General features: G+C 39.8%; 1 protein-coding gene across 2 annotated transcripts; it reads right to left on the bottom strand.

The window, feature by feature from the left end:
- Window positions 1–19,814: 19,814 nt before the first annotated feature.
- Window positions 19,815–58,412, bottom strand: PLK4 (polo like kinase 4). Of its 2 annotated transcripts, none has more exons than XM_053703640.1 (12): window positions 58,198–58,412; window positions 57,007–57,102; window positions 56,764–56,859; window positions 56,559–56,673; window positions 54,962–55,979; window positions 39,016–39,095; window positions 37,590–37,906; window positions 37,171–37,275; window positions 36,006–36,108; window positions 26,019–26,168; window positions 20,125–20,258; window positions 19,815–19,910 (listed from the first exon to the last, which is right to left on the bottom strand). In XM_053703640.1, the coding sequence occupies exons 1-12, from the start codon at window positions 58,225–58,227 to the stop codon at window positions 19,815–19,817; spliced, it is 2,340 nt and encodes a 779-aa protein (XP_053559615.1). In that variant the 5' UTR covers window positions 58,228–58,412. The 2 variants fall into 2 exon arrangements, with proteins under 2 accessions (XP_053559615.1, XP_053559614.1); XM_053703639.1 differs by lacking the exon at window positions 58,198–58,412 and adding an exon at window positions 57,519–57,668.
- Window positions 58,413–72,089: the final 13,677 nt, after the last annotated feature.

The following is a 72,089-nucleotide window of genomic DNA, read 5'->3' as shown; positions in this document are numbered from 1 at the left end:
CGAAGAGATAGCTACTAAGAACAAAACTTTCCAAGATAAAAGCCTGATATCTATGGAATGCAAAGGTTCAAACGGAACCCCTTGAAGAACTAAATTTAAACTCCATGGCGGAGCAACAGGTTTAAACACAGGCTTGATTCTAACTAAAGCCTGACAAAACGCCTGAACGTCTGGAACATCTGCCAGACGCTTGTGCAAAAGAATAGACAGAGCAGAAATCTGTCCCTTTAAGGAACTAGCCGATAATCCTTTTTCCAATCCTTCTTGGAGAAAAGACAATATCCTAGAAATCCTGACCTTACCCCATGAGTAACCCTTGGATACACACCAATGAAGATATTTACACCATATCTTATGATAGATTTTCCTGGTGACATACTTACGAGCCTGAATCAAGGTATCAATGACCGACTCGGAGAAGCCACGTTTTGATAAAATCAAGCGTTCAATCTCCAAGCAGTCAGCCGCAGAGAAATTAGATTTGGATGTTTGAATAGACCTTGGAGTAGAAGGTCCTGCCTCAGCGGCAGAGTCCATGGTGGAAGGGATGACATGTCCACCAGATCTGCATACCAAGTCCTGCGTAGCCACGCAGGTGCTATCAAAATCACTGAAGCTCTCTCCTGCTTGATCTTGGCAATCAGACGAGGGAGGAGAGGAATGGGTGGAAACACATAAGCCAGGCTGAAGGACCAGGGCACTGCTAGAGCATCTATCAGCGCTGCCTGGGAATCCCTTGACCTGGACCCGTAACAGGGAAGCTTGGCGTTCTGACGAGACGCCATCAGATCCACTTCTGGTTTGCCCCATAGTTGAATCAGCTGGGCAAATACCTCCGGATGGAGCTCCCACTCCCCCGGAAGAAAAGTCCGCCTCCCAGTTCTCTACTCCTCGGATATGGATAGCTGAGAGATGGCAAGAGTGAAACCTCTGCCTATAGAATTATCTTTGAAACCTCCAACATTGCTAGGGGGCTTCTTGTCCCCCCCTGATGGTTGATATAGGCTACAATCGTGATATTGTCCGACTGAAATCTGATGAACCTGACCGCAGCTAGTTGAGGCCAAGACTGAAGAGCATTGAATATCGCTCTCAGTTCCAGAATGTTTATCGGAAGGAGGGCTTCCTCCTGAGTCCACGAACCCTGAGCCTTCAGGGAGTTCCAGACTGCGCCCCAGCGTGACTATAGTCCACTCTGGCCTGCGGAAACTCATTCCCCTGGACAGATGGACCCGAGAGAACCACCAGAGAAGAGAATCCCTGGTCTCTTGATCCAGATTTAGCAGAGGGGACAAATCTGTGTAATCCCCATTCCACTGATTGAGCATGCAAAGTTGCAGTGGTCTGAGATGTAGGCGGGCAAACGGAACTATGTCCATTGCCGCTACCATTAGGCCGATTACTTCCATACACTGAGCCACGGACGGCCAAGAAGTGGAATGAAGAGCACGGCAGGAAGTTAGAAGCGTTGATAACCTGACCTCTATCAGAAAATTTTTCTTTTCTACTGAATCTATCAGTGTTCCTAGGAAGGAAACTCTTGTGAGAGGGGAGAGAGAGAACTCTTTTCTTCGTTCACCTTCCACCCGTGAGACCTCAGAAAGGCCAGAACGATGTCCGTATGGGACATGGCGATTTGAAAAGTCGACGCCTGGATCAGAATGTCGTCTAGGTAAGGAGCCACTGCTATGCCCCGTGGCCTTAGAACCGCCAATAGGGACCCTAGAACCTTCGTAAAGATTCTTGGTGCCGTGGCTAACCCGAAGGGAAGAGCCACAAACTGGTAATGCCTGTCTAAGAAGGCGAACCTGAGGAACTGATGATCTCTGAATCTGAATGTGGAGATAAGCATCCTTTAAGTCCACGGTAGTCATATATTGACCCTCCTGGATCATAGGGAGAATGGTTCGGATAGTCTCCATCTTGAAGGATGGGACCCTGAGAAATTTGTTTAGGATCCTGAGATCCAAGATTGGTCTGAAAGTTCCCTCTTTTTTGGGAACTATAAACAGGTTTGAATAGAAGCCCTGCCCCTGTTCCTCCCTTGGAACTGGGTGGATCACTCCCATAACCAGCAGGTCTTGAACACAACGTAAGAATGCCTCTCTCTTTATCTGGTTTACAGATAATTGTGAGAGATGAAGCTTTGAAGTCCAGAAGATATCCCTGGGAAACAATCTCTAATGCCCAGGGATCCTGGACGTCTCTTGCCCAAGCCTGGGCGAAGAGAGAGAGTCTGTCCCCCACTAGATCCGGTCCCGGATCGGGGGCTACTCCTTCATGCTGTCTTAGAGGCAGCCGCAGGTTTCTTGGCCTGCTTCCCCTTATTCCAAGCCTGGTTAAGTCTACAGACTGGTTTGGACTGGGCGAAATTTCCCTCTTGTTTTGCTTTAGAGGAAACTGAAGCTGCGCCACTCTTGAAGTTTCGAAAGGAACGAAAATTATTCTGTTTTTTCGTTAACTTATTGGACCTATCCTGAGGAAGGGCGTGACCTTTTCCTCCAGTAATATCAGAAATGATCTCCTTCAGACCGGGCCCGAATAGGGTCTGTCCCTTGAAGGGGATGTTAAGAAGCTTAGACTTTGAAGTAATGTCTCCTGCTGACCAGGACTTAAGCCATAGCGCCCTATGCGCCAAAATGGCAAAACCTGAATTCTTAGCCGTTAGCTTGGCTAAATGAAAAATGGTGTCAGAAATAAAGGAGTTAGCTAACTTAAGAGCTTTAATCCTGTCTAGAATATCGTCTAAAGGGGTCTCCACCTGTAGAGCCTCCTCAAGAGACTCAAACCAAAAAGCTGCTGCAGCAGTAACTGGGGCAATGCATGCAAGAGGCTGGAGAATAAAACCTTGATGTATAAAAAATTTCTTAAGGAGACCCTCCAATGTTTTATCCATAGGATCTAGGAAAGCACAACTGTCCTCGACGGGGATAGTTGTACTCTTAGCTAGGGTGGAGACTGCTCCCTCCACCTTAGGAACCGTCTGCCACGAGTCCCGTATGGTGACATCTATGGGAAACATCTTTTTAAAAGCAGGAGGGGGAGAGAACGGCACACCTGGTCTATTCCATTCCTTAGTAAAAATTTCCGAAAACCTCTTAGGGACTGGAAAAACATCGGTGTAAACAGGTACTGCAAAGTATTTGTCCATTTTACGCAATTTCTCTGGAACCACAATGGGGTTACAGTCATCCAGAGTCACTAAAACCTCCCTAAGCAATAAGCGGAGGTGTTCAAGCGTAAATTTAAACGCTGTCATCTCAGAATCAGACTGAAATAACGCCTTCCCCGAGTCTGAAATGTCACCCACAGATAGAAGCTCACCTGCCTCGGCTTCTGAGCATTGTGAGGGTATATCGGACACAGGCAATAAAGCGTCAGAAAGCTCTGTATTAATTCTAGCCCCAGAGCTGTCTCGCTTTCCTTGTAGCCCTGGCAGTTTGGAGAATACCACTGTGAGGGTAGCATTCATAACTGCCGCCATGTCCTGTAAGGTAAAAGAATTACTCGCTAGATGTACTTGGCGTCACTTGAGCGGGAGTTATAGGTTCTGACACATGGGGAGAGTTAGATGGCATAATCTCCCTCTTTTTAGTCAGAGAATCCCCTGGAGATAAATCTTTAAGCTCCATAATATGGTCTTTATAGTTTATAGAAATTTCAGTACATTTGGTACACATTCTAAGAGGGGGTTCCACAATGGCTTCCAAACATATTGAACAAGGAGTTTCCTCTATGTCAGACATGTTTAACAGACTAGTAATGAGACAAGCAAGCTTGGAAAACACTTTAATAAAGGTGAAACAGCAATTAAACAAACGTTACTGTGCCTTTAAGAGAAAAAAACTAGCACTTAAACTGCAAAACAGTGAAAAAATACAATAAAATCTTTGACATTTTTACAGTGTGAATAAGGGACTAAAGCAGCATTGCACCCATTTGCAAATGGATGATTAACCCCTTAGGCCCCAAACCAGATTGAAAAACGTTAAAAATCAATTGAGCACCATGCCACAGCTCTGCTGAGGCTCCTACTTGCCCATAAATACGATTTTGTGCAGAAATAACCCCTTTGAAATGGCTCTCAGATGCCAGGGGACTCTTCTAGGGAAGCTGGATGTCTCAGTCTAAATTAAAACTGCACAGTTAAAATAGGCCCCTCCCACCATGTACAGGCAAAAGAGCTGAATACAAGGACAAAACCTTGTTTGGACCCAGTTTGGCAGAAATTATCTCTGATATTACAGGTGGAAAAGGGTCTTTTCTACCTTAAGATAAGAATAGGCATAAAGGGTAATTTTGGTTCCTTTCGTAACTTCAGAGGGAAGCTTTCCCCTTCATCCAAGCAGGAACAATCCAAGTCTTCATGGAAACCCAACAAGGGGAAACCATCAAAGAAACAGACATCTGATTCCCATACCCCCCAACTGTCCCGATTTTCGCGGTACAGTCCCGATTTTAGGGGTCTGTCCCGGGTTGCTAGTCATCTGTCCCGATTTGCCCCAGGCAAAAAAAAAAAAAAGTGTGTATCTGCATGTATAAGTGTATGCTATGTAGTGTGTGTGTGTGTCTGCATGTATAAGTGTATACTACGTAGTGTCTGTGTATGCTGCATGTATAAGTGTATGCTATGTAATGTGTGTATATCTGCCTGTATAAGTGTATGCTATGTAGTGTGTGTGTGTGTGTGTGTGTGTATCTTCATGTGTAAGTGTATGTATGCTATGTAGTGTGTGTGTGTGTGTGTGTGTGTGTGTGTGTGTATCTGCATGTGTAAGTGTATGCTATGTATTGTGTGTATCTTCATGTGTAAGTGTATGCTATGTAGTGTGTGTGTGTGTGTATCTTCATGTGTAAGTGTATGTATGCTATGTAGTGTGTGTGTGTGTGTGTGTGTGTGTGTGTGTGTGTGTGTGTGTGTGTGTATCTGCATGTGTAAGTGTATGCTATGTAGTGTGCTACTGTGCATTTTTGCTGACTTTAAAGGCCAGCATTTAGAATATTATTGGGGAATGCAGAGAGCAGTTTTAAAGAATTTATTATTAAATGTCCAATTAAGATAAAAATATTTAGCAATGCATTTGCAAAGGATAATTCAATACATAGCTCACATAGCCATACCAGTGGTTTGAGCTTGTGTTTGATTTGCTGCCTAAGTGTATTAAAATCTATGAGTTTATTTAGAATTTTATTTATATTACTTTGGTCTTATGATTTTCTTTTAAGCCCCGCCCACCACATTTCAACATTTCTTGCCGGGGGTGTCCCTCTTTTTTTTCTTTTTTCTTTTAAATGTTGGGAGTATGGATTCCAAATTAGCATGAAGGGTTTGCCCCCGATCTGGGATCGGATCAGGTGGGGCGGACTTTCTCAGTTCTCTCAAGCCTGGATATGAGATGTCCCAGATCCCTGGACTGTGGACATAGTATCCCAGGGTTACAAATTGGAATTCAAGACTTTTCCTCCCAGAGGCAGATTCCATCTCTCAAGATTATATGCAGACCAGATAGAGAGAGGCGTTCTTGAAATGTATACAACATCTTTCCTCCCTGGAGTGATAGTTCCAGTGCAGGAACAGGGTCTCGGGTTCTACTCCAACCTATTTGTGGTTCCCAAAAAAGAGGGAACTTTACGTCCCATTCTAGACTTGAAGCGTCTAAACAAGTTTCTCAAAATTCCATCCTTCAAGATGGAGACTATACTCAACATTCTTCCTTTAGTACAAGAGGGACAGTTCATGACAACCATAGACCTAAAGGATGCATATCTTCATGTTCCTATTCACAGGGAACATCACAGATTCCTGAGGTTTGCTTTTCTGGACAAACAGGCAAACGTATCAAATTTATAGAATTTTGAAAAAGTGTGTAGAGAGGACCAAGTTGCAGCCTTGCAAATCTGTTCCACAGAAGCTTCATTTTTGAATGCCCAGGAAGAGGAAACAGCCTTCGCAGAATGAGCCGTGACTCTCTCAGGAGGCTGCTATCCAACAGTTTTATTGGCCAAGCGTATTATACTCTTCAGCCATAAAGAAAGGAGAAGTAGCCGTAGCTTTCTGACCCTTGCGTTTCCCAGAGAAAACAAACAGAGCCAAAGACTGGCGAAAATCCTTAGTCGCCTGTAAATAGTATTTAAACGCACGCACCACATCTAGGTTGTGCAGCAGACACTCCTTATGAGAAGAAGTGTTAGGACACAAAGGAGGAACAACAATTTCCCGATTAATGTTCCTATCCGAAAACACTTTAGAAAGAAAACCCAACTTAGTAAAATAAGGTAAGGGGATTCACACTGCAACGCCGAGAGTTCTGAGACTCTGCGAGCAGAAGAAATTGCAACAAGAAACAAAACTTTCCAAGGTAACATCTTAATATCTACGGAATGCATAGGCTCAAACGGAGCCTGCTGATGAACTTTGAGAACAAGATTAAGACTCCAGGAAGGATATAATTAAGTGTTCAATCTCCAAGCAGTCCGCTTCAGAGAAACTAGATTTGGGTGAAGGGTGAAAAGTCTGTCTACTAAGAAAATCCTCTTGCCAATTGTCCACCCATGGAATGTGGTTCGCAGTTGTGGGTCTCTGCCCACTGAATAATCTTCGCTACCTCTGTCATGGCCAAGGAACTCAGAGTTCCTCCCTGATGGTTGATGTAAGTCACTGAAGTTATGTTGTCCGACTGGAACCTGATAAACCGGGCAGAAGCTGAGGCCAGGCCAGAAGGGCATTGAAGATTGCCCTCAGCTCTAGGATGTTTATGGGGAGAACAGACTCCTCCCAAGTCCATGTCCCCTGAGCCTTTAGTGAGCCCCAGACTGCTCCCCATCCCAGCAGGCTGGCGTCCATTGTCACAATCACCCATGTGGGTCTGCGGAAGCAATTTCCCTGGGATAGATGTTCCTGAGACAACCACCACAGAAGAGAATCTCTTGTCACCTGATGCAGAAGTAAATCACAGAGACTGATCCGCATAATCCCCGTTCCATTGCCCGAGTATGCATAACTGCAGAGGTCTGAGGTGGACACAGGCAAACGGAATGATGTCCATGGCAGCTACCATCAAACCGATCAACTCCATACATTGAGCCACTGACGGCCGAGGAGAGGACTGAAGGGCCAGACAAGAGTCAAAGATCTTTGATTTTCTGACCTGTCAGAAAAATTTTCATTGATAGGGAATCTATTATGGTTCCCAAGAACACTACCCTTGTAGTGTTCTTGGGAACTATTTCCAAAATTCACCTTCCATCCGTAAGAACGCAGAAAAGATAACATCTCTGTGTGGAAGTTCGCTTGTTAAAAGGATGGCGCCTGAACCAGAATGTCGTCCAGATAAGGTGCCACTGCAATGCCCCGCAACCGGAGCACCGCCAACAGGGATCCCAGGACCTTTGAAAAAATTCTGGAAGCTGTGGCAAGGCCAAATGGAAGAGACACAAACCGAAAGTGTTTGTCTAAAAATGCAAACCTCAGAAACTTGTGATGATCCCTGTGGATAGGAACATGCAGGTAACCCATCCTTTAAATCTACTGTTGTCATGAACTGACCCTCTTGAACCAAGGGAAGAATGGAACAAAATAGTTTCCATCTTGAAGGACGGTACTATGGGCAACTTGTTTAGAGACTCTTGAGATCTAAAATTGGTCTGAAAGTTTCCTCTTTTTTGGGAACCACAAACAGATTAGAGTAAAATCCCAGACCCTGTTCCTGCATGGGAACAGGAACTATCACTCCCATGTTGGAAAGGTCTCGAACACAGTGTAGGAACGCCTCTCTTTATCTGGTCTACAGATAATCTTGAGAGCAGAAACCTGCCCCTGGGAGGAAAAGTCTTGAACACCAGTTTGTATCCTTGGGGCACTATGTCCACCGCCCAGGGATCCGGAACATCCCAAACTCAGGCCTGAGCGAAAAAGGAGAGTCTGCCCTCCACAAGTTCCGGTCCTGGATCGGGGGCAGACCCTTCATGCTGACTGAGTCATTAACAGGCTTCTTAGATTGAGTTGGTTGGTCCTCCAGGAAGGTTTGGACTGACCTTGCTTGGCAGAGGAAGGCTTACCTTTGAAGTTTCGAAAGGAACGAAAAAACATAATTTATGCTTACCTGATAAATTTATTTCTCTTGTGGTATATCCAGTCCACGGATCATCCATTACTTGTGGGATATTCTCCTTCCAACAGGAAGTTGCAAGAGGATCACCCACAGCAGAGCTGCTATATAGCTCCTCCCCTAACTGCCATATCCAGTCATTCGACCGAAGACAAGCAGAGAAAGGAGAAACCATAGGGTGAAGTGGTGACTGAAGTTTAAAATTAAAAAATACCTGCCTTAAAATGACAGGGCGGGCCGTGGACTGGATACACCACAAGAGAAATAAATTTATCAGGTAAGCATAAATTATGTTTTCTCTTGTTAAGTGTATCCAGTCCACGGATCATCCATTACTTGTGGGATACCAATACCAAAGCTAAAGTACACGGATGAAGGGAGGGACAAGGCAGGTACTTAAATGGAAGGTACCACTGCCTGTAAAACCTTTCTCCCAAAAATAGCCTCCAAAGAAGCAAAAGTATCAAATTTGTAGAATTTTGAAAAGGTATGAAGCGAAGACCAAGTCGCCGCCTTGCAAATCTGTTCAACAGAAGCCTTATTTTTAAAGGCCCAAGTGGAAGCCACAGCTCTAGTAGAATGAGCTGTAATCCTTTCAGGAGGCTGGTGGCCAGCAGTCTCATAAGCTAAGGGAATTATGCTTCTTAGCCAAAACGAAAGAGAGGTCGCCGAAGCCTTTTGACCTCTCCTCTGTCCAGAGTAGACAACAAACAAAGCAGATGTTTGACGAAAATCTTTAGTAGCTTGTAAATAATACTTTAAAGCACAAACCACGTCAAGATTGTGTAATAGACGTTCCTTCTTTGAAGAAGGATTAGGACAGAAAGATGGAACAACAATCTCCTGATTGATATTCTTATTAGATACCACCTTAGGTAAAAACCCAGGTATGGTACGCAGAACTACCTTATCTGCATGGAAGATCAGATAAGGGGAATCACATTGTAAGGCAGATAACTCGGAAACTCTAGGAGCCGAGGAAATGGCTACCAAAAATAGAACTTTCCAAGATAAAAGTTTGATATCTATGGAATGAAGAGGTTCAAACGGAACCCCTTGAAAAACTATAAGAACCAAATTTAAGCTCCAAGGCGGAGCAACAGATTTAAACACAGGCTTGATTCGAACTAAAGCCTGACAAAATGCCTGAACGTCTGGCACATCCGCCAGACGCTTGTGCAAAAGAATAGACAGAGCAGAAATCTGTCCCTTTAAGGAACTAGCTGACAATCCTTTTTCCAATCCTTCTTGGAGAAAAGATAATATCCTGGGAATCCTGACCTTACTCCATGAGTAGCCCTTGGATTCACACCAATAAAGATATTTACGCCATATCTTATGATAGATTTTCCTGGTGACAGGCTTTCGTGCCTGAATTAAGGTATCAATGACTGACTCGGAGAAGCCACGCTTTGATACAATCAAGCGTTCAGTCTCCAGGCAGTCAGTTTCAGAGAAATTAGATTTGGATGGTTGAAAGGACCTTGAAGTAGAAGGTCCTGTCTCAGCGGCAGAGTCCATGGTGGAAAGGATGACATGTCCACCAGATCTGCATACCAAGTACTGCGTGGCCACGCAGGAGCTACCAAGATCACCAATGCTCTCTCTTGCTTGATTTTGGCAATCAGACGAGGGAGCAGAGGAAACACATAAGCCAGGTTGAAGGACCAAGGCGCTGCTAGAGCATCTATCAGCGTTGCCTTGGGGTCCCTGGACCTGGATCCGTAACAAGGAAGTTTGGCGTTCTGGCGAGACGCCATGAGATCCAGTTCTGGTGTGCCCCAACGATGAATCAATTGTGCAAACACCTCCGGATGGAGTTCCCACTCCCCCGGATGAAAAGTCTGTCGACTTAGAAAATCCGCCTCCCAGTTCTCTACACCTGGGATATGGATAGCTGATAGGTGGCAAGAGTGAATCTCTGCCCAGCGAATTATTTTTGAGACTTCTAACATCGCTAGGGAACTCCTTGTTCCCCCTTGATGGTTGATGTAAGTCACAGTCGTGATGTTGTCCGACTGAAATCTGATGAACCTCATTGTCACTAGCTGAGGCCAAGCCTGAAGAGCATTGAATATCGCTCTTAGTTCCAGAATGTTTATTGGAAGGAGTGTCTCCTCCTGAGTCCATGATCCCTGAGCCTTCAGGGAGTTCCAGACTGCCCCCCAGCCTAGAAGGCTGGCATCTGTCATTACAATTGTCCAATCTGGCCTGCGAAAGGTCATACCTTTGGACAGATGGACCCGAGATAGCCACCAGAGAAGAGAATCCCTGGTCTCTTGATCCAGATTTAGTAGAGGGGACAAATCTGTGTAATCCCCATTCCACTGACTGAGTATGCATAGTTGCAGCGGTCTGAGATGTAGGCGGGCAAACGGCACTATGTCCATTGCCGCTACCATTAAGCCGATTACTTCCATACACTGCGCCACCGAAGGGCGAGAAGTGGAATAAAGAACACGGCAGGAATTTAGAAGTTTTGATAACCTGGACTCTGTCAGGTAAATCCTAATTTCTACAGAATCTATTAGAGTTCCCAGGAAGGAAACTCTTGTGAGAGGGGATAGAGAACTCTTTTCTTCGTTCACCTTCCACCCATGCGACCTCAGAAATGCCAGAACTATGTCCGTGTGAGACTTGGCAATTTGGAAATTTGACGCCTGTATCAGAATGTCGTCTAAATAAGGGGCCACTGATATGCCCCGCGGTCTTAGGACCGCCAGAAGTGACCCCAGAACCTTCGTAAAGATTCTTGGGGCTGTAGCTAACCCAAAGGGAAGAGCTACAAACTGGTAATGCCTGTTCAGGGAGGCAAACCTGAGAAACCGATGATGATCTTTGTGTATCGGAATGTGAAGATAAGCATCCTTTAAATCCACTGTAGTCATGTATTGACCCTCCTGGATCATAGGTAGGATGGTACGAATAGTCTCCATCTTGAATGATGGGACTCTGAAAAATTTGTTTAAGATCTTGAGATCTAAAATTGGTCTGAAGGTTCCCTCTTTTTTGGGAACCACAAACAGATTTGAGTAAAAACCCTGTCCCTGTTCCTCCTTTGGAACTTGATGGATCAGTCCGATAACTAGGAGGTCTTGAACACAGTGTAAGAATGCCTCTCTCTTTATCTGGTTTGCAGATAATTGTGAAAGGTGAAATCTCCCTTTTGGAGGAGAAGCTCTGAAGTCCAGAAGATATCCCTGGGATACAATTTCCAACGCCCAGGGATCCTGGAGCGAAAGTCTGCCCCCTACTAGATCCGTTACCGGATAGGGGACTGATACTTCATGCTGTCTTAGGGGCAGCAGCAGGTTTTTTGGCCTGCTAACTTTTGTTCCAGGTCTGGTTAGGTCTCCAGACCGACTTGGACTGGGCAAAAGTTCCCTCTTGTTTTGCATTAGAGGAAGTTGATGCCGCACTCGCCTTGAAGTTTCGAAAGGCACGAAAATTAGTCTGTTTGGCCCTTTTGGACCTATCCTGAGGAAGGGCATGACCTTTTCCTCCAGTGATATCAGAAATGATCTCCTTCAAACCAGGCCCGAAAAGGGTTTGCCCCTTGAAGGGAATGTTAAGCAGCTTAGACTTTGAAGTAACGTCAGCTGACCATGATTTAAGCCATAGCGCCCTGCGCGCTTGAATAGCAAAACCAGAATTTTTAGCCGTTAGTTTAGTCAAATGAACAATGGTATCAGAAACAAAATAATGGGCTAGCTTAAGTGCTCTAAGCTTGTCAAGTATGTCATCCAATGGGATCTCTACCTGTAAAGCCTCTTCCAGAGACTCCAACCAGAAAGCCCAGCAGCAGTGACTGGGGCAATGCATGCAAGGGGCTGTAGAATAAAACCTTGTTAAATAAACATTTTCTTAAGGTAACCCTCTAACTTTTTATCCATTGGATCTGAGAAAGCACAACTGTCCTCGACAGGGATAGTAGTACGCTTAGCTAGGGTAGAAACTGTTCCCTCCACCTTAGGAACTGTCTGCCATAAGTCCTGTGTGGTGGCATCTATTGGAAACATTTTCTTAAAAATAGGAGGGGGAGAGAACGGCACACCTGGTCTATCCCATTCGTTAGTAATAATTTCTGTAAACCTTTTAGGTATTGGAAAAACATCAGTGCACACCGGCACTGCATAGTATTTGTCCAATCTACACAATTTTTCTGGCACTGCAATTGTATCACAGTCATTCAGAGCAGCTAAAACCTCCCTGAGCAACACACAGAGGTGTTCAAGCTTAAATTTAAATGTAGACATATCAGAATCAGGTTGAATCTTTTTCCGAGTCAGAACCAACACCCACAGAAAGAAGCTCTCCTTCCTCAGCTTCTGTATATTGTGAGGGAGTATCAGACATAGCTCTTAAAGCGTCAGTATGCTCTGTATTTCTTCTAACTCCAGAGCTGTCTCGCTTTCCTCTAAACCCAGGTAGTCTGGATAATACCGCTGACAGGGTATTATCCATGACCGCCGCCATGTCTTGTAAAGTAAACGCTATGGGCGCACTAGATGTACTTTGCGCCATTAGAGCGCGAGTCCCTTGAGCGGGAGTCAAAGGGTCTGACACGTGGGGCGAGTTAGTCGGCATAACTTCCCCCTCGTCAGATTCCTCTGGTGATAAATTTTTTAAAGACAGAATATGATCTTTATTACTTAAAGTGAAATCAGTACATTTGGTACACATTCTAAGAGGGGGTTCCACAATGGCTTCTAAACATAATGAACAAGGAGTTTCCTCTATGTCAGACATGTTTAAACAGACTAGCAATGAGACCAGCAAGCTTGGAAAACACTTTAAATCAAGTTAACAAGCAAAAAATAAAAACGGTACTGTGCCTTTAAGAGAAACAAATTTTGTCAGAATTTGAAAAACAGTGAAAAAAAGCAGTAAATCAAACGAAATTTTTACAGTGTGTATAATAAGCCAACAGAGCATTGCACCCACTTGCAAATGGATGATTAACCCCTTAGTTAAAAAAACGGATAAAAAAAAACGATAGACTTTTTTTTTTTAACAGTCGCAACAAACTGCCACAGCCCTGCTTTGGGCCTACCTTCCCAAACAAACGACTTTGGAAAGCCTAAGAGTCCTTTAGAGATGTCCTATAGCATTCAGGGGACTCCTGGAGGAAGCTGGATGTCTCAGTCTGTAAAAGTTAATGCGCAATAAAGCGCTAAATTAGGCCCCTCACACTCATAGTAACACAGTGGAAAGCCTCAGGAAACTGTTTCTAGGCAAATTTAAGCCAGCCATGTGGAAAAAAATTAGGCCCCAATAAAGTTTTATTACCAAAGTATATATAAAAACATTTAAACATGCCAGCAAACGTTTTATATTGTAAATCTATAACAGTATTACCTCAGAAAGTAAGCATGATACCAGTCGCTATTAAATCACTGTATTCAGGCTTACCTTACATAAATCTGGTATCAGCAGTTTTTCCTAGCATTCACATCTTCTAGAAAAAATTTTAACTGCACATACCTCATAGCAGGATAACCTGCACGCCATTCCCCCGCTGAAGTTACCTCTCTCTTCAGTTATGTGTGAGAACAGCAATGGATCTTAGTTACAACCTGCTAAGATCATAGAAATCACAGGCAGATTCTTCTTCTATTTTCTGCCTGGGACAAAATAGTACAACTCCGGTACCATTTAAAAATAAACTTTTGATTGAAGAAAAAAACAACTACGTTTCACAACTTCTCTCTTACTACCTCCATGCTTGTCGAGAGTTGCAAGAGAATGACTGGGTATGGCAGTTAGGGGAGGAGCTATATAGCAGCTCTGCTGTGGGTGATCCTCTTGCAACTTCCTGTTGGGAAGGAGAATATCCCACAAGTAATGGATGATCCGTGGACTGGATACACCTTACAAGAGAAATTACTCTGACGTCCCTTCTGCTTATTCCTCTTATCCTGAGGGAGGAAATGACCCTTTCCCTCGTAATGTCAGAAATAATTTCAGCCAAGCCCGGCCTAAACAAGGTTTTACCCTTGTAGGGAATCGCCTAAAGCTTAGACAAAATATCCGCATATCAGGATTTCAACCATAAAGCTCTGCGGGCCAGAACGGCAAAACCAGAAATCTTTGCTCCCAGCTTGATAACCTGAAGGGAAGCATCCGTAATAAAAGAATTGGCCAACTTAAGGGCCTTGATCCTGTCCTGGATCTCTTCAAGGGGAGTGTCGGTCTTAAAAGAATCGGACAACGCATCAAACCAGTACACCATTGTAAACCCTGGTGTACATGCATCTTTTTAAACAAGCCCTCCAACTTCTTATCCACAGGATCCTTAAAAGGAATAACTATCCTCTATGGGAATAGTGGTTCTCTTAGCCAAAATGGAAATTGCCCTTTCCACCTTGGAAACCGTCTGCCAAGACTCCTTGATAGAGTCAGCAATAGGAAGCATCTTCTTAAAAATAGGGGATGGAGAAAAAGGGATAACAGGCTTCTCCCATCCCCTAGCAATAATCTCTGTAGCCCGATCTGGTACAGGAAAAGCCTCCACCATGGAAGGTACATCAAAATACTTGTTTAGTTTACTAGACTTCTTAGGGTTGACTACGACAGTAGGGTCGGAGTCGTCCAAGGTAGCCAAAACCTCCTTAAGTAACAAACGGAGGTGTTCAAGCTTAAATCTAAATGATACCGAAGCATCCGAAGAAGGAATTATGACAACAAGAAATAAGGGGGAGCTTTAACACTTTACATAAAGAAATAGCATACCTTATATAAAAGGACATTAATAAAATCATAAAGATGAAGATATAATGTATTGCTCAAACCATGTAATCAAAATGTTCATAGATGGAAATAGTCCCAACTGAGGATTGCAAACTTGGGTATCAAATCAAAGGTAGTTCAGTAAATTCACTGTAATCAGATGGTGGCTGCTCTCCTCCTCACAGATTTATCTGGTAGGGAATACTGAAATGAGAGACAATAGAGGGGCGCCTCATGTGTGCATCAGTGTATCAAAAAAGGACATTTAAATGAAAGAGCCAAAAGGATACTCACATTTAGCCAGAGTACACTAATGTACTAGTAGGGGCGGGCTGGTAACTTGGGGTGTAACGGCTGATCCTCTTTGGATAGTGTCCTCACAAACTTGCCCGATGAATACTACTACAATAGGGAACAACAACAACAGAGCGCCTCATATGTGCATCAGTGTATCAATATGAAACAATCATAAGAACAATGCCAAATGGGTATTCACATTTAACCAAAGTACACTTATGTACTAGTAGAAGCAGGCTGGTAACTTAGAGGTGTACCGGCTAACCCCAGAGGCAGAACTTTTTTTCACTTTCTGCAATGAGATTTTTTTAGTAAAAATTATTCTGCAGGTCATTTTTAAATTAAATAAAATTGTAAAGGTGTTAGTTACACTAAAGCACCAGATCAATTGCAATATGTTGGTTAACTGGAGAATAAAGCAATATTTAAACTTTTATAATCTAGTGCAGTAGTTGAAAATTGCATTATAAATTAGCTGCAGACAAAAAAAGTAATTGTAAAATGTCTCTTGAATTAATTTGTTTCATTTTCTCTTAGTCTAATATAGAAATGTAGTAATAAAAAAGGTGCATTGCTCATACGAACATATTACAGTCAGAGAAAAACAGCTTTGCAGACTGTGAAAAGCTAGGGAACGAGCTTGCAAAAATCTGAGAGCCAAACAATCAATGCACTGCTGCTTTGTAGCACTACTGCATATTTGACGGTTGTCTTCAAACAGCACTTTGCTCTGGATGCACTGTGTTAAGTAAAACTTATACAATGCAGCCAGAGAACAGCTTTGTTTAAAAAAAAACAGCCTAATGTGGAGCAGCGCTGAAAAGTTAAAGCGCTAGCAGTTCCTGTTCTTTCTGCAGACATGCTGCATTTTCTGCGATGACATCTCAGATCACTATGTTCTGCCTTGGGGCGGCTAACCCTCTCCAGGTCACGGATGCAATCAGCAGGATGATATCACCACATTCAGTGAGTGATATATAGATAGAATTTGCCAAAAGCAGAAGTGTTAATGCTCAAACCATAGATTGTATAAAACAAGTTAGTTTATTAAAAACAATTTAAAAGCAATAACAAGCATGGGTTAATGCAATGCGTTTCTCAGTCTTAACCTTGGCAGTTTCCTCAGGCATAAAGCACCATCTAACTGACAAAATATTTAAACTAAATCCCACCAATAGTGGAAAAAGAACACTCCCATAATGGGCGTGTAAACATACCGACATCAATAATTGCTTTATTAGCTGTTTGCAACATACTTGCAATCAATATGTTAAAAACATATGATACAATGTTGTACATTAGCCTTTGCCACATAATTAACAATACTACAAATACATACAATAAAGTTTTATATGGAGATACCTACAGAAAAAGGATCTTTAGCAAAATCCACCATAGCTAGGATCACAATAGTAGTAGTAGTAAGGTCCAAATCTATATAAAAACCCATAATTATAACTAACAAATTTATCTCACCATAGTACATGTGTTTACCTATATCATATAGGTAAAACATATATATGTACTATGGTGAGATAGGAGAATGTCTCTGGTGTCCCATCCAAATGAAGTGTTAAAGTGTCATATTTTTCCTACACTGCTCAGAAAAATAAAATCAGCACTTACCTCCATGTAATCTGCCAGGCAGCAGGGCAGCTCACTAGGTTTGAGAGGCATGTTCCCTCACATGGACCTGTGGGGGGAAAAAAACAAAGACCGAGTAATCTTACTCAGGCTTTTAAGTTAGGGCAGCAATAACTACTTGGGAGGCGCAGTGAGGATTATACCACACCAGTTCTCAATTGCTTAAAAGCCACCACTGGTCTACGGCTACACCCCAGGCTAAAATCAGAACAAACTTGCACTGCTGAAAATACTAAAATTGATTGAAGAATCTTCTTTCAGACACCTAAACTTAACCACCTCCTTGCTCTTAATGTAGGCAAAGAGAATGACTGGGGTTGGAGGGAAGGGAGGTGATATTTAACAGCTTTGCTGTGGTGCATTGTCGCTTCCTGCTGGGCAGGAGTGATATTCCCAATAGTTATTAGAGATGATCTGTGGACTCACCGTGTCATTAGAAAGAAATGTCAAAATGACCACATGCTCCTGGTTGAGGCTGGCTCTCTTTTTGCAAGCTATTTCGCCTTCAGCAGTAAAAAGAGGCGCTCGGATGGCGTTGAGATGCATAAGTAGGGTTTTTCCAATTTCACCAAGGTGGGATATTTATCATTGTTAGCTCTTCACCAAAGCAAGGGGCCTCTTAAAGTGAGCTTGGACTTCATTCTAACATAAAAATATCTTTATCTACATGCAATGTTAAATAACCAGCTATAAAGTAAGGGAAAAAATATCTAGTCCGCTCTTAAAATAACACACACACATACCTATACAGGTTTAATTTGGTACATATTACAGTTAATTAAAAATATTAAAAAAAAAACAACAACAAAAAAAACATAAAAAGTCAAAAGCGCTAAGGACTATATATCAATAGCAGGACAAAGCCTAACACATTTATCTTTAAAGTACATTAGAGCTACAACAACTAATCAAAATAATTGATTATGAAAATAGTGGTCAACGAATCTCATCGATTAGTTGCTTTGCACACAGCACCAGCTGATTAACTCCAATGAACTCCTGAACATGGTATTTTGTTTTATGGTTATGTCCTTAGCCTAAAGGACATATACAGACATTTATTTTTCACTTTTTCAGGACAGTATAAGTTTACAACTACTCCTGGCTTATGTGTAACGCAGAAATAATAGGAGTCATTTTGGATTGTTGATATTAAATCAGGTGATTTGGGACTATGCTTTGCATGATATAGTGCAGAGCTTTTTATTTACACCTAGCCCTAGATTGATGGGAGTTGTTATTTGAATTGATGTGCACTATTATCTGTTGCACAATAATTAGCCGATAGCTTGGTATTGCCGATTATATGTACTGTATAGATAACTGTGTGAGGCTTTGTCCTTTTATTGATATATAGTCCTTAGCACTTGACTTTTTAATTTTAATACTTTTAATAAATCGTAATATGTTCCAGATTCAACCTCTAAGTGTATTTACTTTGATCATCAAGTTTGCTTTGTTCTCTTGGTATTCCTTTATTGAAAGCTAAGCCTAGGTAGGCTCATATGCTAAATTCTAAGCACTTGAAGGCCACCTCTTATCTGAATGGCTTTGACAGTTTTTCACAGATTGAGGATGTTAGTTCATGTGTGCCATATAGATAACATTGTGCTCACGTCCGTGGAGCTATTTATGAGAGGGCACTGATTGGCTAAAGTGCAGATCTGTCAAAAGAACTGAAATAAGGGGGCAGTCTGCAGAGGCTTACAAGTTAATCACAAAGGTAAAAAAAAAAAGAATGAAATTACAACCGTGTTAGTTATACAAAACTGGGAAATGGGTAATAAAGGGATTATCTATCTTTTTTAACAATAATAATTCTGGAGTAGACTGTCACTTTAAGAGCAGAGTAGATTTATCCCCCCTAACCTTATAGCTGGTTATTTACCATTGCATATAGATATTTAATATATTTTATGTAAGAATGAAGTCCAGGATTACTTTTTTGAGAGGCCCCTTGCCAAGGAGGAAAACAATTTGCATTGGTAGAGAGCTAATAAAGATAAATATCCCACCTTGAGGAAATTGTCAAAACCCTACTTATGCATCTCAGGTACCTCAACACAATCTGAGTGCCTCTTCTCAGCTGCAGGCAAAATAGCTGCAAAAAGAGAGCCAGCCTAAGCCAGGAGCATGTGGTCATGTTGATATTTTTGCATTTCAATGCAAAGTTTCTGAAAGAATGAATAACAGAATGTTATGAACAGTGATCGTCTGTCTACCTCTTTTCAAACAGTTTGTGGTTTTGCTTTATTATAAAGCTGTGTTCCGCTGCCTAAAAACTGGACAAACAGTTATGTTAATGTCAAGTTTTATATTTGTAACAGTATGTGAATTTTATTTTAAATTCAGGATTTTTCTTTTTTATCCCATAAGTCGAAAAAAAAAAAAATATATAAAATCGGCCGATTAATCATTATGAAATTAATAGTTAGTTGCAGCCTTACAGAACATATAATCAGCAAGCAATCCGCTAATAATTCTTCAAACAGATAATAGTGCATATCAATTCAAATAACTCCCATCAATCTAGGGCTAAGTGTAATAACAAGATGGGCACTATATCTTGCAAAGCATAGTCCGAAATCAACTGAATTTAATATAAAAAATCCTAATGATGACTATTATTTCTGGGTTGTACATAAACCAGGAGTAGTAAAATTATACTAGTAAAGTGAAAAGTAAATGTCTGTAGACATCCTTTAGGCTAAGGACATAACCATAAAACACAATACCATGTGCAGGAGCACATTGGAGTGAAGCAGTTGGTGCTGTGCACAACTAATTGCAAACCAACTAATCAATTATGAGATACGTTGACAACTATTTTTATAATCTATCATTATCGATTAGTTGTTGCAGCTCTAATATCTATCTATATCTGTCGATATCTCTCTTATATGTAGCCAGTATCACTGACAAAAATAAAACAAATCGTCTTGCTACAAAGTATTTTATTTTTAATCTAATATTTTTAATCTATATTTTACTTTATTCAATTGTTTGTGTAAAACATACTGCTAATTAAGCAACATCTTACCTGCCAAATGTAATTGGAAACAGTGAAACATTTTCTCCTTTTTTTTCTTCTACACTAATGGCAGATTCCAAAGACAGACAGACACTATGACTCTGTTCAAAAGAGAGAAAAAACAGTTTGGATTTTGAAATGGATTTAATAGCAGTTGGACTTAGAATAACAGGCTTTTAATCTGTGTCATTTATTATTCTATAATACTCATAACTAAGTTTGATTTTAGAGGAATTTCAAAGCATTAAACATAAATAACACACCAGACTTTGCAATGTAATGCACTGCATGGACGTTTTAGTTTATTGTACTTGCCTCATTTGCATGGTCCACATAAGATTGTAATTCATCACCCAATATATCTCTACTATCTCCTTCTTTCAATGTGTGAGACTTCCCGTTTTTCTCAATTAGTCTAACTAAATCTGCAGTGTTGTGGATTTTTGCTCCTAATTTACAAAAAAAAAACGAAAAAATAAAATAAAGACATAATTGGTAAAGTGATAGCAACCTTGTGGCACAAAGACTAAAGAAATGCATACATTCAGCTGCTATCAATGGGAAGAGTGTAAGGACCTGTATGAAAAGTGCGAAACAAAACATGGCAATTAACTCATGCACATTGGGAGGAAGATTTTCTGCTATTACGGTTCCCTGTGTAGTCAGGATTAGAACATTCAGTTCTGTGCGGTTACCTAGTATCAGTTGCTGTCTTGCACATATCACTGAGACTCTGCAGCATGTACTTAAAAGGGAAAATAAAAAACCCAAATTTTTTCTTTCATGATTCAGATAGAGCATGCAATTTTAAGCAACTTTCTAATTTACTGCTATTATCATTTTTTTCTTTATTCTCTTGCAGTCTATATTTAAAAAACAAAATTATGCTTACCTGATAATTTTTTTTACATCGTGGGTAGGAGAGTCCACAGCTTCATTCATTACTTTTGGGAATAAAGAACCTGACCACCAGGAGAAAAGGCAAAGACACCCCAGTCAAAGGCTTAAAATACCTCCCCCACTCCCCTCATCCCCCAGTCATTCTGCCGAGGGAATAAGGAACAGTAGGAGAAATATCAGGGTATAAATGGTGCCATTAGATAAATTAAATTTAGGTCCGCCCACCGGAGTTACGGGCGGGAGCCGTTGACTCCCCTCCCCACGATGGAAATAAAATTATCAGGCAAACATAATTTATGGTTTTCCATCTAAAAGGGGAGGAGAGTCCACGGCTTAATTCATTACTTTTGGGAAACATATACCCAAGCTTTAGAGGACACTGAATGAAACCGGGAGGCTAAAAAGGCGGACCATAATCTGAGGGCACCACAGCAGGTAAAAACCCCTCTTAAAAACAGCTTCCGCAGAAGCAAAAAGGTCAAATTTTTAAAAGTTTGAGAGAGGAGGACCAGGTAGCCGACTTATAAATCTGCTCCATAGAGGCTTCATTCTTGAAGGCCCAAGAAAAAGCCACAGCTCTTGTTGAATGAGCCATTATCCTCTGAGGAGGCTTATGTCCCGCTGTCTCATAGGCCAAGCGAATCAAACTCCTCAACCAAAAAGACAAAGTAGTAGAAGAGGCCCTCTGCCTCTTGGCACCACAAAAAGAGATGTAGACTGTCTAATATCCTTTTGTAGCCTGAAGATAGAACTTCAAGGCACGAACCACATCCAGATTATGAAGTAACCTCTCCTTAGAAGACGAAGGGTTAGGACACAAAGGAACTATTCATTTCTTGATTGATGTTACGGTTAGACACCACCTTGGGAAGAAACCCCAAACCGGTGCTTAGAACCGCCTTATCTGCATGAAAAACCAGGTAAGGAGGCTCAAATTACAAGGCAGCAAGCTCAGATACTCTGCGTGCCAATGCAGTAGCCAACAGGAAGAGAACCTTCCAGGATAGAATCTTAAAGTCAATGGAATGCAAAGGCTCAAACGGAAACCTCTGCAATACCTTAAGGACCAAGTTTAAACTCCATGGGGGAGCAGACTGCCTAAAGACAGGCCTGATTCTAGACAGAGCCTGAATGAAAGATTGAATGTCAGGAAGCTCAGCGAGTCTCCTGTGCAACAATACTGATAATGCCGAATCTGTCCCTTTAAAAAGGAACTAGCTGTAAGACCCTTCTCCAAACCATCCTAGAGAAAGGACAGAATCCTGGATACCTTCACCTTGTGCCAAGGATATCCATGCTTCTCACACCAGGACAAGTCCTCCGCACCTTATGGTAGATGCGACGAGTGACTGGCTTCCTTGCCTGAACTATAGTGTCAATCACACTTTCAGAAAAACCTCTCTTGGCTAAGACTAAGCGTTCAATCCCCACGCAGTCAGCCTCAGAGAAACGAGATTTTGATGTTGAAAGGGACCCTGTTTCAGCAGATCCCTGCGACAGGGTAACCTCCATGGCGGAGAGGATGACATCCCCACCAGATCCGCAAACCACGTCCTCCGCGGCCACAATGGAGCAATCAGGATGGCCGAAGCTCGCTCCTGTTTGATGCATGCCACTACACTAGGTAGAAGTGGTAACGGTGGAAAAATGTAAGCTAGGCTGAATCCCCAAGGCACCGCTACGGTATCTATCAGCTCTGCCTGGGGATCCCTCAATCTCGACCCATATTGGGGTAGCTTGCAATTGAATCTGGACGCCATGAGATCTATATCCGGCGTTCCCCATCTGAAACAAATCTCCGCAAACACTTTGGGGTGAGGAGACCATTTCCCCAGGATGGAAGGATTGCCTGCTGAGAAAGTCCGCTTCCCAGTTGTCCACACCTGGAATGTGGATTGCTAAAAAGTGAGCAGCTGTGGGACTCCGCCCACTCCAAAATCCAAGACACCTCCCACATTGCTAGGAAGCTCCACGTACCCCCCTGATGGTTGATGTAAGCCACTAAGGTAATGTAGGTCTGGAATCTGATGAAGCTGAACAACCTCAGAGCATTGTAAATTGCTTGAAGTTCCAGAATATTTATCGGAAAGGAGAGACTCCTCCCGGGTCTATTTTCTTTGTGCCATCCTGCAAGACTCGAGTTTGTGGTCACAATCTCCCAGGACGGTCTCAAGAAGGATGTCCCCAGGAACAGATGTTCCGGATGGATCCACCAAGAGAGGCAGTCCCTGGTCCGAGCATCCATGGATATCCGCTGTGACAGATCTGAATGATCGCCGTTCCACTGTCTCAACATGCACAATTGATGAGGTGGAACCTGGTGAAAGGGATGATGTCTATGATGGAGACCATGAGCCTGATCATCTTCATACACCGAGCCACCCAAGGGCTTGAGGAGGACTGAAGGGCAAGACAGGTGAACAAAATCTTCCTGCGTCGTTGATCTGTGAGAAATATTTTCATGGACATAGAGTCTATTGTCGTGCCCAGGAACTCCCCCCTGTTGCTGGGTACCAGGGAACTCTTTCCTAAGTTGATCTTCCAACCGTGAGATTGGAGCAAGAACAAAAAGAGCCCTTGAACGATCCTCTGCGAGGCAGAACAACGGCGTCTGGACTAGGCAGCCACAGCAACGCCCCTGAATCTGGCCACTGCAAGTAGCGCCCCCAAAACCTTCGTGAAGATTCTCGGGGCCGTTGCCAGACCGAAAGGAAGGGTCACATACTGGAAGGGTTGGTCCAGAAACGCAAATCTTAGGAACTTTAAGTGGTCCCTGTGAATTAGAACATGAAGGTAAGCATCCTTCAAGTCTATTGTCGTCATGAACTGCCCCACTTGAACTAGGGGGCAGAATTGATCTGATCATTTCCATTTTGAACGATGGAACAGCCAGAAACTTGTTTAAACATTTTATGTCCAGAATCAGGCAGAACGTGCCCTCCTTCTTTGGAACCACAAAAAGATTTGAATAGTACCCTAGACCCCTATCTGCTTGGGAAGGTACGATAACACCTAGAGAGGAGAGATCCCTCACACATCTTGAAGACAGGTTTGACAGGAGAAATCTGCCCCTGGGCAGAGGGGACCTGAATCCTATGCTGTAACCCTGGGCGACAACCCCCAGAACCCAAGGGTCCTGAACATCCTGCAACCAGGCCTCTGAGAAGAGCGACAATCTGCCCTCTATTTGGTCCGGAGACCGGTCGGGGGCCTCCCTTTAATTTTGTCTCGGCAGGCTTCTACCGCTACACCCGGTCACATGGGATGCCTAGCATGACCACCCCTGCACTAAGAAGAAAACGCGCCAAAACCGGCCACGCAAATACTCCCGGAAGTCAACCTGAAAGTTCCACCATTGCCAGAGCCTCATCTCGCACATAACGCAGCAATCACACAATAAACAATATCATATATAAACCCCCCCCCGTTCAATAATCCCCTTACCAGGTATATTAACACTTGATTCCATAAGATAAAAGGCGCCACACTGTGACCCTGTCTTCTGTGTTATCATTATGTAAAAAAAAAAATGAAACAATCTTACCAGAATCTATGCCGTGGAACAGGAACAAGGCTCTTCAAGTGTGACAGGTAAAAGCATCGCTCCTGACATGGACTTGAATGTAGAAAGCAGGCAGCGAAACTAGTCAACGCTGATTGCTTGTGGAGCAATGGTTGGATGGTTTCGCAGAAAGACTCTCCCTGCATCTCCGGACTCTAACTTTCACCCAGACTCTCACTGAGAGGCTGACAGGACTACTTAAAACTTCAGTACCATTCCGAAGAGTACTACCCTCCAATCTTCGACACTTCTGTGACGAAAGGCAAAGAATGACTGGGGGATGAGGGGAGTGGGTGAGGTATTTAAGCCTTTGGCTGGGGTGTCTTTGCCTCCTCCTGGTGGCCAGGTTCTTTATTCCTAAAAGTAATGAATGAAGCCGTGGACTCTCCTCCCATTTAGATGGAAAGCAGGAATGTAAACCTTAGGAGCCGGCCCATTTTAGATTCAGTACCCTGGATAGCACTTGCTTATTGCTGACTAGATTCAGCCAACCAATAAGCAAGCGTTACCCAGGTTCTGAATCAAAAATGGGCCGGCTCCTAAGCTTTACATTCCTTTTTAAATAAAGATAGCAAGAGAACCAAAAAATTGATAATAGGAGTAAATTAGAAAGTTGCTTAAGATTGCATGCTCTATTCGAATCATGAAATACATTTTGGATTTAGTATCCCTTTAAACTGCAGTAGTATTAACAATTCTCTATCTGCAGTAAAAATGTTGTCTAGTTTTATTGCACACATTAATAATTAAAAAGGACATGAAACCCAAAAATTCTCACGATTCAGATAGAGAATACAATTTTAAACAACAACAATTTTCTTCTATAATCTAAATTTGATTTATTCTCTTGGTATCCTTTGTTGAATAAGCAGCAATACACTACCGGGTGAGTTAATAAAATGAAGCATATTTGTGCATCCACCAATCAGGCGCCCCTGAGCCTAACTAGGAATCATTTTCAACAACGGATACGAACAGAACAAAACAAATTAGCTAATAGAAGTAAATTTGAAAGTTGTTTAAAAATCACATGCTCTATCTGAATCATGAAAGACAAAAATGTGAGTTTTATGTCCCTTTAATTATAAGAATAGATAAAATGTACCACGGCTTGGAGTTAATTATATTGGGTCAGCTGTTTCCAAACAATTCTCTATCAAAAGATTACATTCTGTGCACTAGGCATCCTTGCCATGGTGGAGTACTGCCCAACAGATCTAAAGGTGGATGTCTGATATCAGCAGCATCTACACTGCGATTTCAACTTTTGTAAAAGTGCAAAAATGGTCTCTGTTAAATTCCACTTGCTCTTCGAGTATTTTTTTTTTTTTAAAGAAGTTCTGAACAGACCTTTTGTTAGGAAAAGATGCTGCCCCACAGAAAAGGAATAAAAATAATTTTAAAGCTGTGTGTGTAAAGTTAATAAACTGTATTAGATTATGAAGTTGCTCTTATAGGGAAAGTTTGTGTAATCCAACAGTGGGTAGGGATCAACAAATCCAAAGAGACCTGGTTCTTAGATTTTACTTTAAGAAACAAAACACCCTTGTCTTGAACCAAAAAGTGTTGTGGTGCACCTAGACTACTGCCACTTGATAATATTTATTGGGGGGGGGGGGGGGGGGCAAAAAAAAAAAAAAAAAAAGAGAGAGAAGTGTAGATGTGCCCAACTGGGTGCTAACCAGCAGGAAAGTAGGATTTTTCTTTGTAAACATTTTAATGGTTTCTTATTTGTTAAATAACTTACCATCATAAAAGCATACTTCAACATCAGCATTAGGGCAATTCTCCATTAACATGCATTTTGCATATCGTGTGTAGTAAGTTACTTTAGGCGTTTTGGATCGAACAAGTTGTATAAATTTTGCTGCATACTGGTATTTCTTCCAATATTTTTCTAAAATTTAAAAATAAAGACAACATTGAAGTTTTTTTTTGTTTGTTTTTTTAAACACACAGGATTTTAATAGTAATAAAAATTAAAAAAAAATCAAGTCTGTGTATTAAATGGACATTTAACACCTTGTACTCAAAGACTTTTCTTTTTTTCTATTATTTTTATTGAAGACATAAGTAGAAAACAATCTATACAGGCAGAAGTATGAATATCAAATTATATATCAAAAGTCAGATAAAGACCTTTGTTACATAGGATAACATGTACATATGTCCTCTTTTTGCCACCTTACAAGGAGGGACCATACTCAAAGACTTTTCTGATCCCATGCAATAGGTGCGGCTGATTTGCAATGGCCAACCTGGGCATATTACTGGAGCAGACAAAGCTAGCCACTGTAAAGGGGCAGTCTAGTCACAATAAAACATTCATGACTCAGATAGCGCAGGCAATTTTTAAACAACTTTCCAATTTACTTTTATATCAGCAAATTTGCTTTGTTCTCTTAGTATTCTTTGCTGAAAGCCAAACCTAGGCAGGTTGGTATGCTTATTTCGTAGCCCTTGAAGGCCGCCTCTTATCTCAGAGCATTTTGACAGTTTCACAGCTAGACAGCGCTAGTTTATGTATTGCCATATAGAAAACATTGTGCACACTCCTGTGGAGTTATATATAAGTGAGTACTCATTGGCTAAAATGCAGGTCTGTCAAAAGAACAGCAATAAGGGGCAGTCTGCAGGGGCTTAGATACAAGGTTATCACAGAGCTAAAAAGGACAGTGTTGGTTATGCAAACCTGGGGAATGTGTATCTTTTTAAACAAACATTAGACTGTCCCTTTAATTCTGTTAGCAAAACCGGTATTATTTTGCAGTTTATCAGATAACCTCTGCTGAGTTCAATCAGGGCCATGTAAGAAAAAGGGTTAGACTTGTGAAGCCTGCCATGTACACTTCCAAACGTCAAAATTTCAAAAATGTTAAAAAAAAAGGGGACATAAAAAGAAAATTTATGCTTACCTGATAAATGTATTTCTTTTTTGACACAATGAGTCCACGGATCATCTTAATTACTAATGGGATATTCACCTCCTGGTCAGCAGGAGGCGGCAAAGAGCACCACAGCGGAGCTGTTAAATAGCTCCTCCCTTCCCTCCCACTCCAGTCATTCGACCGAAGTTACGGAAAGAAAGGAAAAGCCAAGGTGCAGAGGTGTCTGAAGTTTATAAAAACCAACAACCTGTGTTACAAGAACAGGGCGGGCCGTGGACTCATGTCAAAAAAGAAATAAAATTTATCAGGTAAGCATACATTTTCTTTTCTTTTTTATGACACGAGTCCACGGATCATCTTAATTACTAATGGGATTCAATAACCAAGCTAGAGTACACAGATGATACGGGAGGGACAAGACAGGGAACCTAAACGGAAGGCACCACTGCTTGAAGAACCTTTCCCAAAAGCGGCCTCAGCCGAGGCAAAAGTGTCAAATTTGAAAAACTTTGAAAAAGTGTGAAGAGAAGACCAAGTTGCAGCCTTGCAAATCTCTTACACAGAAGCTTCATTCTTGAATGCCCATGAGGAAGCAACAGCCCTCGTGGAATGAGCCGTAACTCTCTCTCTGGAGGCTGCTGTCCAGCGGTCTCATATGTAAACGTATGATACTTATTCAGTCAAAAAGAAAGTAGCAGCTACGGCCTTCTGTCCCTTAAGTTTTCCTGAGAAAACTACAAACAAAGCAGGAGACTGGTGAAAATCCTTAGTCACCTGCAGATAAAACTTTAAGGCACGAACCATGTCCCAATTGAGTAGAAGCCGTTCCTTCTGAGAAGAAGGATTAGGACACAAGGAAGAAACCACAATCTCCTGATTAATGTTCCGATCAGAAACAACTTTAGGAAGAAATCCTAATTTAGAACGTAAAAACTACCTTATCTGAATGAAAAATAAGGTAAGGAAACTCGTACTGCAAAGGAGAGAGCTCTGACACTCTGCGAGCAGAAGATATAGCAACAAGATAAAAAACTTAATATATCTAAGGAATGCATAGGCTTAAATAAAGCCCGTTGAACATTGAGAACTAAATTCAGACTTCATGGAGGAGTAACTAGTTTAAACACAGGCCTGATCCTAGCCAATGCCTGACAAAATGATTGAACATCTGGAACATCCGCCAGACGTTTGAGTAACAAAACAGAGAGTAGAGATCTGACCCTTTAGGGAACTAGTCAATAAACCTTTCTCCAAACCCTCTTGGAGAGAAGACAAAAATCTATGAATCCCCGATCTACTCCATGAGTAGCCCTTGGAATAATAACCATAGAAATATTTACGCCATATCTTAGGGTAAATCCTTCTAGATACAGGCTTACAAACCTGAATCATAGTCTCTATGAACGAGTCTGAAAGACCGCGCTTGAATAAAATTAAGCGTTCAATCTCCAAGTAATCAGCGTCAGAGAATATAGATTTGAATGAAGGAAGGGCCCTTGAATTAGAAGGTCCTTCCTCAAAGGAAGTCTCCACGGTGGCAGAAATGCCATGTCCACCAGATCTGCATACCAAATCCTGCGAGACCAAGCCTGTGCAATGAGGATCACCGACGTCATCTTCTGCATGATTCGAGCAATGACCCGAGGAAGAAAAGCAAACGGAGGAAAAAAGTATGCTAGACTGAAAGTCCAAAGTACCACCAGGGCGTCTAACAGTATCACCTGAGGGTCCCTAGACCTCGACCCGTACCTCAGAGATTGGCCTTCTGCCGAGATGCCATGAGATCCAATTCCAGCTGACCTCATTTGAGAATCAATCTGAAAAACCTTCCGGATGGAGAACCCACTCCCCCGGCTGAAAAGTCTGCCTGTTCATGAAGTCCGCCTCCCAGAGTCCACCCCTGGGATGTGGATTGACGACAGACCGTGAGAATGGGCCTCTGCCCACTGAATTATTTTGGATACCTCGGTTATCGCTAAGGAACTCTTTTCTCGTTCCCCCCTGATGAACTGAAGATGTGTGTCCAACTGGAATCAGATGAACTGGACCGAGACTAACTGGGGCCAGGCCAGAATAGCCACGAAGATCGCTCTTAGCTCCAGAATGATTATAGGTAGGCCAGACTCTGACTGAGTCTAAAATTCTAGAGAAGATTATTGTTATGCGCTTTTATCTTTAAGTAAAAACGTTTACTCTTAGATTGGGCTGTGCGCTCTTGTTCTTCTCGTTTTTTGAGTCTAAAATTCCCTGAGCCTTTAGGGGGCCATAGACTGCTCCCCATCCTAGAAGGTTGGCATCTGTTTTCACAGACACCCAAGATGGTCTGCGAAAGCAGGTTCCCTGGAAAAGATGATCCAAAGACAACCGCACTTAAAAAATTCCTTGTCTCCTGCTCCAGTAATATTCGAGGAGACAAATCCATATAATCTCAGTTCCGTATGATAACCTGCCTAGGTCTGAGAAGGAACCGAGCAAACGGGATGATGTCCCATGCCGCTACCATAAGCCCGATAGCTCCAGGCACTGAGCCACTAATGGCAGAGGAGAAGACTGAAGAAATAGACAAGAATTGAAAATCTTTAATTTCCTGACGTCTGTCAGAAAAAGAACTTCATTTATAGGGAATCTATTATGGTTCCCAAGGTTACCTTTGTCCATGTGACAAAGTAACTCCTTCCTAAATTTACCTTCCTCCTTGATATCACAGAAGGGATAACAACATTTCCATATGGAATCTTACTTAAAAAGATTGTGCCTGGACTAGGCCGTCTTCCAGAAAGGGTGCCCCAGCAATGCCCTGTAACCGAGCTCCACCAATATCACACCCAGACTCCTATTAGACAATTCTGGGAGCTGTGACAAGGCCGAAAAGCAAAGCCACAACTGGGAGTGTTTGCCTGAAAATGCAAGCACGCGTCCGCCTTCATAAAATGACTCTCCTGGATCTAAAGGAAACTGGAACGAATAGTTTCCACTTTGAAGGACGGTACACTTAGGAATTTGTTTAGAATCTTGACATCTAAAATTTGATTAGATTCTAGAGATCTAAAATAGTATTGAAGGTTCCCTCTTTTGCAAACCACTACCAGATTAGAATAAAATTCCAAACATTGTTTCTGAATCGGAACAGGAACTCACCTTTTCCCAGGTTGGAGAGGTCTCCTACCCAGAGTAAGGCTACCTTGCCTCTTATCTGGCTTCAAACATTCTTGAAAGCCAAAACCTCTCCTGCTCAGAGAAGAAGTAGAAGGATTCCCTTGAAATCTTGAAAGGAACGAAAACGTAATCTTAACCATAATGTGTGCCAATATGGTAAGCCTGAAATCTTAGCTTCCCGCTAAATACTGGAAGGGAATCATGTGTTAAAAAGGAGATGACCGACTTGAAGGCCTTTATTTTATCCTGGATTTCTTCGAAGGGAGTGTCCGTTCGAATGGAACCAGACAACGTATGAACCAGTATGCTGCCGCATAAATGACAGTGGCAATACAAGTCATAGGTTGCCATTATTGAGCAACCCCTCTAACCTCTTATCCCTAGGATCCTTAAAGGGACACTCAGGTTAAATTACATTTTCATGATTCAGATACAGCACGTAATTTTAAACAACTTTGTACATTTTATTTAATGGAAGTAAATTGGAGAGTCTTTTATATTTACAATTTTTGAGTCACCAGATCCTACTGAGCATGTGCAAGAATTCACAGACTATACGTATATGCATTTGTGATTGGCTGATTGCTATCACATGGTACAAGGGGAGTGGAAATATACATAACTGAAATTTGTTATAAAAAAATCTACTACTCATTTGAAGTTCAAACTATGTGCTATTGCATTGTCTTGTTATCTTGCATTTGTTGATTATGTAAATCTAATGTGTTGACTGGTCCTTTAAAGGAACAACTATCCTCTATGGGAATAGTAGGGCTCCTGGCAAGTGTGGAAATTGTCCTTTCCACCTTGGGTACCGCCTGACGGAACTCCTTGAAAGAGTCCTCTGGGTAAAATTCTTTTCCAAACATAGGAAATGGAGAAAAAAGGGGCACCTTCTCTCCCATTCCTTAGCAATTATCTTGGTACAACCTAATATTGACAACCACCATGGTATCGTTGTCGTCCTGAGTAGCTAAAACCTCCTTAAGCAACAGACTGAGGTATTCTAGCTTACATATAGTAGTGAAAGACAGCACCCTTTACTGATGTACTGGGGCACAGGAATGGGTTAGCCAAACCCCAATATAGAGTCCAAAGAAGTAATTTTCCAGCCTCCAGTAAAATTTAAAAGACCTTTATTGTCTCCTTACAGGGTCCATCATACAAACAACGTTTCAAACCACAACCTGGTTCTTAATCATGTCTACTGACTAGTGTACAGGTGTGCCTTTTATACCTGACAAATATTTGTCAGACTACACAATTGCACCATCTTGTGGATAAAGTTAAAATTGCATGTGATAAAATAAAATATTCAATTTTTGTGATTTCAAAGATTTGTTAAATCTATGTCTTCTTTCTATTCTATATTTATCACATGAATGTTAAAAACAAAAAATAGAATTTATGCTTACCTGATAAATTACTTTCTCCAACGGTGTGTCCGGTCCACGGCGTCATCCATAACTTGTGGGAATATCTCTTCCCCAACAGGAAATGGCAAAGAGTACAGCAAAAGCTGTCCATATAGTCCCTCCTAGGCTCCGCCCACCCCAGTCATTCGACCGACGGACAGGAGAAAAAACAGGAGAAACTATAGGGTGCCGTGGTGACTGTAGTTAAAGAAATAAATTTATCAAACCTGATTAAAAACGGTCCACGGCGTCATCCATAACTTGTGGGAACCAATACCAAAGCTTTAGGACACGGATGAAGGGAGCTATCAAAATCACAGAGGCCCTCTCCTGTTTGATCCTGGCTACCAGCCTGGGAATGAGAGGAAACGGTGGAAAAACGTAAGCTAGGTTGAAGGTCCAAGGTGCTACTAGTGCATCTACTAGAGTCGCCTTGGGATCCCTGGATCTGGACCCGAAGCAAGGAACCTTGAAGTTCTGACGAGACGCCATCAGATCCATGTCTGGAATGCCCCATAATTGCGTCAACTGGGCAAATATCTCCGGGTGGAGTTCCCACTCCCCCGGATGGAATGTCTGACTCCTCAGATAATCCGCCTCCCAGTTATCCACTCCTGGGATGTGGATCGCAGATAGGTGGCAGGAGTGATCCTCCGCCCATTTTATGATCTTGGTCACTTCTCTCATCGCCAGGGAACTCCTTGTTCCCCCCTGATGGTTGATGTAAGCAACTGTCGTCATGTTGTGATTGGAATCTTATGAATCTGGCCTTTGCAAGCTGAGGCCAAGCTTTGAGAGTATTTAATATCGCTCTCAGTTCCAGAATGTTTATCGGGAGAAAAGATTCTTCCCGAGACCATAGACCCTGAGCCTTCAGGGAGTCCCAGACCGCGCCCCAGCCCACTAGACTGGCGTCGGTCGTGACGATGACCCACTCTGGTCTGCGGAAGCTCATTCCCTGGGACAGATGATCCTGGGTTAGCCACCAACGTAGCGAGTCTCTGGTCTCCTGATCTACTTGGATCACTGGAGACAAGTCTGTATAGTCCCCATTCCACTGTTTGAGCATGCACAGTTGTAATGGTCTTAGATGAATTCGCGCAAAAGGAACTATGTCCATTGCTGCAACCATCAATCCTACTACTTCCATGCACTGAGCTATGGAAGGTCGAGGAACAGAGTGAAGAACTTGACAAGCGTTTAGAAGCTTTGACTTTCTGACATCTGTCAGGAAAATCTTCATTTCTAACGAATCTATTATTGTCCCCAAAAAGGGGACTCTTGTCGACGGAGACAGGGAACTTTTTTCTATGTTCACCTTCCAGCCGTGAGAACTGAGAAAGGCCAGAACGATGTCTGTGTGAGCCTTTGCCTTTGAAAGAGACGACGCTTGTATCAGAATGTCGTCCAAGAAAGGTGCCACTGCAATGGCCCTTGGTCTTAGAACCGCTAGAAGGGCCCCGAGTACCTTTGTGAAAATCCGTGGAGCATTGGCTAGCCCGAATGGGAGAGCCACAAACTGGTAATGTTTGTCCAGAAAGGCGAATCTTAGGAACTGGTGATAATCTTTGTGGATAGGAATATGTAGATACGCATCCTTTAAATCCACGGTAGTCATAAATTGACCCTCCTGGATTGAGGGTAAAATCGTTCAGATAGTTTCCATTTTGAACGATGGTACTTTGAGAAGGTTCCCTCTTTTTTGGAAACTATGAACAGATTTGAGTAAAAACCCAGTCCTTGTTCCACTATTGGAACTGGGTGTATCACTCCCATTTTTAACAGGTCTTCTACACAATGTAAGAATGCCTGTCTCTTTATTTGGGTTAAAGATAAGTGACACATGTGGAACCTTCCCCTTGGGGGTAGTTCCTTGAATTCCAGAAGATAACCCTGAGAAACTATTTCTAGTGCCCAGGGATCCTGAACATCTCTTGCCCAAGCATTGAGCGAAGAGAGAAAGTCTGCCCCCTACTAGATCCGGTCCCGGATCGGGGGCTGCTCCTTCATGCTGTTTTGGTAGCAGCAGCAGGCTTCTTGGCCTGTTTACCCTTGTTTCAGCCTTGCATCGGTTTCCAAGCTGGTTTGGTCTGCGAAGCATTACCCTCTTGTCTAGAGGCTGCAGAGTTGGAGGCCGGTCCGTTCCTGAAATTGCGAAAGGAACGAAAATTAGACTTATTCTTGGCCTTGAAAGGCCTATCTTGTGGGAGGGCATGGCCCTTACCCCCAGTGATGTCTGAGATAATCTCTTTCAACTCTGGTCCAAAAAGGGTTTTACCCTTGAAGGGGATATTAAGCAATTTTGTCTTGGAAGACACATCCGCTGACCAAGACTTTAGCCAGAGCGCTCTGCGCGCCACAATTGCAAACCCAGAATTTTTCGCCGCTAATCTAGCTAACTGCAAAGCGCCATCTAAAATAAAGGAATTAGCTAACTTAAGTGCGTGTATTCTGTCCATAACCTCCTCATACGGAGTCTCTCTATTGAGCGACTTTTCTAGTTCCTCGAACCAGAACCACGCTGCTGTAGTGACAGGAACAATGCACGAAATAGGTTGTAGGAGGTAACCTTGCTGAACAAAAATCTTTTTAAGCAAACCCTCCAATTTTTTATCGATAGGATCTTTGAAAGCACAATTATCCTCGATAGGAATAGTAGTGCGCTTGTTTAGTGTAGAAACTGCCCCCTCGACCTTAGGGACTGTCTGCCATAAGTCCTTTCTGGGGTCGACCATAGGAAATAATTTCTTAAATATAGGAGGGGGAACAAAAGGTATGCCGGGCTTCTCCCACTCCTTGTTCACTATGTCCGCCACCCGCTTGGGTATAGGAAAAGCGTCGGGGTGCACCGGAACCTCTAGGAACTTGTCCATCTTACACAATTTTTCTGGAATGACCAGGTTGTCACAATCATCCAGAGTAGATAACACCTCCTTAAGCAGTGCGCGGAGGTGCTCTAACTTAAATGTCACAACATCAGGTTCTGCCCGTTGAGAAATTCTACCTGAATCTGAAATTTCCCCATCTGACAAAACCTCCCTCATGGCCCCTTCAGATTGGTGTGAGGGTATGACAGAACAATTATCATCAGCGCCCTCCTGCTCTACAGTGTTTAAAACAGAGCAATCACACTCTCTGAAATGCAGGCATTTTGGATAAAAAATTAGCTATAGAGTTATCCATTACTGTCGCCAATTGTTGCATAGTAACAAGCATTGGCGTACTAGAAGTACTAGGCGTCTCCTGCGTGGGCAAAACTGGTGTAGACACAGAGTGAGATGAAGCAGAACTATCTTTACTCTCTTCATCTGATGAACCATCTTGGGCAACCTTACTATCTGTGGCAGTACTGTCCTTACTTTGTTTGGACGCTATGGCACAATTATCACACAATTTGGAAGGGGGAGACACATTGGCTTCCATACATACAGAACATAGCTTATCTGAAGGTACAGACATGTTAAACAGGCTTAAACTTGTCAATAAAGTACAAAAAAAGTTTTAATTAAAACCGTTACTGTCTCTTTAAATTTTAAAAAGGGCACACTTTATTACTGAATATGTGAAAAACAATGAAGGCATTGTTCAAATTTTACCAAATTTTCACCACAGTGTCTTAAAGCATTCAAAGTATTGCACCCAAATTTTCAGAGCTTTAACCCTTAAAACCGGAGCCGGTTACAGATTTAACCCCTCTACAGTCCCAGCTACAGCCTTTGCTGCGACTTTACCAAACCCAGGGGGGGAATACGATACCAAATGAAGCCTTCTAGGAACCTTTTCAACTACTTTCAGATCCACACACATGCAGCTGCATGTCCTGCTCTCAAAAGTAACTGCGCAGTAATGGCGCGAAAATGAGGCTCAGCCTACTACAGTGAAGGCCCTTCCTGACTGAAAAGGTGTCTAAACCAGTGCCTGACGTTAAAAAACGTTCCCCAAAGTTTATAAGTGTGAAATTCAACCTCAATCTGTATAAAATGCCCAAATAAAGTAATCGATCTTGGACAGTTATACATAAAGAAACAAATGTATTGCATTCTCTGTAAAACAAGACTTGTCATGTTATATCTATATTTATGCAAGAGATGTCACGGATTATGTTATGTAATAATAAATTATTTCGTTTAAAAAAAAAACAAAAAAAACCCTGTTTGAAGCCCAATTTACTATAGTAAGAAAGAATATTTTTTATAAATAATGATATATGATAAGGACAGGAAACTTGATAAAACTCGAGAAATAGCAGCAAAACAGTAGAAGCTTTTTTTGTACCTGGTAAGCCATCAAAAGTGAAGCTTAACATGTTTTCTGGAGGTGAAGGAGGCCTGTCAACCAATGGAAAACCTCTGCCTTCATTTGGGTGATAAATATAAACCTGTAGGAAATAAAAAAAACTAATAAAAAAAATTGTTTGTTTATAAACTTGAATCAAAGAACATTCTGGACAATGTATAGTTTATTTAAATTATGGGCCAAATTTATCAATGGATCTTGCCCTATTTGTTTAAAGGGACACTGAACCCCAAAAAAATATTTTGTGATTCAGATAGAGCATGCAATTTTAAGCAACTTTCTAATTTACTCCTATTAATTTTTCATCGTTCTCTTGCTATCTTTATTTGAAAAAGGCATCTAAGCTTTTTTTGGTTCAGTACTCTGGACAGCACTTTTCTATTGGTGGATGAATTTATCCACCAATCAGCAAGAACAACCCAGGTTATTCACCAAAAATGGGCCGGCATCTAAACTTACATTCTTGCATTTCAAATGAAATGCCAAGAGAATGAAGAAAATTTGATAACAGGAGTAAATTAGAAAGATGCTAAAAATTTCATGCTCTATCTGAATCATGAAAGAAAAAAAATTGGGTTCAGTGTCCCTTTAAGCAGTCAATTCATTTATGCCACATCTTAAAAACATACTACAATACAGTTATCTATACAAAATAGGAATAGTTCCCACAATCAATATAAATTATATAAGCGCCCAAACGAATATTGGCTATCTGGACTTTTTTTTTTTATCCTGCACATGCATCATAATCATGGTGCTGCTTTTAAAATAAAGTTATGGAAACTCTTTCTCCATGCCAAACTCCTTGACTATAGACAGTAATTTGAGCTATAATTTAAAAAACAAAATGCCAAAACCAATTTACTCCATATTTTAAGGGTTTGCGGAGACTGCCAATGTAAAGATAATTTCCACATGTTAGCTAAATTTGTTGAGCCAGTTAAAATTGAAAAGCTTTTGTAAAACATATATTGCAGAACACTTGCTTGAGGTAATGGCAATTAGCCTAAACGCCATAATAAGCTTTACCTATTAAAGAGGACGCACATCATATGAGGGCTGGGCTGTGTTTAATAAAAATAAAAAATAGCCACACACAGACTAAGAAAGTCCTTAAAATATAAATAACTGAAAATAAACTTACAAGATTTCCATCAGAGGATATGCGCAAGACCTCTTTGACCCGCTCCTGGGAATTGTACTCCTTCAAAAACTCCATACAGACTTCTCCAGTGTCTAGGATGCTTACCTATTGGTTTGTTTTAAAAATCACAAAACATTAAAGCAAGAATTGGATTTTAAATAGAGCAAAAGACATTGCTATTTTTTATTCTTGTAATTTAAAAGGGAAATAAAAATAAATTTAAAAAAAATTATAAAATCATGTTTTATCAGAGTTATTTAAGATTCTAAAGTACATTATAATACATTGTTTTATCAAGAATAGGTTGAACTTATGCAAATGTATGCACCTACATATTTTAACCAAAAAAATCCCTGAATTTATTTAACAAAAACAAAGCAAAACAATAATAAAAAAAAAATCATATATGTAATAAATACCACAGCATTCTTTGTCTTCTGTCTGATTGGTTTAAGTCTATCTGAATTCAGAGGTGGTAATAAACTTCTTAGTGTACGTTGCCCAACAAACTGTTTGGATTTTTTCTGTTCTTCCACAGTAAAGTCACGCTGTGTTTGTTCAGAATAACATTGAGAAGGGAGTTTTTTCATTCCTTTCTTGGTATTGTCAAAGGAAGAGTCTGTACAAGTTTTCATCTTAACATCCTCCCAAGAATGTTGAGGACCCCCTTGCTGGCAGTAGAATTCTCCACCTGAATTACTGACACTGCTGATATCCTGAGATTTCTTTGCATGACCTGAAAAGGTGCAACAGTAAAATCATTGCGGATATATATTAATATCTTTGCATTCTTGAACTGAAGCCTTGTATTATTAAAAGCACTGCCTCAAGATATTATTTTCTTAAAGATTAGCAATGTCAAGTTAGCTGCTGTGTGTTTTTGTGGAATCACTAGCACCCATTTGCAATGATATGTACCCGCTATAAAATAGGAGAAGAGCAAAATATATTGGGAACTTTGTGCAACTGACGTGAACATGCAAACTTGTCACATTAGGTGAGGTAGGTATCCAGAACGTCATTTGAAAAGCTTTAAAAAGCTACAGTTAAGCTCAAAAGCCCTGAATATAATTTTATGATAGATAAACAACCCTCCTTTTCATGGTTTTAATAAAAAATAAAAATCTTCATAATGCATCTGAACAAAAAGAAGGTACTGTGGTCTGAAAGTATACTATGAGACAGCACCATATAATTAGTTGTAACGTTATCTTTGTTTTCTACAAGAACAGCAAAGTCCTGTATTCCACCTTTGGTAGTCTCAAAAGATTAACATCATTCATAGGATACTAGAGCTATAATGCCCATCTAACTTTAATGAAGAGATCAATTTCACCGAACAGTGTATGAGACTTAAAGGGATAGTAAACTCCAAAATTGTCTTTATGATTCAGATAGAACATACAATTTGAAACAACTTTTTAATTTAATTCTATTATCAAATTTTCTTAATTCTCTTGTTATTCATTGTTGAAGGGACAGCATTGCACTACTGACAGGAAGCTGAAAATATCTATTTAGCCAATCACAAGAGACAAATGTGTGCAGGCACCAATTCCCACAAGTGTATGATATGTGCGTATTCATTTTTTTAATAAGGGATACTAAGAGAACAAAAGCACATTTGAAAATAGAAGTGAATTTTAAAAAAGGTCCTAAAATGACAAGCTCTCTGAATCATGCAAGTTTAATTTTGACTTTCCTATCCCTTTAATATGAAGTTCATATCATTTGCTTAAAATTATAAAATCTTTTTTGTATTTAAAAAAATCTTGATGTCAGAAGAATTTCATACATTCTTAGTGTAAGAGTGGGATTATATGTAATAATGCATGTAAAACAAACCTTTCAGTTGCATGGTTTCAGCTTGGCATTTTTCATTCACTCTCGGAGCGCTTGGCTTTAAACCAGAAAGGAATTCAGAACTTGAAAATGAAAAATAAAGAGTAACTTTTTTTTGTATTATTTATAAACTAACAATGCATAAAAGAAACGAAAATACAGAAATAAACAAAGGACGAGATACAATAATACATCTCACAACAATCAATATAAGGAATAATCATGCTTTTAAAGTGAAGGTCAATTTTCATGTGAAAGTGCCAGTTAAAAAAAAAAAAAAAAAAATTATTAAAAACAAGGGCACTTTCATTCATGAAAATTGACATTTTAGACCTTTTTTTAAAAATATACTTACCTTTTCTTCTTGAAGCCGCTCCAGTGCTTCACCAGCCCGTCGCAAGCCTCTTCATATGTCACATGACGATTCCGGCATCCTCCAATCACAGCTCCCCCCCCCCCCCCCGGGGTAATCATTTCCTGAGGAAACGCTGTGATTGGAGGAAGCAGGTTTCGTCATTGCTGGGTAAGTAAACCCAAAAACCAAACACTTTCACATGAAAATTGACCACTTTAAAATGACAGATTGGTATAAAATACTCTGATAAAAAAGTTTTTATTTGGTTAGATTTAATAGACAAAACAAAAAATTCTCCTTCTCAATCAATATGATCAAAAATCACTTCTTAAAAAAGGGAAATTAAACCCACAATTTTAAACATTCCAATTTACTTCTATTATCTAATTTGCTTCATTGTTTAGATATCCTGTGTTGAAGAAATAGCAATGCACATGGATGAGCCAATCACACGAGACATCTATGTGCAACCACCAATCACCAGCTACCGAGCCCATTTAGATATGCTTTTCAGCAAAGGATATTGAAAGAATGAAGCACATTAGATAATAGAAGTAAATTAGAAAGTTGTTTAACCCTTTGAGTGCTAAGATTTTTAAAGTTTTTTTTAATTTTTTTTAACAAAGTTTAACTTTTTTTTTTCCCCCAGACCCTCAAGACTTACACTGTTGAAAAGGTTAGGCGATGCCCCCTGCTCCTATACTTAACATGGTTAAGTATAAATAAAGTTGCGCGTGACGTCACCACACAAAACAGGAAGCCCCAGAGATGCCTGTTACTCTACAGGCACGATCGCCGGGGTAGGAGCGGCTGGGATCCCCCAGATCTCCCTCAAGGTGGTAGAGTGTTAGTGACAGCTCTGAGCCGTCATTAGCACCAGAGTGGGAAACTCAGAGCCGTCATTAGCACTCAAAAGGTTAAAATTGAATGCTCTCTGAATAATGACAGAAAAGAAAAATTTTGTGTTTCATGTCCCTGTGCTAAGCAGTTTCCCACCTCGGTGCTATGCTGATCTAAGGTTTTTAAGTTTTGTTTTTTTTTACAGATCCCTAAGACTTACACTGTTGGCTTAGGCGATTACCTTTCCAACGGTGGGTCTTGGAGGTCTGTAGCTGCTTAGATGCCCGAGTTACAGGCTTCTAAGCAGCATGCCCCCTTTCCCTATTCTTGTCATTGTCTATTTTAAAGTGAAGGTAAACTTTAATGAATGAAAGCCCGATTTTTAAAAATACTATTAAAAACAGGGGCACTTTCATTCATCAAAGTTTACAAAGAAGCCGTTTTGATTAAAAAAAAAAAAAAAAAAAAAAAAAAAATATATTACCTCTTTTTTGCACAGCCAGAGCAGCTCCCCCCACCCTGAGATCCTATCGTCACACGTCCTCAATGACTAATCCAGCTTCCTCCAATCACGGCTTTCCACCCATGGTAGTCTTTGCCTGAGGCAATGCCGTGATTGGAGGAAGCTGGATTAGTCATTGAGGACGTGTGACGAGAGGATCTCCGGGTGGGGGAAGCTGCTCTGGCTGAAAAAAAACAAAAGGTAAGTTTTTAATCAAAACTGCTGCCTTCTAAACTTTGATGAATGAAAGTGCCCCTGTTTTTAATAGTATTTTTTTAATAAAAACAGGCTTTCATTCATCAAAGTTTACCTTCACTTTAAATAAAGTTGTGCGGTGACATCACATTATTGCGCGTGACGTCACCTCGCAAAACATGAAGCCCCGATCACCAAGGTAGGAGCGGGTAGGAGCCCCCAGCTCTCCCTCAAGGTGGATAGCACCTGAGTGAGAAACTCTGACGGCTCAGAGCTGTCATTAGCACTGAAAGGGTTAATATAGCGAGGTGTGTGTATATATATATATATATATATATATATATATATATATATATATATATATATATATATATATATATATATATAATGGGTTAGCTGTATATGACCCTACAGTTGACAGTACTGTTACTTTAATATCAAAGGCACAACATAAGGAAGTGCATTTAGACTTGCGATAGTTACTAAAGTAGTGTTTATAATACCTCCTAATGTAGAATTGCTATGCTTGACAGCTTAAAGGGATACTAAACCCACATTTTTTCTCTTTCATGATTCAGATAGAGCATGACATTTTAAGCAACTTTCTAAATGTACTCCTATTATCAATTTCTTTGTTCTCTTGCTATCTTTATTTAAAAAAGCAGGAATGTAAATCTTAGCAGCCAGCCCATTTTTGGTTCAGCACCATGGATAGCGCTTGCTTATTGGTGGCTGACATTTAGCCACCAATAAGCAAGCATAACCTAGGTTCTCAACCAAAAATGGGCCGGCTCCTATGCATTACATTACTGCTTTTTAAATAAAGATAGCAAGAGAACAAAGACAAAAAATATAATATAACAAAGACAAATATGATAATGGGAGTAAATTAGAAAGTTGCTTAAAATTGCATGCTCTATCAGAAAAATTTAAGAAAAAAATGTGGGTTTAGTGTCCCTTTAATACTTCATATATTTGAAGGATACTCAGTTCATACACAGTATCTATATTGGAGATTCTAATTTTGTATAGTTCAGCAGTCACCAACCAGTGGTCCGTGGACCACGAGAAGATATTGGTGGTCCTTGACACCATCAAGCAGGTATTAATCTCCTCTGATGGTGTTACCCTTGTTGCGCCGCAACTCCCTACAGTGCCTGGCTGGACATCAGTGAAAACCGACAGAGGAGGTGTTAAAGTACAGTCTCCCTAAGCATGTTGCGTAGTACTGTGCAACTTGCGTAGCTAGATTGTATTTTTTAACTCCTCTCCCCCGGCACGCACACATTATATATATATATATATATATATATATATATATATATATATATATATATATATATATATATATATATATATATATATATATATATATATATATATATATATATATATATATATATATATATATATATATATATATATATATATATTTAAATTTCTTCCCTTTACCTATTTCTTTGTAGTAGTTTTCCCAATTCCTTCAGATAAACTTACATCACTGGTTATCTTCCCTCTTTTTTTCCCCCCTTTCTAAATATTAAATTATTTATTCATTCTAATAATTTACCCATGCAGACAGCCATTCCAACGGAATTCTAGTAATTGCCATCCAGCAGATCAGCCATATCCCCCACCAGCATTATAGTAATTGCCATAAACTTTAGTCGTGATTAGCTCACATCCATATTGAGATCTTTCTGATATAAACTTCATTTATGACTAATGTCTGTCCATGATCATAATTAGTTTTGAATAATTCCTAACTGGGGAGGTAACTTGGAAGTCTTGTTGCCCTTTCAAACAATATTTTTCTCCCCACCTCAAAAGTTGGCACTCACCCTTCACCTGTCAATTGGATGTACTGTATTCTCTGATATAGAGATATAGATATATACACACACACACACACACATACACGTGTGTGTATTTTAGGGCTGCACAATCGCATATGCGATTAATTGCCACGATTTAAAAACCGCGAGAGTTGCGATTTTATTTTTTGCTAAAAAAATTCCTCAGAAGTGGCTGTAATGCATTGATTTGTATGTGATTTCTTGCAAACCAGCTCCATCTAGTGGTTGCTTTTAGCACACATTTGTAAAATGGCCGTTTTACTTTCACTTTCTGATCTCAGAGTAGCAGATGGCCAGCCGATCAATCTAGAAGTCTAAAAGCATGCAGAAATGTAGAGAAGGGAAAGCCACTTAATTATATTTCCCCCTAGGGACGTATGCAGTCTGAAACTTAGGGTATGTAAACATTATGGAACATACCACACAATCTCCTGCTCTCTGAGAAACGGCTCAAAAACATAGCAGATGCAGTCCCCTCTACTGCTGGGTTGACTTAACTGCATCTACAATGTATTTGACATCAGCAAGGCACAGCATTTCTGAAAGGTGCAGCCCCCCCACCCCTACTGCTAGTATGCCTGTACTGGATTCCTGGACAGGAGCAGGGCTCATTTTCAGTCAATTTAAAATGTTAAAAAAAAAAAAAAAGAAAAAAGGAAGAAGAAATATACAGTAATCCGGCTGGCCAGCTGCTACTCTGAGATCAGAAAGTGAAAGTAATACAGCCATTTTACAAATGTGTGCTAAAAGCAACCACTAGATGGAGCTGGTTTGCAAGAAATCACATACAAATCAATGAATTACAGCCACTTCTGAAGATTTTTTTTTAGCAAAAAAAAAAAAAAAAAATCGCAACTCACGGTTTTTAAATCGTGGCAATTAATCGCATATGCGATTAATCGTGCAGCCCTAAAATACACACACAGGTGGCCCTCGGTTTACAACGGTTCAATTTGCGCCGTTTCAGAATAACAACCTTTTTTTGAGAAAAAAAAAAAAAAAGAGAGAAAAAAAAGAGAGACATACACACACGAGATTTGTACCTTTAAAAAAAAAAAAAAAATTATATATAATTTATGCTTACCTGATAAATTCCTTTCTCCTGTAGTGTAGTCAGTCCACGGGTCATCCATTACTTATGGGATTATATCTCCTCCCTAACAGGAAGTGCAAGAGGATCACCCAAGCAGAGCTGCTATATAGCTCCTCCCCTCTATGTCATATCCAGTCATTCGACCGAAACCAAACGAGAAAGGAGAAACTATAGGGTGCAGTGGTGACTGGAGTTTAATTTAAAATTTAGACCTGCCGTAAAAAACAGGGCGGGCCGTGGACTGACTACACTACAGGAGAAATGAATTTATCAGGTAAGCATAAATTATATTTTCTCCTGTTAAGTGTAGTCAGTCCACGGGTCATCCATTACTTATGGGATACCAATACCAAAGCTAAAAGTACACGGATGACGGGAGGGACAGGCAGGATCTTTACACGGAAGGAACCACTGCCTGTAGAACCTTTCTCCCAAAAACAGCCTCCGAAGAAGCAAAAGTGTCAAATTTGTAAAATTTTGAAAAAGTGTGAAGTGAAGACCAAGTTGCAGCCTTGAAAATCTGTTCAACAGAGGCCTCATTCTTAAAGGCCCAAGTGGAAGCCACAGCTCTAGTAGAATGAGCCGTAATCCTTTCAGGAGGCTGCTGTCCAGCAGTCTCATAGGCTAAATGTATTATGCTACGAAGCCAAAAAGAGAGAGAGGTAGCCGAAGCTTTTTGACCTCTCCTCTGTCCAGAATAAACGACAAACAGGGAAGAAGTTTGACGAAAATCTTTAGTTGCCTGCAAATAAAATTTCAGGGCACGGACGACGTCCAGATTGTGCAGAAGTCGTTCCTTCTTTGAAGAAGGGTTAGGGCACAATGATGGAATAACAATCTCTTGATTGATATTCTTGTTAGTGACTACCTTAGGTAAGAACCCAGGTTTAGTACGCAGAACTACCTTGTCTGAATGAAAAATCAGATAAGGAGAATCACAATGTAAGGCCGATAACTCAGAGACTCTTCGAGCCGAGGAAATAGCCATTAAAAACAGAACTTTCCAAGATAACAGCTTGATATCAATGGAATGAAGGGGTTCAAACGGAACACCTTGCAGAACATTAAGAACTAAGTTTAAGCTCCACGGCGGAGCAAGTTTTAAACACAGGCTTAATCCTAGCCAAAGCCTGACAAAAAGCCTGAACGTCTGGAACTTCTGCCAGACGTTTGTGTAAAAGGATAGACAGAGCTGAAATCTGTCCCTTTAACGAACTAGCAGATAAACCCTTTTCTAAACCTTCTTGTAGAAAAGACAATATCCTAGGAATCCTAACCTTACTCCATGAGTAACTCTTGGATTCGCACCAATATAAGTATTTACGCCATATTTTATGGTAAATTTTCCTGGTAACAGGTTTCCTAGCCTGTATTAAGGTATCAATCACTGACTCCGAGAATCCCCGCTTTGATAGAATCAAGCGTTCAATCTCCATGCAGTCAGCCTCAGAGAAATTAGATTTGGATGTTTGAAAGGACCCTGAATCAGAAGGTCCTGTCTCAGAGGCAGAGACCATGGTGGACAGGACGACATGTCCACTAGATCTGCATACCAGGTCCTGCGTGGCCACGCAGGCGCTATTAGAATCATCGGTGCTCTCTCTTGTTTGATCCTGGCAATCAATCGAGGAAGCATCGGGAAGGGTGGAAACACATAAGCCATGTTGAAGACCCAAGGTGCTGTCAGAGCATCTATCAGTACCGCTCCCGGGTCCCTGGACCTGGATCCGTAACAAGGAAGCTTGGCGTTCTGGCGAGACGCCATGAGATCCAGATCTGGTTTGCCCCAATGATGAAGCAGTTGGGCAAACACCTCCGGATGAAGTTCCCACTCCCCCGGATGAAAGGTCTGGCGACTTAGAAAATCCGCCTCCCAGTTCTCCACGCCTGGGATGTGGATCGCTGACAGGTGGCAAGAGTGAGACTCTGCCCAGCGAATTATCTTTGAGACTTCCATCATCGCTAGGGAACTCCTTGTTCCTCCTTGATGGTTGATGTAAGCCACAGTCGTGATGTTGTCCGACTGAAACCTGATGAACCTCAAAGTTGCTAACTGAGGCCAAGCCAGAAGAGCATTGAAAATTGCTCTTAATTCCAGAATGTTTATTGGAAGGAGTCTCTCCTCTTGAGTCCATGATCCCTGAGCCTTCAGGGAATTCCAGACGGCGCCCCAACCTAGAAGGCTGGCGTCTGTTGTTACAATCGTCCAATCTGGCCTGCGGAAGGGCATCCCCTTGGACAGATGTGGCCGAGAAAGCCACCATAGAAGAGAATCTCTGGTCTCTTAATCCAGATTTAGCAGAGGGGACAAATCTGAGTAATCCCCATTCCACTGACTTAGCATGCACAATTGCAGCGGTCTGAGATGCAGGCGCGCAAAAGGTACTATGTCCATTGCCGCTACCATTAAGCCGATTACCTCCATGCACTGAGCCACTGACGGGTGTTGAATGGAATGAAGGACACGGCAAGCATTTAGAAGTTTTGATAACCTGTCCTCCGTCTGGTAAATTTTCATTTCTACAGAATCTATAAGAGTCCCTAAGAAGGGAACTCTTGTGAGTGGCAATAGAGAACTCTTTTTCTACGTTCACCTTCCACCCATGCGACCTTAGAAATGCCAGAACTAACTCTGTATGAGACTTGGCAGTTTGGAAACTTGACGCTTGTAACAGAATGTCGTCTAGGTACGGAGCTACCGCTATGCCTTGCGGTCTTAGTACCGCCAGAAGAGAGCCCAGAACCTTTGTAAAGATTCTTGGAGCCGTAGCTAAACCGAAGGGAAGAGCTACAAACTGGTAATGCCTGTTTAGGAAGGCAAATCTTAGATACCGGTAATGATCCTTGTGAATCGGTATGTGAAGGTAGGCATCCTTTAAATCCACTGTGGTCATGTACTGACCCTCTTGGATCATGGGTAAGATGGTTCGAATAGTTTCCATTTTGAACGATGGAACTCTTAGGAATTTGTTTAGGATCTTTAAGTCCAAGATTGGTCTGAAGGTTCCCTCTTTTTTGGGAACCACAAACAGATTTGAATAGAATCCTTGTCCGTGTTCCGACCGCGGAACTGGGTGGATCACTCCCATTAGTAAGAGGTCTTGTACACAGCGTAGAAACGCCTCTTTCTTTATCTGGTTTGCTGATAACCTTGAAAGATGAAATCTCCCTTGTGGAGGAGAAGCTTTGAAGTCCAGAAGATATCCCTGAGATATGATCTCCAACGCCCAGGGATCCTGGACATCTCTTGCCCAAGCCTGGGCGAAGAGAGAAAGTCTGCCCCCCACTAGATCCGTTTCTGGATCGGGGGCCCTCACTTCATGCTGTCTTAGGGGCAGCAGCAGGTTTTCTGGCCTGCTTGCCCTTGTTCCAGGACTGGTTAGGTTTCCAGCCCTGTCTGTAGCGAGCAACAGTTCCTTCCTGTCTTGGAGCGGAGGAAGTTGATGCTGCTCCTGCCTTGAAGTTACGAAAGGCACGAAAATTAGACTGTTTAGCCTTTGGTTTGGCCCTGTCTTGAGGCAGGGCATGGCCCTTACCTCCAGTAATGTCAGCGATAATTTCTTTCAAACCGGGCCCCGAATAATGTCTGCCCTTTGAAAGGAATATTAAGCAATTTAGATTTAGAAGTCACATCAGCTGACCAGGATTTAAGCCACAGCGCTCTACGCGCTTGAATGGCGAATCCGGAGTTCTTAGCCGTAAGTTTGGTTAAGTGTACTACGGCATCAGAAATAAATGAATTAGCTAGCTTAAGGGCTTTAAGCTTGTTCATAATCTCATCCAATGGAGCTGTGCTAAGGGTCTCTTCCAGAGACTCAAACCAGAATGCCGCCGCAGCAGTGACAGGCGCAATGCATGCAAGGGGTTGTAATATAAAACCTTGCTGAACAAACATTTTCTTAAGGTAACCCTCTAACTTTTTATCCATTGGATCTGAAAAAGCACAGCTATCCTCCACCGGGATAGTGGTGCGCTTAGCCAGAGTAGAAACTGCTCCCTCCACCTTAGGGACCGTCTGCCATAGCTCCCGTGTGGTGGCGTCTATTGGAAACATTTTTCTAAATATAGGAGGGGGTGAAAAAGGCACACCGGGTCTATCCCACTCCTTGTTAACAATTTCTGTAAGCCTTTTAGGTATAGGAAAAACGTCAGTACACGCCGGTACCGCAAAATATTTATCCAGCCTACATACTTTCTCTGGAATTGCAACCGTGTTACAATCATTCAGAGCCGCTAAAACCTCCCCTAGTAATACACGGAGGTTCTCAAGCTTAAATTTAAAATTTGAAATGTCTGAATCCAGTTTACTTGGATCAGATCCGTCACCCACAGAATGAAGCTCTCCGTCCTCATGTTCTGCAAATTGTGACGCAGTATCAGACATGGCTCTATTATTATCAGCGCACTCTGTTCTTATTCCAGAGTGATCGCGTTTACCCCTAAATTCTGGCAATTTAGATAGTACTTCAGTCATAACATTAGCCATGTCTTGCAAAGTGATTTGTATGGGCCGCCCTGATGAACTTGGCGCCACAATATCACGCACCTCCTGAGCGGGAGGCGAAGGTACTGACACGTGAGGAGAGTTAGTCGGCATAACTTCCCCCTCGTTGTCTGGTGATATATTTTTCACATATAAAGTTTGACTTTTATTCAAAGTAACATCTATACATTGAGTGCACAAATTTCTATTGGGCTCCACATTGGTCTTTAAACATAGTGAACAAACAGCTTCATCTGTGTCAGACATGTTTAAACAGACTAGCAATAACACTAGCAAGCTTGGAAAAAAACCTTTAAATAAATTTACAAGCTATATAAAAAAACGCTACTGCGCCTTTAAGAAACATAAAAATGTGACAGTTGAATTAACGATGAACCAAATATGTTAAAACAACCAAATTTTAACAGAAAATGTATAAAGTTAGCAGAGAATTGCACCCACAAGCAAAAGGATGATTAACCCCTTAATACCCAAAACGGATAACAGTTGAAATAAACGTTTTTTTTTTGTTTTTTTTTATCACAGTCAAACACACTGTCACAGATCTGCTGTGACTGATTACCTCCCTCAAAACTAGTTTTGGAGACCCCTGGGCTCTGTAGAGACGTCCTGGATCATGGAGGAAGAAATAGGAAGACTGTGACTAAATTTTTACTGCGCAATAAAGCGCTAAAATAGGCCCCTCCCACTCATATTACAACAGTGGGGAAGCTCAGTAAACTGTTTTTATTCAGAAACAAACGACAGCCATGTGGTAAAAATCATGCCCATAAAGTTTTATCACCAAGTACCTCAGAAAAAACGATTAACATGCCAGTAAACGTTTTAAAAATGAAAATTATGAAGTGTTATTAATAAGCCTGCTGCTAGTCGCTTTCACTGCAGTGCAGGCTCAAATATAAAACTTTAATATAGACAGTAGTTTCTTAGTGAAATTCCATTCCCCAGAAATACCTCAGAGTATACATACATACATACATACATATCAGCCTGATACCAGTCGCTACTACTGCATTTAAGGCCGCACTTACATTACATCGGTATTAGCAGTATTTTCTCAGTCAATTCCATTCCTTAGAAAATAATTTACTGCACATACCTCCTTGCAGGTGGGCCCTGCATGCTATCCCCTGTTCTGAAGTTACCTCACTCCTCAGAATGGCCGAGAACAGCAAGTGGATCTTAGTTACGACCGCTAAGATCATAGACAAACTCAGGTAGATTCTTCTTCTAATGCTGCCTGAGAAGAAACAACACACTCCGGTGCCGTTTAAAATAACAAACTTTTGATTGAAGAAATAAAAACTAAGTTTAACACACCACAGTCCTCTCACACGTCCTATCTATAGTTCGGTGCAAGAGAATGACTGGATATGACGAAGAGGGGAGGAGCTATATAGCAGCTCTGCTTGGGTGATCCTCTTGCACTTCCTGTTAGGGAGGAGATATAATCCCATAAGTAATGGATGACCCGTGGACTGACTACACTTAACAGGAGAAAAAATCATGTTAGTGGTCCATGGGATTCAAAATTGTGAGTTTAGTGGTCCCTGAGGTCCGAAAGGTTGACGACCCCTGGTATAGTCAACTGTAGCAAGTCTATATAGAAAAATATAAACAACTGTCGGTAATCATATGATACTCCTTTTGTCAAGTGATTAGAAGCGGTTTTTAAATAGAACTTCAGTGATTAAAGCTGCGGATGTTTGCGCGTGATAGATCACTTATAATTTATTTTAAAGCCAACAGCTGATTAGTATGTAATAAAAACCGGATTTAACTCCTTTAACGCACACCGGGTTAAATGCTTCCAAGATATCGTTGGGAGGTGAAGCATAGACACACTATGCAGAAATATTATTGCATAATGGTTGAGAATAATTAATGATATTGTACATATATAGTTGTGCTAACTACAATTTAGTCTCATTTGTATCTTGATACAAATTGAGGAGAATTACAAATGAAGATGTACAAGCAGACTGTGATAAACTATATGCCAAGCTTAAGTATCCTCTAAAAGGTGCATAACTGGGGAATTAGCCTGAAACGGTAAACTTGTGTCACTAACATAAACGCATAAAGGCATACTTTGTAACCTGTATTTTAGATAAGGTCTCATATTTACATGCTGCGGATGTAAGCGCATGTGTATATAAAACGTAAGCCCAGTTATCTACTACCTATTAGACATCTAAAGCAACATTAGTGGCCTGAGTATTAAAATCCATAAACATGCAGCGGATTTAAGCACATGTATTCTGAATACGGATAGATATGCGAATCCAGCAATCCACTATATATTAGACACTTATGGAAACAAGTGTTTTAGATATTATTTAAAAATCTATAACATGCCACGAATATAAGCGCATGTAATTTGAACACGTCGATAAATACAAGTCTAGTAATATACTACCCGTTAGATACTTACGGCAATAATAGCTTTTCAGATATTATTTAAATGCAGATATAAGCACTAACATCTTGAACACTCATACAAATGCCAACCCAGTAATTTATTACTGTTTAGAAACTCGAGAACCACAATGTTCTCAGGTATTGTGCAATCCTAAATATAGTGAGTGTAAGCAATTTGATCATATACAGAAACGCTAGCCTGGTAATTTATTCCAAGTTGGATATCTAAGGCAATATATATAAGATATCTGATCAGCTAAGCTAAACTCATATTAAACTACTAGAATACTCAGCGATACTAATCACGTGACAAAAGGAATATCATGATTACCGACAGTTGTTTATATTTTCCTATATAGACTTGATAAAGTTAATACAATACAATATTAGAATCTCCAATATAGATACTGGCTATGAACCGAGTATCCTTCGAATATATGAAGTATTAAAGGGACACTGAACCCAATTATTTTCTTTTGTGATTTAGATAGAGCATGACATTTTAAGCAACTTTCTAATTTACTCCTATTACCAAATTTTCTTCATTCTCTTGGTATCTTTATTTGAAATGCAAGAATGTAAGATTAGATGCCGGCCCATTTTTGCTGAACAACCTGGGTTGTTCTTGCCGATTGGTGGATAAATTCATCCACCAATAAAAAGGTACTTTCCAGAGTTCTGAACCAAAAAAAAAAAAAAAAAAAAAACTTAGATGCCTTTTTCAAATAAAGATAGCAAGAACAAAGACAAACTGATAATAGGAGTAAATTAGAAAGTTGCATGCTCTATCTGAATCACAAAAGAAAAAAAATTGGGTTCAGTTCCCCTTTAAGCCGTCAAGCATAGCAATTCTACATTAGGAGGTATTATAAACACTACTTTAGTAACTGTAGCGAGTGTAAATGCACTTATGTTGTGCCTTTGATATTAAAGTAACAGTACTGTCAACTGAAGGGTCATGATACAGTTAACCCAAGTTATATAATCACCTACAGCTATAAGCCGACACTTTATTCACCATTAAAGGGACACTGAACCCAAATTTTTTCTTTCGTGATTCAGATAGAGCATGCAATTTTAAGCAACTTTCTAATTTACTCCTATTATCATTTTTTCTTCGTTCTCTTGCTATCTTTATTTGAAAAAGAAGGCATCTAAGCTATTTTTTTTGGTTCAGAACCATGGAAAGCACTTGTTTATTGGTGGGTGAATTTATCCACCAATCGGCAAGAGCAACCCAGTTAGTTCACCAAAAATGGGCCGGCATCTAAACTTACATTCTTGCGTATCAAATAAAGATACCAAGAGAATGAAGGCAATTTGATAATAGGAGTCAATTAGAAAGTTGCTTAAAATTGCATGCTCTATCTGAATCACAAAATAATTTTTTGGGTTCAGTGTCCCTTTAAGTAACTTTCTACACTGATACTCCCGACCTTCAATCTCCCTGTGTTTTTAGAGTTGTTTATTTTGTTTTAATCATCCTAATAAAGGTTATATTTTAACTAAAAGCATCCCTTCTCCCCCCCTGTCTGAGATGCATAAGTAGGGTTTTGCCAAATTTCACCACGGTGGGATATTTATCTTTGTTAACAAAGTAAGCCTGGACTACATTCTAACATAAAAATATCTTGAATATCTATATGCAATGGTAAATAACCAGCTAAAAGGTTAGGGAAAAAAAATATCTAGTATGCTCTTAAAATAACAGATATATACTTCGAGGTTGAATTTTGTACATATTACAATTAAAGAGAATATATTATATATATCAGACTTAATCACCAAGCACTCACATGTCAAACTTTTTCTGCCCCGGTGCAGTGCATAAATACATAAATAAGCAATAAATTGAGACCGCACTCTAAGGACTTAATCCAAAACCACCTCAGTGGTATTTAATTTGCTGTAACGTTTCAGGGTCTCCCCTTTTGTCAAACATGTTTGACAAAGGGGGAGACCCCGAAACGTTACAGCTAATTAAATACCACTGAGGTGGTTTTGGATTAAGTCCTTAGAGTGCGATCTCAATATATATATATATATATATATATATATATATATATATATATATATATATATATATATATATATATATATATATATATATATATATATATATATATATATATATAGAGTCAAAAGCACTAAGGACTATGTATCAATAACAGAACAAAGCCTTACACATTTATCTATACAGTACAAATAATCAGCAATAGTAAGCAATCTGCTAATAATTGTGCAAACAGATAATGGTGCACATCATTTCAAAATGAACACATCCCATCAATCGAGGACTAAGTGTAGATAACAAGCTTTTCACTATATCATGCAACACATAGTCCCAAATCACCTGATTTAATACAGATGATGACTCCTATTTAATTTCTGGGTTGCACATAAGCCAGGAGTAGTTGTAAACGTATACTGTCCTGAAAAAGTGAAAAGTAAACACCTATAGACCTCATTTATGCTAAGAGCATAAACCATAAAATGCAATAATACCATGTGCAGTAGCTCATTGGAGTGAAGCAGCTGGTGCATTGTAGAGACCAACCAATTGCAAACCAACTAATCGATTATGAGATTCGCTGACAACTATTTTTTATAATAGATTATATCGATTAGTAGTTGCAGCCCTACAATGTAAAAAAAAACATAACCATAAATACAGTAGAGTAAAACAGAATGCAACAGCAACACACTACAGGAACCAGAAAGACACTATAATTTTCATTTTGGTTCTATATAAGTTTGGGTGTGAGAGTGATAAATCTTTTTAGTTTACTAGTTCGGGGTTAAAGAATAAAAAGTAATCTGTTTCACTTGTCTGTAGCAATTTCTCACACATTCAGTATTATTAAAATATTTGTGGGAGGGTTGTTTGTTTTTTAGGTTCAGGCGTTGAAGAGTTTCTATGAAATATAGGAGACACCAAATTTCATACATAGATATTTACACTGCTGGAAATGTCCACTAGTCACAGACACCAATGAACTTACAGCAGATAAGATAATAAATTTGGTGTTTTATTATATGTGTCAAGCCCTATAAATTTTATATTAGTTTAGAGAGGCACAAACAGAATTTTTGTTATGTTCCTAAAACATACAAAACAAACAAAAAACATCCCCACAACTGAATAATAATTATTCTCAACAACAGTCCCATTCACTGGACTGAAATAGTTTAGGTATTCTAGCTATAAAGTTTCTATGAAGTCCAGTTTAAAGCAAAATAGTTTGTAACGATATGTAACAAAAATCAATTTAATCTAATTTTTTTACTTGCCCAGGAAACAAACAAACACACTCTTGGCTACTAATTTCTACATCACTAAAAGTATTTTTTTTAACTTGTCTGGGACTATATCATATCTATCATACCAGTTACTATTCCCTGACTTTAGTTCAAGTCGTTTGTAATTGGTATAAAACTAGCACATTCTTGTACAGCATACATTTTTCAACAAAAAAAAAAAAAAAAACACCTTAGAAAGAACATTAATAAAGTACCTGTGTGCATAGTTACAGAAGACCCTGCAGGAATGGAATGACATCTTTCTGAGCATGTCTTGCTAAATGCTCTTATAATAAGGACGTTGGAGATCACTTTCACAAGATAACAGATGTTTTATATATAATCTTGTCATTAAAAAAATACAAGGGGAATTTAATTGCTCATGAGCTTTGAAAGATATGAAGGAAAGGAACAGTATTCCCAAAGGATCAATTACAGGATGTCTTGTTAATCTCCATGGAACCAGTCACAAATTAAATGAACACTTAACACAAATGGTACATACAGAATGCTAACGAGACTATTTTAATATTTTCAGGAGACAGGTGAACAACACTGTACACTCAAATTATAGATCATGGTATCTCTGTCTTTTCTAGATCTGGCTTTTTTTCTACATACAGATTAACAGATATTTTTGGATTCGATAAATCGAAACAAGAGAAAAATAAATCAGGGACGCTACAAGCAAGTCATCATGTACACACTGTCACAAAGCAAAGAATTTGAAAACCACTGATACACGCTATAAAATACAGTGTATTATAATTTTTTATGTACACATTTAACACTAAAGTCCTAAAACTACTGATAACCAATAGGGTGCTCCTCATTAAAATATGTAAAATTATAATTTAAAAAAAAAAATAAAAAAAATACTTACTTTGTTTTTTCTTTTACTGGAGGAGAAGTCTGTCTGTCTAAGGAATGTGACCCATGTGAAGCTTTGTCTGTGAACAACTGAGGAATATCTCCATAGCTATTTGAAGGAGAAGCATTAGCATTTCTGTAACCTGTTGTCTGGATGGGCTTTGCAAGGGTTTCTACAGACTGGCATCTTTGGGCGAAACCATTTGATTGAGTATGAGAGCTTCCTGATCTGTCAGAGGAATGAGCCCTTCGAAGGTAACGGGAATGTGGCCTATCTTCTCTAACGATAGCTTTCCTTCCTCTGGCCTCAGAAAATTCATTCTCATTCCTGGGGCGATTATGAAAGTTACCTCGATCCATAAATGTGTTATCATTAGGGTGATTATCCTTGAGCTGCAAGACATTAATTCTGTTGGGGAGTGGAGCTGCACAGAAAGGTCTTTTGTCCTGAAAACGTCCACTGATACTAACTCCAGAAGATCCAGTGAAGCCTGTGGAGATGGTATCATGTCCACTATCCATTGAGTCTTCAAGAGCTCTCATATCTTTGCTTCTTGCAGAAGAAAACCCAGTCATGAATGGATGGTCTAGCACAGAAGAAAGACTCAACCTATCAGCTGGGTTTTTACGTAGTAACTGGCAAATAAGTTCTTTGGCCTCCCTTGACATAAAATTTGGCATTTCATAGTCTGCCAGTACTATTTTATTTAGTGTGTTCTTTACTGTATCTGTATCAAATGGTGGATGCCCCACAAGGAAAGTATACAACATACAACCCAAAGACCAGACATCAGACTCCAGCCCATGGGGACTCCTAGTAGCAATTTCTGGGGAAATGTAGTTTGGTGTGCCACACATCGTAAAATGTTTCTCATTGGGCATTTTCAATTGAGTGGCTAACCCAAAATCTGCAATTTTAATATTCATGTCATTTGAGAGCAGAAGGTTGGAAAGAGTGAGGTCCCGGTGCAGAATACCATGAGAGTGAAGATACAGCATTCCTGTGACTATCTGGTGCATGAAATGTCGCGCTATTAAAATGTGAAAATAATGCAAAAATGATCAAAATACATTAATGGACTAACAAACGATAATTAAGAACTAAATTCACTACACTTTAATTATTAGTTTATTGAAAGTTAAAATATGGAACACAAATTAATCAAGCAAATAATGCTGAAAACATACACTTTAAAGTCAAAATTAAAAACTTTAATGATTCAGATAAACATCTTCCTTCCCAATTTACTTCTATTTTCAAATTTGCTTTGTTCGCTTGGTATGCCTTGCTGAAGGGCTAGCAGGCGATTGGTGGCTTCACTTATATGACTTGTCATTGTCTCATCTAATGTGCTGAGCTAGCTCCCAGTAGTATATTGCCGTTCTGAAGTTGACTTTTCACAAAGGATATCAAAAGAACAGATTTTTTTTTAAATCAGATTATAGAAATAAATTAGAAAGTTGTTTAAAATGGTATGCTCTGAATCATGAAAGTTTAATTTTTTACTTTACTGACCTTCTAATCACAGTGCTATATTTTATGGAAAATGTCCTACTGTAGTATATTGATTATTTAGGCAGTCTGCAGAAAAATATAAATTCCAACTCACCTTCTTCTTCAGAGAATGGTTTCTTTCTGTGTTTTAAAAACCTGTTCATTTCCCCATTATGGCACATTTCTAGTATGAGGTATACATAATTACTGTCTTCAAAGTAGTTGTAGAGCTAAAGAAAAAAAAAAAAAAAAGTGTAAGACTTTTTCAGAAGAATATTAAATGATTGAATATTACACAATATACAAAACCATCCACTTACCTCCAAAATAGATGGATGTTTTAGTTGGCAATGTATCTCTACCTCGTTCCTGACCCTCTGTACCATCCCAACCTTCTGCATGGCTTTTTTGTCGATCTAAAATGTTAAAAAAATAAAAGCATTTAGTATGGTCTTAATCTCTTAAAAAATGTAATTCCTATTACTTGACATTCTGTAACAAAATGGCTATTAATAGATTTCACACTCCGTACAATTTACAATGCTGTTTAACCTTAGACTTACCATTTTTATAGCCACTTCGATGCCAGTATTGATAGACTGTGCCTTGTAAACACAGGCAAATGAGCCTTTTCCAAGGAGGTTGAGGACCTTGAAGTCCTAGAACAACAAAAAAAATCTTCTAAAAAAAAATGAATGACATTTCTAGCCCAACTGCAAATATATGGACAATATGTACATTTTCTTTCTAAAGGTTTATGCACGTTTTAATTATGGCCACATCTCCTTAACAGTAAATAATTTTGATAATGAAATTAATTAAGCAGCATTATAAAAACAGAAGGTTAAAGTACATTAATCCAAAGAAGCACAAAAAAATATAGGAAACACTGATCTATGACTGCAGAACCAAGTCCATAACACACATTCCTATACATGCATAAAACAATCACACACATCCATATAGCTAGGGCTTGTGATTGCATAACTTGCATTAGAGGTAAACTAACATTTACACAACATTACTTTAGTACAAAGTGCACTATGTAACAAATACTGTTCAATTCCCACCATACCTCTATATTGTTCTCCCCTGCCAGCCTAGACATGCAGTCTTCCCCAGCCTCATTTTTTTCATCTCCTGCATTAGGGGACTTGCCCTTAGAGGAGGTTAGGTTTGGGAAGAGGAAAGTGAGCACCCTCTCCAACATGACTCCAACGAAACAGTGAACAACTCAGCATGCACACTGATGAGCAGATGCTCACATACACACATAGGAATTTGACACAGCATCCCGGTTTGATTCCCGCTGCTCTAACTGACAGCAACATGACAACCAAACAGCATCCACAACATGACAGGGGAGGGAGCTTTAATAGTTATGCGCATGCGTAGAGTGTGTAAACAGCACACACGGAGCAAATCTGGCAGGGCAGCCGATACAAGTTTCTAAGCATGCGCACTGGGTCTCATAAAACACCATATGACAGGCTGTACAAGTCATGTTCGAGCTATTGCTCATACACATATCAAATGGACAAAACGCGAGATAGATGAGTTTTCATACAGTACAGCGAACTTATTCACTATCAAACTTGTTAGATGTCAGTTCTAGTTTAACATGTTCTAAGTTATAGATGGACTGCAACTTATGGCATAGAGCCGCAGCACGTCCTGGTGGTATATTAGCTCTACACGGCCACAGAAGCCCTCACATCCCTATCATACTACATCAGTGTGTGGCTATGACGCACCTCCCTCCTTTCCCCGATGCTGCTCGCCATATTTCTTCTCTCTCCACTTTTCGCGCTTCATCGTCGCAAAACAGCGCGCCACGAAATCACAGCGGACACCAGGGCTGTTGTGGCGGCTATAACGAGATCCCGATAACTTGACGGGCTCGCGGGCCCCGCTTCCATTTCCGCGGCTCCTGCAGTTGTTATTTGAAAATTCCGCCCGTTACAGTCACGTGACGCACAAGGCAACGTATGGAAGCGTGCTGACGTAATCATGTAGCTACTAGCAAGTTTTCGCTGGTGTGTGTTGTCTTGGTGCGATGTGTTCCGCTGTATTTCTGGGGAGTCAAGGAATAGAGTTTATTTAGCAATGTAAATTAATCAATTGGAGCGGACAACGCTATTTCTTTCATTAAGTATTGGGTTAAAGGGACGATCTACTGTCCTAAAGTGTCGTTTCCTACTTCCCTTAAAAAGGTACAGTTAACGTAAAGATTTGCGCTATTTTACCGCTGGAAGTAGTGTATTTTTTTAGGTGACAGGTTGAATAAATTAAAGTTACTGTGCGGTGCAGGACGGCTGTGTTTCTGAGAAAGTTATACAGAAAAATGTATTGGGGTAAACATGCTCGACTTATTAAAGAGACATACAACCCACACATTTTATTATTATCAGGTATTTGTAGAACGCCTAGAGGTTCCGCAGCGCTTCTGATAGATGTAAATAAGAAAATTGTTTACAATTGCCTGATCTATTTTCTTCCTTCTCTAGGTATCTTTTTCTTGAAAAGCAGTATGATCACGAGCATGCGCCTGTTTGGAGCACTATATGGCAGCCGTTTTGCAAGAATGTTATCCATTTCCTGCAATGTAGTGCTCCAGACACCTTCCTAGGTATCTGTAAAACAAAGAATACCAAGGGAATGAAGCACATTTTATAACAGAAGTAAATTGGAAATGTTCTGTCTAAATCACAAGAGAGTTTCATATCCCTTTAATAAAAAGTTGCTGGGGACACCAGATGAATCATAATTTCAAAGGAAAATATCAATAGTATTCATACTATTCTGTGGGGTATTCTAAAATAATGCCACTGAGGATTGTTTTGGGACAAAGTTGTTTCCAATGACTTGTTATACCAACTGAAGAGTATTAAAGTGAAGGTCAATTTTGACGAATTAGTGCCCGGTTTTTAATAACCCTATTAAAAACAAAGCCACATTAATTCATCAAAAATGACATTTCAAGCGTTTAATTAAAAAACTTTCCTTTTAATCCTGAGAGCCGCTGCAGTGCTTCCTTCGCCCGTCGCAAGCCCTCTTCGCGGGTCCAAAATGACGAATCCGGCTTCATCTAATCACGGCGTTCCCTCAGGCCATGATCCCCGGGGGGGGGACCGTGATTGGAGGAAGGACGGATTCGTCAATTCTGACATAAGCAGTGGCTTCCGACGGCCGGGGGAATCGATGGAGCAGCTTTCAGGATTAAAAGGTACGGTTTTTTTTGAAGAAAACGCTTGAAATATCAATTTTGATGAATTAAAGTGCCCTTGTTTTTCATAGGATTATTAAAAACCGGGCATTAATTCGTCAAAATTGACCTTCACTTTAAAGTGAATTCTAATGAAGAATAAAAATGACATGCTCTAATTTGCTTGTCATTTTAACACTAGGGACCCTGCAACTCCTTAGTGTTTAATGGGGTTAAATACTTAAAGTACAGCCCAGGAGCCACAAAGCAGTGCTGGTTCCTAGCAGAAGCTGCAATACTGCCAGAAACTACTGTGACTCCAGAACGGTACTTTACGCGTTTAACCCTTTGAAGATCGCTAGTGTTAAAATGATTTGCTCTAAGTCATTAAAGCATGTCATTCTTTTACAGTAATGTTCTTTTAATTGACTGGGCATTTGCTCCTTTACCGGATTTGTTTTTGTTTAAAAAGATAAACACATTTACTACCCATTCCCCAGCTTTGCACAACCATCATTGTTATATTAATGTGCTGTATAATGTCTAAATCTCTGCCTATTTCTAAGCCCTTGCAGATCGCCTCTTATCTCAGTGCATTTTATTAGCTTTTCACAGCCAGACAGTACTGATTCATGTGGGCTATGCAGAAAATGGAGTTATTTGTGACTCAGTCTGCAGAGGCTTAGATACAAGGTAATCACAGAAGTAAAAAGTGTATTAATATTACAGTCTTGGTTATGTAAAACTGGGGAATAGGTAATAAAGGGATCTTTTTAAACAATAACATTTTTCACATAGACTGTCCCTTTAATGTTTGTGTTTGAAATAACTGTTTTTGCTCTTAGAAACCACCAGCCATTGTTCTCAAAGACCTACCCATTCCATACCTGTCAACATTTCATGTAGGCTTTCCTGTATTTTGTTGCCTGGCCTGTATTGGGATAGCCAAGGTCACAGCCTGGGACTGGATATGTGGTGAGCATGTCTGGGCTGGGCTGGTCTGGTCTCAGGCAGTCTCTTAAAACCACCACAATGAGGTCTGCATACTGTAAGTGGAGTATATCTCCCAACCTGTGGTGGTGGTGATGACGATGATGTAATATTATTGCTATGTATGTTCAAATAGGCTGAGCCTGCAAGAAGAGCAGATCATGTTTTCTATATACATAAAATACAATTGTCTATTTGTCATTTCCATCATTTGTGGTGGTTTCTATCAACAAAAACAAACAGCTTTACAAATGCAAGAATAAACTTAAAGGAGCAACTTCCAATAAATGTAATATTCTTCAGATTGTTTAACACGTCATTGGAAATAAATTAATGAAGAAAAAAAACTACAGGAGCATTTCCCATTAAAGACCCAGTCATGTCTCTATGTTTTTCTCAGACAGTTGCTCCATCTACTTTTGTTAAGATTTTACAACTGTTTTTAAGAAAATGTATACATGATATAAATGTATAAACAGTGAAAGTTTTATGTTTTGTAGCGATGGACAGCACTGTGCAATTTGGCGCTTTATAAATAAATTAATAATAATAAAATAACGTCACAATCTATAATGATACATCCCAGCATAGTATTCCCTTATTGTTATCTGTGGGTACAAATGTGAAAATATTTTTGCCAGTGTTGTCTAATTTTTAGTAAGTTTAGTGTTTGTTTTTTATTTTAATTTTGTATGAAATATACTAAAATAATGTTCATTGTTCCCACATTAGAGAAAACGGGTTGTCTCACATTTTAGCTAAGGTTTTGTGATCTCTTGCTATCTGCGTTGCTACATGTTTTGTCTTTGAGCATATGAAAATAAACATTTATGAAAATAAAGCTTCCTCTCGTCATAAAATTCATGGAGTGAGTGGGCCTTTAGCGATTAAATGGACAGTAAACCCCTTACAATATTGTTTTGCAGTCTTGATATAAATAACGTAGCAGGTGAGTTTGAAAATGTTTTGAATGCAATAAGACCTTATTTGCTACAAGTGTTTTTCAATATTTTAAAACTGCCCATTGCTTGCTTCATTTAGATGAGTCAATCTGGACTTGTTACTGGAGAAGACAAGGCTAGTCACTGTCATTATCTTAGCAAACTCATTTGTTTTGTCTGATAACCTAGGTGGGAGCTATTTAGGGGCAGATAAGTGTTAGACGTGTTAAACTGCCATCTTGTTAGCAAACTTTGCCATCCTGGGGCACACATATTGAAAAGCCTTTTGATTGGTTTTTATATTACTGCCTTGCTGTGGTTGTTTAGAGACAGATATACATAATTCACAGCACTTAGCAGCAAGTCACTGTGCAAACTATGTGATGGTCAGGTTTCCGCATTCCATGGAAGATACTCCAGCTTCTCTGGGGATAGGGGAAAACTACGATTTTTAGGATTAAATTACAGGAAAAGCAGGCAAAATAAGCAATGTGCCATAGAGAAAAAAATGTTTGTAAAAGTACATTCTTGGCATAACTGGGTGGCAAACCTTTTCTAATGATGGGTTAACATGGAATTGTTTTCACCACTGCCAGAAAACATCACATTAAATATTATTGAGCCAGTTGCTGAGGAGGGTGCTGCATTCTGTGTTGCCTATGGTGTCTATGTTGATAAGTGCATTATTATTGTAGGAGGAAGAGAGCAGGTAAAAAGCACAACAGCAGCATTTTGTCTCCTAGACCTTAGGTTCAACAACCCCTTGATAGCACATAAACATTTAATATTACCTATGCTACACCGCTACAGCTACACAGCTTCAAAATAATATTTACTAATTTAACTTAAAGGGACATTATACACTCATTTTTTTCTTTGCATATATGTTTTGTAGATGCTCTATTTATATAGCCCATAAAGTTTTATTTTAAAAAAAATGTATAGTTTTGCTTATTTTTAAATAACATTGCTCTGATTTTCAGACTCCTAACCAAGCCCCAAAGTTTTATGTGAATACTGTCAGCTACCTTCTTCAGCTTGCTCCTGTGTGTGTAAAGGGTCTTTTCATATGCAAAAGAAGGGGGAGGGGGGGGGAGTGTCTTATTTGCCACTTGCAGTGGGCTTTCCAACTACCTTTTCAACAGAGCTAAACTGAAAGCTTCTAAGTAAGTCTTTAAACCGTTTTATACTGGATTTTTATATCAGTATCTGGGCATATTGTTCTTTATAGTAGTGTCTATTACATGCAGTTATATGAAAATGAGTGTATACTGTCCCTTTAAAGGGTCAGTCTACTCCCAAATTTGTATTGTTTAAAAAAAAAAAAAATAGGGAGAGACTGAGGTAGAGTTCAAGCTGAAGGGACTTCCTGTTGGGAGGAGCTGGCGTGTGAAGGCGCCGCTCTGTGCGCAGGTGTGTGTGGCGCAGTGATACAACGCTACCGACCGGTGCTTGCCTTGCCGTTGCTAGCGGAGACTGCTATCCTAGCGGAGTGGAATCCCTGAGCCCGGACGTGGAGCTAGCGCCGTGGAAGTCACCGTAAGGCCGAATTTGCTCTGTCGGCTAGAGCCTCCTTCTTGCTTGGTCCCGGTCCTGGTTGCCGGCGGATCCAGGAGCAGAATTTACAGGAATCACCCTGCTAGCCACCAGCGCGCGCAAGGAGTGCATAATTCGCTGGTGATGGAAGTAAAAGAAAGGTGTCAATGCTGAAACTGCTGTCTTGAAGTTCCGACTACTCCCTGGAGGTGTCTGGTGTGGCAAAAGGTGTACGTCTTAGGAGAGCAGCAATCAGGCCCAGGAGTATACGATAGCGGAGGTCCTAACCGCAAGTATTTACTGTATTGGCTAAACATCGCCTTAAAAGTCACCTGAAATGCTTGTATGACTCTGAACCTGCTTATATTTAATAGCCTGACTTTCATGTGGTGCCTGTATCTGGGGCCTCAGCTTTTTCCCTTACCCCGCCAAACACGTTTTCAGCAGTGTTAAAAGTACAGGCGCTTGGACATACTTAAAAATTTGCAAGCAGAGGTTTAAGCTGTTACCTCCAAGCTGTATTGCCATTTGAGAATATCCAAGCTTAAAGGAGAAGTATTACTACTATGTATCTCGCTTGGCGTGCCAAGGAACAAGACTAACACCTTAAATACTAGGAACGTTTTACCTGCTAGAAACCTTGCAACAAAAGGAAAAGACTCCTGATTAGGAGAAACTAATTCTATCTGTTTAATTAAATGTGTTGCCTTTCAGTATATGGTTTGCTGTTGTCAGTTACAAGCATTGCATAGATTATAAATATCAGAGTGCTGGCAATTAACTGGTGCAGGAAGGCTATAGAAAACTGTAACTAATTATGGTAGTTGGTTAAGCGCTAAAGAAAGTATCCCCTAAAGATTGTAAGGGATCCTAAGATATGCTTATGTTTGCAATAATGGGATAATTACTTTGTTACTTTGTTAACATATAATTTACTGACCTCGGTTCCCTTCAAAGTGTGTATCTGTCTACCCCATACTGCAGTGTCAAGCTAGTATTCTCAGTAACAATACGTGAGGAACTGAAAAAAAAAAAAAAAAAAAAATCTTCTCTTCTTTTCCCTTTATATTTTCTTGTTGCTACACTGTGGTAATAGAACTTAAGCAGAATTTAGATAGCAGCAAATTGGAAAGGAACAAGGGCTGAATCACTTGAGCACGTTTGTTTTTTCTTTTTACTTTTTTCACTTCTTTTTCCTTTTCTGTTTGTTTTTCTCTTCCTCCTTTTTTTTCCTTCTAAGTCTTCCCCCACACCACTATATCACATGGAAAGATTTGTATCACACTCTAAGGCAAATTCCCCGATAATGCCACCTAAACACAAAGAAAAAAAAAACACTAGACAAAATGACACTAGCATCTCACAGGATGCTTCACATAACACAGTTTTAAACCCTGACTCACCCAATCTACTCAGCCAAATAGCTGGAATTATTAATCCACAGTTTGATTCATTAAAGATAGAGATAACCACATTAACCAATGAGGTAAGGCAGTTTCACACTAGGCTTGAAGAAGCAGAAAACAGGATCTCAGATTTGGAAGACAGGGTTAATAATCAAGACCATCTTACTATATCACACCAAAACAAGTTAGACGAGTTACAGACTAGAGTCGAGGAGATAGAGGATCGCGCTCGCCGTAATAATTTTAGGATAATTGGGTTACCAGAATCTGATAAGTATCAAGATCTAATTGCTTTTGCCTCTACTATGCTTCCTGAGATACTAAATTGCCCAAACAATAGCCCAATTAGAATTGAGCGTGCGCACAGAGTAGGGCCTACACGCTTGAGTAAAGATGGAAACTCGAGACCAAGAGCTGTGATAGTTAAAGTAGCGTATTTTCAAGATAAGGTTAATCTTTTCAGATGTTATAGAAAGAAATACCCACTGACAATAGACCAACACAAGATTCTTTTATTTTCAGATTTTTCTATAGAAACTTTAGGTAAATGCAGGGAAATGTCCCCATTTTGTTCAAAACTCATACAGGCTAATTATAATGCCAGGCTGCTGTACCCAGCAAAAATTGCAGTGATGTTAAATGGTGAAGTCAAGACACTAAAAGACCCTAAGGAAGCTCAATGTTTTTTAACAGAAAATAAGATTACCTAATGTATGGTCTTAGTATAATTATGCTTAAGAGATATTGTATTTAAAATGTTTTGCTTTGACTGTGTTTGGTCCTCTTTTAATTTTTTTATTCTTTTTGTTCCTATCTTTTTTCTGGGAGTTGTCTGGCGCGGGGGGGGGGGCATATTAGCTTTTTTTTTTTTTTTTTTTTTTTTTTCTTTCCCTTTTTATGGTCTTGGAGGGATGCTATGTGGCTCCTTTGTATAACATATGCCAGGCTCTGATATAAAAATCCTGTCATGGAATGTGGGAGGGATAACCTCCCCCAGTAAAAGAAAATCCATTATTAGACAGGCTGGGAAATTAAAACCTGATATTCTTTGCTTACAAGAGACCCATCTTAAAGCCCCAGAACTAGTTAAATTAAAAATTCAATGGGTAGGCGAAGTTATTGCTACTCCATGCGCCCAGAGAAAGAGAGGGGTTGCAATTTTAATCAATAAAAATCTGAGTTATAAGGTTGTCCATGATGAGAAAGATAGTGACGGCAGATTTCAAATAATCAAAATAGAAACTAATAATTCAGCTCTTATTTTATGTAATGTATATGGTCCCAATTCTACTGATTGGGAATTCTGGGATAACCTTCGTGGAAAACTTTTTAAATTTTCCAATGAAAATATAATTGTGGCGGGGGATTTCAATATGGTTCCAGATTCTAAGCTTGATAGATTTGATAAAGGACAGCAAGGTAATAAAACTTGTGAAAATAGATTGCTGCGAAATTTTTGTAACTCTCTGGATCTCAAAGATATCTGGCGTCTACAAAACCCGGATTTGAGAATGTTTACCTGTGAGTCGAAAAGTCACAAAACATTTTCGAGAATCGATCTGTTCTTGGTTTCAGACAAAATATGTGGACTAAATATAGTAGCAGACATTGCAGACATAGTCATTTCGGACCATGCCATCTTAACATTGATTATTAAATCTAATCTTAAGAAGGAACCAAATAATTTTTCCAAATTTTTTTTTCCTAAATATTGGGTCCATAATATTAAATTTAAGAACTGGTTACAGTCCAAATGGACGGAGTTTTACAGTTTTAATAAAGCACATATAAATAAAACAGAGATCTTTTGGGAGACTGCCAAATGTTTTTTTAGAGGGGAAATAAAGGCGTACATGTGTAAATGGAAACGTAAGAATAAGCAGAGGGAGTATCAATTAGCTAATGCTCTTAAGAATAGCTTTAGGACATATATTTCAACAGTTAGTGATCAAAATTGGGATAAGTACATTAAGGCCAAAGCAGAGAGAGATTTATTCTTAAAGCAACAAACAGTAAATATAGAACTGAGGCAGAAAGCATTATATGGGGGTTTTTCAGGACACTCAGCGAAATATCTTGCACGTCTTACTAAGAAAAATTCAAATAATAGGATAATGGCAGTCCAACTTAACAAGCAAAGATTCACTAACAACTCCGACATTAAAAAAGTTTTCCACCAGTTTTATCAAAACCTATATGCAGAAAGGGAGGTCCACTTCGAAAATAAAGAAATATTCTGGCAGAACATCAAAACCCCAAAACTAACTCTGGAGCAAATAAATAATATTAATCAACCCATTTCTATGGATGAAATTAATGCAAGTATTAAAAACTCTAAGCTAAGCAAAGCGCCAGGGCCCGATTTTCTTCCCTCTGAATTTTACAAAATGCTCCAAGAGCAAGTAAGTCCAATTTTGTTTAAGTTGTTTAATGAGTATTACCAGAATGGAAAAGATTGCTCCAGTAACTTTGCAGCTTCAAATATAGCTCTGATCCTGAAAAAAGATAAAGATGCTGAAAATCCCTCTTCTTATCGCCCCATCTCTCTACTTAATGTAGATTATAAATTAATAACATCTATCTTAGCGAAGAGATTACAAAAATATCTTGATTCTCTAATTCATACTGACCAAGTGGGATTTATGACAGGCCGTAGCTCAATGAAGAGCATGCGGAAAGTTACAATCTTGCTGGACTGGTACCGAAATAAAACCCACTCAAAAAGAACCCATTCAAGAAACGATGCAGCAATCCTTACAGTCGATGCCGAGAAGGCATTCGACTCGATCACCTGGGACCACTTATTTACTTCTCTGACAAAATTTGGTCTTACAGGACAATTCCAACAATTCATTCTTAATATCTATAGGAATCCTTTCTCGTCTCTAATTATTAATGATGAAGTGTCGGATAGATTCAAGCTAAACAGAGGCACTAGACAAGGGTGTCCGCTATCGCCTCTCCTCTTTAACCTCTCTCTGGAACCCCTAGCGATCCTGCTAAGACAGGAACTTAAAGGGATATGTCTGGGGAAGAATAGTATGACTCTCCTTCTGTATGCAGATGACTTGCTTATCTTTCTTAATAATACAACACAGAGTATACCTCAACTAATAAGCATTATAGACATTTACAGCTCCATTTCAGGGTATAAGATAAACACCTCTAAATCAGAGTTATTATGGATCGCGAAGACCCCATATAGTATAAGAAGCCATCCCTTCAAAGAAGTTAAAAATATAAAATATTTAGGTATCGTTCTTAGTGCAGACCCTGCATGCTGGTATGCACTAAATTTCCCTGATTTCTTTGAATATGGGAAAAAAAAACTAGAACAGTGTATGAAATTACCCTTATCTCTCTCTGCACGAGTGGCTCTAATTAAAACTGTTTTATTCCCTAAACTACTATACCTGTTACAAAATCTCCCCCTCTTATTATCTCGGAAAGATCTAAATGCGTTTAACCGGGTTTGCTCTGTCTTTATATGGCAAGGCAAACGACCCCGACTATCCATGCAGAAACTGGCCATGCGCAAAAGTATGGCTGGAATGGCATTTCCAAATATTCAATACTACAACTGGGTATCTTTGTTTAAGTACGCAGTAGATTGGATCACCCAAAAAGAATATTTGACTTCATTAGAAATAGAATCGGATCTGGTTTCGCCATTCACATTAAATGCGATCTTACACTGTTGCCCAACTAAATTACCAGCTAATATCTGTAATATGATAACTTTTGGCAATATTATTCGCGCCTGGCATAGAACATGTTTACAGATTAATGTAATACCATACGTATCCAACTATTTAACGATCACAGGAAATCCAGAATTCATTGTAGGACTGGGTCGATCCATCTTTTCAAAATGGAAGAATCAAGGATTAATATATCTTGTCCAATTAATCGATACCTCAACTGGCCATATTAAACCCTTCTGCCAGATTACTAGAGAGTTTGGAATCACCCAATCTGAATTTTTCGCATACCTCCAACTTAGACATTTCCTTCAGACGATTAAAACTAAATATAACCCAGATTGGGAATTAGGTAATTTAGCAGATAATATTAAAGCTTACGCAAAAGGTAATTTCGCAATTACTAATTTCTACGATACCCTTATTTGTCACGTGGGTTACCAAGCTATGAACGCAATATCCAATAAATGGAATAGCCTGCTCCCTGGGGTGTCTATGGAAAATATCCAAGCAAGCTTTTTACTGGCAAAAAAAACGAAAACTTCTAATGCCTGCAAAGAATCACATTTTAAATTGATTAATATGATCTACATTACCCCAAAAAAACTGGCAGGATGGTACACAACCAGTAATTTATGTCCCAGATGTAGCTCAGATAGCGCAGATTTACTCCACTGCTTCTGGTGGTGTCCAAAGATAAGACAGTTTTGGTCCAAAATCAATTTTTGGCTTAATAAATTTATGGATACACCGATATTATTAAAACTCCAACAGATTGTTGTCTTGGTAAATCCAGGAGAAAAGTATAGGAATACTCACTTAATCAATACTGTTATTATGATCGGGCGGATATTAATATTGGAAAAATGGAAAGCTTCGGTAGCTCCCAGTATGACTGAGTTTTCCAAGCGTATAGAAACACAAATAATAATAGACCAATATAATATCCAGATCTGGAACGAAAAACAGATAGAATCTTTTTTTGCCAAGTGGACCAGGGTTATCCAAATAATGTCAACGGGAGTTCAAAAACAAATGGTTTTCCCATTTAAGCAATCTATTTTCTTTCAATTAAACATCCTTAATGGTAACTTTCCCACTAGCTGGGCGAACTAGCTAGATGGATTAGATCTCCCCCGCTATAACTATATCTATAATTATAATTATAATACCAATAATAAAGCTTTTTTTTTTTTTTTTTTTTTTTTTCCCACGCCACCCCCGGCGCCAGCCCTCCACATACAAACCCTGAGAGTTTTCTTATATGAAACAAAGGAAGTTTTTGTTTAAGTGCACCAAAGAAATGTATATCGGTTCTAAGTTAGGTTGGAATCGAAAGAAGGAGAATTAATGTAAATACTCTTGAATTTTAATTTTGAACCGTACTCTTGATTGATGTACAACTGTTTTTTTTTTTTTCGTTTTTTTTTTCTGTCTTTGTAAATTGTATGGTTTCTTTTTTCCTGTTGTTATGTTATCAAGAGAAAAGAAAAAGCTTTAATAAAAAGAAAATTTAAAAAAAAAAAAAAAAAAAAAAATAGGTAATCCCTTTATTACCCATTCCCCAATTTTGCATAACCAACACGGTTATATTAATATACTTTTTAGCTCTGTGATTACATTGTATCTAAGCATCTGCAGACTGCCCCCTTATTTCATTTTTTTTGACAGACATGCATGTTAGCTAATTAGTGCTGACTGAACATTGTGCTCACTCCTGTGGAGTTACCAATGTGGAATACATGAACTAGTCTAGTTGTGAACAACTCAAATTCACTGAGATGAGAGCCGGCCTTCAAGGTTTTAGTAATTAGCATATAAGCCTATCTAGTTTTAGTTTTCAACAAAGAATAACAAGAGAGCAAAGCAAAATTTATGATAAAAGTAAATTGGAAAGTTGTTTAAAATTGCATGCCCTATCTGAATAATGAAAGTTTATTTTTGACTAGACTGTCCCTTTACATCTGAAGGTAAAAGCAGGAACAATTAAAGTCAAGAAGAAAGACTAATACTCAGGAACATATGTGACAATAATCACTTAGTCATCAGGGCAGCAGACAAGAGGGGTCTATAGTGGTCATGAACTGTGAGTATTTCATTAGAGAGGCACTCAGTTAGACAACCCCCAACAATATGCAAATTGGAATTCAATCCCACAGTTAGGTTCCAAAAGGAACTTACGCACCTAATTGATGACGGCAGGGAAATGGTCATTCTATATGTAGACCATCCAAGAACTCCTATCTTCAATCACCTTCCTAAGGTGCACAAGACACTGGAAAATGTGGAGGGTAGGCCCATCATCAGAGGGATAGGGTCCATTTTGGAACCACTTTGACAGTGGCTGGATACCATACTCTAGCCACTAGTGGGTAATTTAATGAGTTTCCTGAGAGACACCAAACAGCTTTTGAGTGAAATGGAATTGATCTCCTAGGAGGAAGACTATGGCTGGTTGTCAATTGATGTGAAATCTTTATATTCATCTATTCCCCACAACAGTATTGGAGGCTATAGACTTCTTCCTGAAGAGAATACCTGAGTATAGCAGGGATTTCAGACTATTCATTCTAAGAGTAACCAAGTTTTTACTAACTTACAACTTCTTTTCATTTGAAGGGGACTTCTATCTCCATAGATGTGGGACGGCAATGGGGGCTAAATTTACCCCCTCTTATGCCAACCTATATATGGGTTGGTGGGAGCTGTGCCACATCTTTGGAGATGGAAATGCCTTTAGATCTGATATAGTCTATTTTCGTCTGTATATAGACGATCTGCTTTTTGTGTGGAAGGGGGACAAAGAAAGGGCTGTACAATTTGTGGATACACTAAACATCAACACTATAGGTTTACAATTCAAATATGATTATAGGAAAAACAACATTCACTTATTGGATGTCACCCTTAAAGGGTCTAAGAAGGGGGCTATAGAAGTGGAATTATACAGAAAGACCATTACGGGGAATACATTTCTCCATGCCCAAAGTTGCCACCCAAAAAGGGTTTTTAATTCAGTACTCAAAGGGCAATTCACCCGCTTGAGAAGAAACTGTACTGGTGACAAAGGTTACGCATCTCATGCAGAGGAGCTTTCTTAAAGATTTTGGAAAAGATGGTATGAGAAAAGGCACATTAAAAAAGTGCGTGATGAGGTTGCAAGTTTGGACAGGTCCGATCTCTTAAAAGATAAGAGAAGGCTTGGTACCAATAACAAAGACTTCAACGGGGTAACCTTTGTCACACAGTATAGTACGCAATACCACCGAATTTGCAATATTGTACGCAAACACATCTCACTACTTAAAGCAGATGAGGGTTTGGTGGATGTAGTCTCCATGGGTTGCAGGTTTGCTTATAGTCGTGGAAGAACGATAGGCAATACTATTGCTCCCACACAATTGTGACCACAAGGGACACAACAATGCTCTTGGCTCCGATTTAAAGGTTTGTATACAAAGCATGTTACAACTGTAGATCCACATACGCTGTATACCTCTTGAATTGCAAGTTGTGTGAAATCCAATACGTAGGTCTCCCGACCCGTGAAGTGAGATAAAGGATAAGGGAACACCTTTTGTAATATTACTATTAAAGGGACAGTCCAGTCATGATTCAAATAGGGCATGTAATTTTAAACAACTTTCCATTTCCCCCCCACCACCAATTCTGCTTTGTTCTCTTGGTATTCTTAGTTGAAAGCTAAACCTAGGAGGTTCATATGCTAATTTCTTAGACCTTGAAGGCTGCCTCTAATCTAAATGTATTTAGACAGTTTATCACCACTAGAGGGCGTTAGTTCTTGTGTTTCATATAGATAACATTGAGCTCATGCCTGTGAATTTACCGAGAAGTGAGCACTGTTTG

The sequence above is a fragment of the Bombina bombina genome, chromosome 2 (genome assembly GCF_027579735.1).
Source record: "Bombina bombina isolate aBomBom1 chromosome 2, aBomBom1.pri, whole genome shotgun sequence".
Classification (NCBI taxonomy): domain Eukaryota; kingdom Metazoa; phylum Chordata; class Amphibia; order Anura; family Bombinatoridae; genus Bombina; species Bombina bombina.
The sequence above is the reverse complement of the archived record's forward strand: the minus strand, read 5'-3'. Positions and strand labels throughout refer to the sequence as shown.

Coding starts and splice junctions, on each gene's coding strand:
- PLK4 (XM_053703639.1), bottom strand. CDS start 57,653: ATGTTGGAGAGGGTGCTCACTTTCCTCTTCCCAAACCTAACCTCCTCT. Junction 56,860..57,006: donor TCGAAGTGGCTATAAAAATG/GTAAGTCTAAGG, acceptor TTAACATTTTAG/ATCGACAAAAAAGCCATGCA. Junction 39,096..54,961: donor CCAGTAAAAGAAAAAACAAA/GTAAGTATTTTT, acceptor TTCATTTTCAAG/TTCTGAATTCCTTTCTGGTT.